Below are 72,089 nucleotides of genomic sequence, written 5' to 3' on the forward strand. Positions count from 1 at the left end.
CAGAAAAAGTTTTTGACCAAGTTCAACACCCATTTATGATAAAAACCTTCCAGAAAGTAGGCATGGGGGGAACTTACCTCAACATAATAAAGGCCTTATATGACAAACCCACAGCCAACATCGTTCTCAATGGTGAAAAACTGAAACCATTTCCTCTAAGATCAGGAACAAGACAAGGTTTTGAATGACTGAATGAAGTTTCAGACCACTTTGAAAACTTGTAAATATTTATGTCTTGTGATTTGTTTAATATCTGTCTTTCTGCTAGAGTCTAACCTCCATGAGGACTTAGAGCAGTATTTTCGTTCACCATTCTATCCACAGCACTTAGTGTTGATAAATAGTAGGAGTTTAATATCCTGACTGACTGACTGATGAACAGTTGGCACTCAGTGCTAAGATCCCTGAGTTTGGGGTACAACAGTACAAAGCTTCTCAGCATGAAAGCTGCTATGAATTGAACACTAAGTATGTGCAGGAATGAGGCCAAGGACCTGTCATTATCTAATGAGATTTATACAACACTTGGACTGGGTATTAGTATACCATTTTTACAGGTGAGAAAACTAAGGCATAACTTCTGTTATTTACCAATGTTGCTATTTACCAGTGTCTAATTACAAAGAATTGTGTAAAAGTTTTCATTTTTATCAGTTCAGTATATAGAGTTTAAAATATAAAATAGTTCTATAACATTTCCAAAAGAACTTTACAATTGTACTACAAATTAAGTCTCTTTGCACCACATATTACTTTTCCCAATTTCTACTCCTTCTCTACACTCTACTTCCAAGTTAAGATTCTTGAAAGAATTGTGTACACACAGTTTTTCTATTTATTCACTACCCATTTTTTTCTTTAGCAAGATTTCCCTTATTAAGGTCACTAATAACTGTATTGCTATATTCATTAGCCACATTTCAGCAGTAACCAGAAACGGTTGACTGCTCCTTCCTTCTTGAATCTCACACACTTGAGTTTTCTCATTTGTTGCTGCACATGGCATTGGTTCATTCTTTTTTATGGCTGAGTAGTATTCCATTGTATATATGTACCACATCTTCTTTATCCATTCATCTGTTGATGGACAGGTTGTTTCCATGTCTTGGCTATTGTGAAAAGTGCTGCTATGAACATAGGGGTGCACGTGTGTTTTTGAATTATAGTTTTGTCTGGATATATGGGTAGGGCCCCACTTCTAAAGCTTTTTTCCCTCTAGCCTGGTTTATTTTCCAGGAATTATAGTAGGAGTTCTGGACATTACATCAGTATTTTATAAACACCTAGGCAGGGCAGTATAAAACTGTTTTCTTTTTATATGTATTGTTTTACTTTTTATAAAATAGAACCGAAGGGGATCAAATAAAAAGGACATATCTTCACCTATTGCCATAGGTGCTCATTGGAGATGACTGCTCTTTGGTACATCAGCCTAGTAAATTTAGGTGTGCATTAGTGTGTATGTGTATGTATCTGTAGCTCTACATTTGTTTTTTATACAAATGGATCGTTTCACGCACACTGTTCTATCCTTTGGTTTTTTTACACTTATTAATGTATCTTGTAGATTTTTCCCTGTTGGACATCTAGATCTACTACACTCCTGTTAGGATGACCAGATGCTGTTCTAAGGGGTAGATGTCAGTGCTTTATTTGTGTCCTTCACTGACAGACGTTTAATTTGATTGTGGTTGTTATATATGATGCTATAATAAACATCTTTGGACACGCACACACACACACAAAAGCTGTCTCTGTTTTTTTTTTCATGGCAGTTCCTTCTCTTCTATTCAATATCAAAACTATTTTTATCATTTGGAAATTGGTAAGGTCTCTTAAATTGTTTTCACTTGGGTTTATTACTGAGTCAGCAAACAAGCAGTATAAAAGGCTTACAAGATATGGATGTAAGTGGATAAATGGGCACAGTTTAACATGCCTCCACAGTTCCTCATGGGAGTGGGCCAGAAGTTCTGTAGTCAATGCAGCCAATGTGGAGGAAGTAATCTACCAGGTCACAGGAGCTCATAGCTTCCTGTTTGCTTACATTTTTATTATTATGTTAGGGACAGGGTCCACTTACTACGACATAAGGAAATTCCTTGCTGTGCCACAAGTCATCATTACATGCTTCCATGTTTGAATTGGCTTTGCTGAAGCAACTTGGAAAAAATAGAAATACATTTCACAGAAACTGTGAGGTTTTGGGTTAGAGCTGGTGAAAAGAGATATTTGATTTAAATTGGGAAGGCAGATGTAAAATAGCTGCCATAACTGCCTGAAGGGAGAGTTGATAGGAGGCAGTAAGAAACATGGAGATGGGCTGGTGTCCTTACTCTTCCCTACTCCATGTCTAACGCTTCTTCTTGAATGCTGGCTTTGCTGACCTATCATGATGATCCTAGACCCATAACAAGATACTTGGCAACAATCTCACAGAGCTTGTAGATATGCAGAGGCAACAAACTTCCATAGACTTCTACCTTCATGGTCCCACTCTAGTTCCTGGCCTTACTTAGCTTCCAACATCCAACACCAAAAGCTAACTCCAGTATTTCAGGGAGGCTTGTTAGTAACTTTTTTCTGATCCTCTGGTTCTTTCTTCAGTTCTTTACTGTCCCAGTTAACCCCTATAATAAATTCTCAATTCTGCAATGTTCACAGTGGTTCTGATTCCCAGATGGAACACTGACTAATACGGTTACTGGTTGTTTCAGTAATCTGGAGCTATGGACCAAATCATTTTAAAACTTGGCAGCTTAAAACAACCACCAGCTTATCTCCTCCATAATTCTATTGGTTTACTGGGCTTAAATGGGAGGTTCTTTTGCTGGTCATGTTTGGAGCCTAATAACTGCCAATAAGATCATCTTTAGGCTTGACTGGGAAGCAGGGATAGTGAGGCCTCTTTCATTCTCAGTATTGTCTTGGAACCTCTGCAGGGGTCTCTCTGTCACTGTAGCTGAATTTTGTAAATGACATCTCAGAGTTCCCAAGAACACAAAAATGCCCATCATTTCTGCTGCTTTCTATTAATTAAAGAAGTCAATGGGGTCATCCCATACCCTAATGTGGGAGGCAACTACATAAGCCCACGAACAATAGGAGTTGTGGATCTTTAGAAATCCTTCTGGAGACTAGCTACCATACTTTACTGTTAGACCTGCAGCAGGCCTGGCTCACTTCACAGTTACTTTGAGCTATGCTCTTCTGAGTCCTATTTCATGCTAGTGTCATAGTGTACGTTCATCAGACACTGTGGTTTGGGTCTCACCGTTTACACGTGCTCTGTTAGGTCACTCTGACCTGCAACACCAGCCAACACCAAGGAGCATGAGTAAGAGCATGGGAAAATGGTTCCCTCAGTCCTGGCTAAGCAGCTGAGGTTGTAAATGTATACCACCCCTCAGTTCTAAAGCTTGGATAGACCCCTGCAGGCAGATGTTTAGTTCGGGACACTGACAACTGCCCACCTCTAGGGGCAGCAACTAGTTGGATGGCTGCTGGTGTGAATGGTTTTTTTTTGGCAAGTTTTTATTTTATTTATTTATTTTTAACATCTTTATTGGAGTATAATTCCTTTACAATGTTGTGTTAGTTTCTGCTGTATAACAAAGTGAATCAGCTATAATGGTTACTGCTGAACCTAGGGGCAGGGCAGGAATAAAGACACAGACGTAAAGAATGGACTTGTGGACACGGGGAGGGGGAAGGGTTAGCTGGGATGAAGTGAGAGAGTGGCATTGACATATACACACTACCAAATGTAAAATAGATAGCTAGTGGGAAGCAGCTGCATAGCACAGGGAGATCAGCTTGGTGTGGGGTTTTTTTTTCCCTTCAGGAATCCTGCAGTCATTTGAATCTCTGGGGTTGATAAGGGGCTGTTCTTCCCCACTTAGGGCTGCCTCTCTTCCTTTACTGGGATAGCTTAGATTTTTTTCCTGTAGCTAGATTCCCTGCCAGAGGTGATGGCCCCAAAGTTTGATAACTACATCAACTATTAGATCATAAATGATGCTATAGGACTGTACTGGAAATCCCATGCAGAGCCTTTATACTGCAGGTGTCCTCACTAGTTTAGCCTGGACTATAGGGGCATGCAAAAGCACATTTGCATGGTGCTTCATGCTTAGAAGGTCCCTGTACTTAGTTTAATGCTTTGCTGTTGCCATCTTGAAATCCTCATTACTTTTGAACAGGGGCTCCTCATTTTCATTTTTTACTGAGTCCTATAAATTTTGTAGCTTATTCAGACTACAACAATGGTAATCATTCAGTTATTTTTCTGATTCTTACTAATTCACAATTAGCTGTTTGATGCAGTCCTGGAAATAAGTCTAAACCAAGGCCCGACCTGGAAGGGGAAAGCCTTCAACTGAGACCCATCTGAGCAAATCTATTGCACCAGAGTATCAGGGACAATACTAACCAGACTAGCAGGCTTTACCTCCAGAGTTATGGGGTTGGGGTGGGAAGGACACAGGGAAAGTCTGGCTGTTGTGTATTATTTCTGTCACTATCATAGAATTTCAGGCTTTTATTCCCCTCCCAGTAAAAGGCCTATTGTCCTACACTTACCCTTTCCTACGTTTTCTCCATGTTCACCTGTACGTGCATAGCTTTTAGCAATGCCTGAGTAGGTGCCAGCCCACTAGAGGAACTAATTGTGCTAATAGACCTTCTGCCTCAATACACAGTCCCCAAATGCCCTACTACACAGCTCATTTTCCAATGAATGCTATGAGAGTAAAACCAGCATTCCCATTTATCAGGTGTTTCCCACTTATTTCCTCTTCCCTACCTTTTTTAACATTATCTTCCATATCAATGAAGTGCAGTAAACATGTCCTTATTTATATTGTATATAGTAGTATATAATTGAAGACCTTCAGTGAATACAATAAAATCAATTTATACCGAAAAATACTGAGACCAAATTCATTTTTCTCAAATATTGTTTATTTGTCTTCTTACACTTGCATTTTGACCACTCCAATAGACAGTTTTAACTTCTTGATGAAATTTGAATTTTTATAGAGAACTTTTGTGTCAGATAATATACAGCCAGGTATGAATATGAAAAAGGATCTTTATCACCTTTTGTGATAAAACAATGAATAAATAAAATTATTTAATTTAATACTGATTCACAATTTTTCAGACACCTCTTCATGTTTATATGTAGTCAAACTATCCCTTCTAAAACTCTTAAAATTATTTGTATGAGTTCATGATCACACATGATAAATTTAAAAATTGAGAAACATCCTTTACTTTTGTCGTTGATGTTTTTTAAAACCCTGTTCTAGGTCTGCTAGAATTTCTTTTCCTGCTTAAGACACAAATGGTGATACTCAAAATCAGACTGACAATTATCACAGTGCCAACCACGAACACCACCAAAGTAGAAATGCTGAGTCCGGACTTAGGGGGATTTTTATCAGGAGTAGGATCTGGATGAATTTCATCAGGTATGTCGTCTGGTTGAGGAACAAACAAAGCTACTTGTGCAATGTTAGATACCCTTGAGGTCAAATTGCTTTTATCCACACTTTGAATGGCAATGAATATGTGGGTTGCATTTTCTTCTGAGATATTTCCTGGTTTGAATGTAAAGGTTTCCTTGGAGTTGGCCTCATTTGGTAACAGATAAGTAGTGTTTACTTGCAGCGCATCATCAAAATTATCCCTTAGATCCAGGACACTTCCACTTATTCTTATGATATACTTTCGAACTAAGAAAAAAAAAGTTACATATAGTTTAGAAACTAGAGCATACCATATTAAATTTCTTTTTATTCATTCTCCTCAAAGATGTCATTTAGTCATGCCAAGCTTATACTCATATCCAAAGCCTTATTTATTTTTCCATAAAAGCTGAATTCTGATTTTTAAACTCTGCCAAATGCTACCTTCTTTATGAAAAGTGATAGCAGGTTGAAATGTGTCACATTTGATGATTCAAAACATGAGATTATAAAATTAATACTTTGCTGAGCTATTAATTATAAATTGTTTTCCTCTCACACAACCTTACACCCTGGCTTTTGCAACAAGCAACTTTCACTTAATCAACACTGCATGACACTTCGTCCTTACCTTTTCCAACATCAAAATCATCTCCTGGTGCTGTCCATGTTAGACTGATCTCATCCTCATCTGATGTGGCCTTAAGGTCTGTGATTTGACTTGGTGGGAAGACATCAATTGAGGAGGGAAGATTTGGAACATCTGAAACCACAAATGCACCTCCAGATGCTATTCTGGTGAAACTCTCCAAGTTTGTCTGAGTGTTCTCATCAATTTCAGGTCTTGGTGGATTCCCTTTAATGTTCCCTGCATTAAAAATTCCTGGTATTTAATGGGCAAATCTGCACTAATATTTTCAGAACTCAACAAATTGTATTTCCTATCCCACATCTTTCCCTTTTTTTCCCATATACACAGTTACATTTTACTAATTTTGGTGACAAAGTCATAAGCATGCAATTGGTGGAAGAATTCTTTCATTAGTATCCTGACCAGAGTATTGTAGGGTAGAACTGGATAAATAAATGGCTTTGGCATTAAGGCTGCACTGAATGGGTATATTGTTATATAATTCAACATATGCCTTTAAAAAAAAAAGGAAATGCTTTATTTCTCAAATTATCTTCAAGATGGGAATAAACCTGGGGAAATTACTACTGGTTCCCTCCCAACCACTTGTGCCGGGTTCCTTACTTCCTCCCTGTTGCAAGTGTTAGGGAATAATACTTCGGGTTATATTCCAGTTGCCAACAGAAAGCCCCTAAAAGTCACAAGCGACAAAACAAAAGAAAGCTAACAAAAATGCATTTTTAATCCTTATCATCACCTTCCTCTACACATTTTTCCTTTTGACTCAGTAAAAACTTTCCAAATAAATGTTTACTCACATATCTTTTAACAGCATATGTAATCGGAAGGATAAATTCTACCACTGGTTTGTACTTAGGTACATAACCCATTAGCCTGTTTGCTTCATCCTGAACTGAAAATGTGGCATATTATTGTTGATATAGGTAAGATGCTCCAAACTAATATAATAATGGGTGACATTTATCAAGATGCCAGACACTGTACCAAACCTTACGTTAATTTGGAGGCACACTGTAGTATGACTGAGAACTTCATTCCAGAAATGGGAAAAGCTATACTCTGAAGTTGTAAACTATTTGCAGCCTTAATCATATCAACTCACAATTATTCAAGCCGTCACTGGGTTTCAGTGACGGCTTGAATAATATTATGAGGTACTCACCATCCACTACCCAGCCTGGTATATATGCAGCTCTATTCAGTGGATGCCATAAGTTTCGCACGACAGCATTTTCTCCTCCATGAGCCCGTACTTTCAAGCTATATCTGCCATTATCTTTATAAGTTGTAAAATATCTGGAGTAGACTCCATCATTCTTAAAAGAATCAGCACCTTATTATAGAAGTGAAAGAATAAATTACTACTGTAAAGAAAAAGAGAAATTTATGCATTTTCTAAACCAAGCATATGGCCTTTATAAGCATATTGCCTTGATTGGGCTCCCTATTCTGTCATTGACCCCTTGGGGAATATTTCCATTTTGCTCTGCCAACTAGTATCATGTTGAATTGATATCCTTGTGTTACTTTGTGTGTGTGTGTGTGTGTGTGTGTGTGTGTGTGTATACACACAAGGATCCCCACTAAAGAAAAATTGTCTTTGCATAAGATTTAATTATCACTCCAGTCACATACAAATTACCTATTTTGACTTATCTTCAAACACTCCTTTTTATTTTTATTTTATTTTTTATGTCAAGATTTCCTTAGCTAATTCATTAATTTTAAAAGATTTTTTTACATCTTTATTGGAGTATAATTGCTTTACAATGTTGTGTTAGTTTCCGCTATATAAAAAAGTGAATCAGCTATATGAATACGTATATCCCCATATCCCTTCCCTCTTGTGCGTCCCTCCCACCCTCCCTATCCCACCCCTCTAGGTGGTCACAAAGCACCGAGTTGATCTCCCTGTGCTATGTGACTGCTTCCCACTAGCTAACTGTGGCCTCTCCCATTGCGGAGCACAGGCTCCGGACGCGCAGGCCCAGGGGCCACGGCCCACGAGCCCACCCGCCCCATGGCACGTGGGATCCTCCCGGACCGGGGCACGAACCTGCGGCTCCCGCATCGGCAGGCGGACTCTCAACCACTGCACCACCTGGGAAGCCCTGTTTGTAGATTTTTTGATGGCCATTCTGACCAGTGTGAGGTGATACCTCATTGTGGTTTTGATTTGCATTTCTCTAACGATTAGTGATGTTGAGTATCCTTTCATGTGTTTGTTGGTAATCTGTATATCTTCTTTGCAGAAATGTCTATTTAGGTCTTCCACCCATTTTTGGATTGGGTTGTTTGGGTTTTTTGATATTGAGCTGCATGAGCTGCTTGTATAATTTTGGAGATTAATCCTTTGTCAGTTGCTTCGCTTGCAAATATTTTCTCCCATTCTGAGGGTTGTCTTTTCATCTTGTTTATGGTTTCCTTTGCTGTGCAAAAGCTTTTAAGTTTCAGTAGATCTCATTTGTTTATTTTTGTTTTTATTTCCATTACTCTAGGAGGTGGGTCAAAAAGGATCTTGTTGTGACTTATGTCATAGAGTGTTCTGCCTATGTTTTCCTCTGAGAGTTTTATAGTGTCTGGCCTTACACTTAGGTCTTTAATACATTTTGAGTTTATTTTTGTATATGGTGTTAGGAAGTATTCTAATTTCATTCTTTATCATGTATCTGTCCAGTTTTCCCAGCACCACTTATTGAAGAGGCTGTTCTTTCTCCATTGTATATTCTTGCCTCCTTTGTCAAAGATAAGGTGACCATATGTGCGTGGGTTTATCTCTAGGCTCTCCTTTTTATTTTTAATCCTTACCTCTTACACTATGATCCATTAACTTTCTGGTCTAACAGTGGAAAATCCATCTATTATTAGAACAAACATTTGGGGGAGCTCAGGAATACTGTATCATAAGGATATTTCTTCATATCACCGGTACTAGAGTTATTTGTTAGATTGCAAACACATTTCTCAGGGAGGTTATGACTCTAGGAGAGAGGTTCTTAAAATGAGGTCCTTGGACCAATAGCATCTGCATTTCTCTGGATCATATTAGGAATGCAAATTTCTTAATTTGCACTCCTAGGGAAGGCTCCAACATTCGTATTCTGTTTTAACAAGCCCTTCAGGTGATTCCCTTTCATGCTGAAGTTTGAGAACCCCTGCTCTAAGTCATTGTTAATCACCAATACCTTCTTAGGTAAAGGTGTCCCAAATTAGTTAAGTAGTCATTGGGTTTCACCTGAGAAATGAAACAAGATACACGAGTTTTAATGTAGCATGGAAGGGGTTGGGGAAAAGGAAAGAGTCACTGGACAGTTTAGGAAAATATTATCATATTAGATGAAGACACTGAGGTGAACCAAGGAACAATTTTGCCTTCTAGATTTTTCACAGGGCCAACTCTAGTTGATGGTAGGATTATAAATTGACTGATTTAATTACACTGAAAAGAAGTTGATAGAAAATTCTGACAATTTAGAAGTTTACTGATGCGGTAATTTCTTTACTAAATGATCTGTCAAAAGAAGTTTCAGTTCCCAGAATAATTCAGAGTCTGGGAAAAAGGTCTTTAAGTACCACTCACCCACATAGACCAAGGAGATAGAGCATGACCAACACTCTATTTTGTTTTCTCCCAGTCAGATCTGGTATCTGATGATGCTCCAGTGATGTTCCCTCCTCTGGTATGGCAGATCTACCTTCCCTTGTGCCTCAGTTCCTAAGAGTATATGTGAACTTTTATCTAGCTGTTGGGAATTACTCTTGCCTGTCACCCTCTCCCTGCCAAGGGCCCAAATTCTACTTAATTTCATACTACTGCTTGAGTTTCACTGTCTCTCACCAGCCTTTCTTGATTATATGCCCCTTAGAAACACTTATTAAGAATTCTTGATTCAGTCCTCAATCTCTCCAATGAGACTTTCCTATCTGTTGGTAAACATTGGTTGTCTAGATGACAAACAATAATGACAGTAAATAAAATTCATTGAGTGTTTACCATGTGTAAGACACTAGCAAATAACTCTGTAGATGTTACCTGGATAGAATTTCATGCTGGTCCAGCTGTTCATCCAAAATCTGCATCAATTCTTCTGATGCCTATCCCTCTGCCCCACACTGCCGCAGGGACATAACATATCCTGAGTTATGAAAATATAGGCTTGTTCAGAGAAACCTGTGAATTACCTGCACCATTATCCAAAAGTTCCAAAACTTCTGTTTTCCCAGTATTCGATTCAATGAAAGCAGTCACATTGGCTCCAAGAATGGGTATATACCCTTGTAGAATTTCTGCATAAACAATCATTGGGCTGGGGAAGCTGTTTGTATCTTTATTCATTTTAGCATTCACTGTGATTGGAGGCACAGAAGAATTTGCCGCTCGAGAATTTACTGTTATAGTTAATGTCTCCTCTTTTGCATTTGCTTGAAGACTGTAAGTCCAAACACCCACCTAAAAATTCAATGGAAATGGAGTAAGTGTCCAAGAGCAAGTTATTTTCTGTTTCCATTATCTAACTCTAAAATAAATTGTATAAGTGTGTTGCAGAATAAACAGGGTTTTGAGAATTTTGGGGGTTTTGAGGGTAAAATGATGAGAGTTGAGGCAGTTTGGATAGGACATCCTGACTATTGTAATGCCTGATGTCCAAAATTTATGAAATCTCTGTAAAAATAAGCTTTGGAAAGTTTGCCTTGACCTTATCCTTTGATCTCAAAGTCCACAGATTCTATGATCTGGTAGTACTAAGAAATGGCTCTGTAGCTATCTACACAGCAAGCTGCACAGACTCTTACTACATTGCCTCCTCAAAGTTATTCTTAGCCTACCTAATTTTTTCCCTTCTCTTCCTTCCTCCTAATGTGTACGTTCTGTCTTTATCCTATCACCAAAAGTTTCAGGACCATACAGGCATAGAAAGTACATTCTATTTTATCTTAATTTTGAAATGATTCAAGTATTGGCACCCATATTTATGATATTAAACAATGTATTTTCACCTGTAGAATAAATTTGCGAGGAAGTCCAAAAGTTAATTGTTTACCTTTGTAGTTCCTGGAATACTGAGATAGGCCGTTTTGGAAGGTTGATCCACTGTGAAATTTCCCACTGAGTTTCCAGTGGGATCCAAGAGAGAAATAACGGGAAGCTGTCGGTTCCATGTGATGAGAAAGAATGTGTCCTTTCCCACAGTGCTATCAATTATTACAGTGCCGTTCATCCAGTCAGTACTGTTGAGTTTTAATCCCTTACTTTCAAGCTGTTTAAATATATCAAAAAATTAATGACTGGAGAGGAGGGTAATTTTATGCTTTTTTACATATTTTAAAATTTCTGCCCTGAGAACAAACTTAAATATGGCATACCACCTTAGGCTTGTGATCTCTCTGAAAGCTGATTGGGATGTGACTGTTGTCAGTCAGAAAGTGTGGAAATATAGGGACTGAGGACAGCACAGGGTATAATAAAAGCATTAGAACAGGAGAATGGGGTTTACAGCTGGAGATATGGCCCTGTTATTATTTTCCCAGTTGTCTTGGCAAACACCCACCCTAGGATTTAGCATTAAAGGGTACAACTACCTCTGAGAAGATGAGATGTGTGTGTGTGTGTGTGTGTGTGTGTGTGTGTTGCCCTCAGTTTACCATTTTCTTGATAACCTAAAATAAAATAATGCTGGTGGCTAGAGTGTTTGAGTAGAAGAGACACAGTAAGTGGTGGAGTTCAAGAGAGAAAATCAGAACTAGCAAATAATGAGACAAACAGAGATATTTTTCTGATGTGAAATCCTGAAATAATTTTTCACACACTATAGAGCATTAACATTGGACAGTAATCATGCCCAATAAGAGTGGAAAGAGGGCAAACTGATGTCTATGGAGTCTGAAATCCTGAGGAGAGAAGAAGTGAAAGATAGGACCTTTCTCTAAGGGGGGCTTAAAGGAAAGTTTTTCAAGTCTTTGTGGACAACTCTCAGTCAAGGAGAGCCAACTTTATCCACTGACCAAGAAGGTACTTCCTTCAGATATGTCATTTCAGGAATGATGGGAAATGTCACTTCTACTCCATCACAGTCCTAAACTGCAGATACCTTCACACCCATGCTGATAGAAGGATATGAATTCTACCATTGAAACACGATGGCCATGACAAATATCTTAGTCCTATGTTAAATGGACATGTCTTTGAGAGGACAAATATTATTGAGTTAAATGTGAATGTAAATAACTTTTTAAGCCTCCCCATCAGGAAAGTCTAGGAAAGTTATTAGACCTTGCCTACATAGTAGTATTATGGCAAAATAACTAATTAAAGAGAGGGATGCAAACTTTTCTCTGTATTCCAGCTCCACCATCCAAATCCAAGTTTCCATCCACTCAGATAACATACCTCTACCTTGTCACTATTTTCTTCCAAGATTTACCCATCATGTATGTCAATCCAGATTAACCGTTCAAAAATTTGTTTTCTTTTTGTTATTTCTCTATTTAAGAACCTATAGGCATTTCAAGTGAGGGGAACAAAACTTTACTCCTCCCCCTTTCATACTGTTTAAAAAGCCCATCCCCCAAACTTTGAGCACTTCCTGCACGCAAATGTCTCATTTGCAGCTGATTTCCCAATTTCTGCTCTTATATTTTAAAGTTCTTTTGGTATATTCCACTCTGATATACCATCATCCACACAGAACAAGCATAAAATGATATCCTCAAAATTAGTTCTCTCACCTTATTTGTCAATTTTAGACAATTGTGTCATCATTCTCTGTCAACAAGACTGAAACCCTCAGAAATGAGCTTTATTCTCCTTCAGTTTATTCTTTGTACACTGCCAAGCTAGATATCAGACCTGTTCTTAATTTGGGTTCAGGCTGAACTGCAAACCAGATCTCCAAACCAATCTGCAATATTATCCTAACCTTACATCCTATACTTCTGTCCTCCTCATTGTTGGAGAGTAGAGGAAAATAGGTTTAGATGAATATGTCAAGTTTTAAAGTAGGCAATGAGGTGAATTGGAAGATGGTAGATGGATGACTTGGCATAAAGTGACATGATATAGACTTAGTGGGAATGGATGTGGAGAGAAACAGAATTTTGTAAATTATATTTTGAAGTAAACAGGCTCTGTTAACATTTTTCATGGGGCATGAACAAAGAAGAATCAATTTACTCCAAGTTTTTAAATGTAAGTAACAGAAAACGGTGGTGTTATTGAAACACAGAAGAGAAACAGAGTTGAGGCAAACAAAGAGAAGAGAGGTGAATAACATAAAAAGACAGTGAAAAAAGTGCTTTAAGAGGTAAGAGAAGCCCTAGACTTGTAGATATGCTCTGATTATTCACTCTCTTTCTCCTGACAAATTTATTTCCAAGATATAATCCTTCCATTTCCAATCCACATTCTTGAGTTCATTTATCTAAATTAAATATATTTCATAGCAGTGAAGGTTGGGTAAATCTTGGAAGCATGAGGGTTTTTTTGTTTTTTGGGTTTTTTTTTTGCAGTACACGGGCCTCTCACTGTTGTGGCCTCTCCCGTTGTGGAGCACAGGCTCCAGACACGCAGGCCAAGCGGCCATGGCTCACGGGCCCAGCCGCTCCGCGGCTTGTGGGATCTTCCCAGACCGGGGCACGAACCCGCGTCCCCTGCATCGGCAGGCGGACTCTTAACCACTGTGCCACCAGGGAAGCCCATGAGGTATTTTTAATGCATTCATAGAAAAACGGATGCTATACTATTAGACAAAGTCTATTTTTGGTGGAAAATTTAACAGCATTAGGTTTTGATGTTATCCCTTAACCAAACCCCATGGGAAAAGGAAAAAAAATACACCTGCTATTTCAATACTTCAACACTTAATTTGGTCATATCTAAAGGATAATTTCTATTTCAGATTGATTTTTTTAATTAAAATTTTATTTGAGAAAGATATAGAACTCAAAACTTATAACAACCAAATTATTTGTCTTGGTTATGGCTAAATGCAGACATAAAAACCCAAGGACTGGGAACTCTGACCTGAAGAGATTGCTGGGAGGCATCGGTGTTTCCTGATACAAGGGCCGCGAAAGCATCAATGAGGCCATTGTTCTGGGCTTCATCTGTAGCAGAAAAATGTCCTCCTCCTAAGGGGTAAATACATTAACTCGGTTGCTTTCCAGAAAATAAATATTTTCACATTTTAGTGATTAATTAGATATCGGGTAAACAAAGCCATAGTTTCAGTTTGTATTGTTAAAATAGACCAAAATCAGATAGGTGTAATGCTTAACTCTGAAATGTTAACTTAAAAATGTCATAACTGGGAGGTAAGCTACCTTTAAACCCCACTTATAGAAATCTTCCTGGCTTAAATGCATGAAATAATCAAAGAATATGAAAAATGTTACAATTTCATGTACTAAAGCTCACAGAGTTCACATAACCTTTTAGGAGAATTATTCACTTTAATTATCATTTAAGATACAGTTCTAACAATGTAAGCTTTCAAGTTTTCCAGCCAGAGTGGATCAGAATCAGAAAATTAGAAAAGTTAAAGAGCTTTCATATTGAGATATTCTGACAATAGTTGGCAATGAGGAGATTAAAAAAATGGTAAACAATAGAGACAAGTCCAAAAAAGGCACTACTTTGGGGGGAATACTTGGGACAGAAATATTTTACAATGGCCGTAAAAGTACTTTGAAATGATGGGAGTTTGTACAATTAAGCATTAAAGAACAAGTATATGTTTGGTAGCCTTAGAGGTCAATTCAATGCAATAATTGATATTCATAACGTTATAAATTGTGTTCTCTACTATGTTTAAGAAGACACTGAAAACATGTAGTCCATTTTCATTACATGTCTCTGTATCTAAGATAATAGCTATTGTATATTTAATCAGAAACCTTGTTATTATATTTATACAGCCTGAGCTATTCCTTAACCTCCAGTCTAGACTCTGGTCTCATGTATTTCCCACTGTCCCTCAATGTGGCTTGCATTGTCATCCCAACATGATTTTTTTCCCTCTCATCACTTTTTCTTCCAGAGAAAGCAAACAACTTGATAAATGTCCAGCTCCAATGTCACCTCGTCTCTCATGCCTTCTTTCCCTGACTCTGTTCAACCCTGGGAAAATCAATGGCTCTGTCCACATAGTGCTTGACTCCTATGTATGTCTCCTGTTATGGAAGAATGTTATCTGATTATGCTATCTGATTACTACTTTTATTTGTCTCTCCTGCCAGCATGACTGTGAGCACCTTGAGATCAGGTCTGGTGTTAAACCAGAGTTAATCTAGTCCCAGGCTCCTAGCACAGCACCTGCATAGCAGGAGCTTAAGAGAAGTTGTCGAATTGTCAGCCTCTACATTTATGCATTGTTATCAAAAGACTAGAATGTATGTCATATTTTACCTGTTACATTGCTCATCTTTATGACTGCTTTATCGGCATTTGGTCCCAGAGCAATAAAGTGAATTATGGCCCCACTTTGTTTCACTTCATCAATACAGGTGTTTGCAGAGCTATCCTCCCCATCAGTCAGCAGTACTATTTCAGATCCATCTATTTGGGAGTATTTCTTTCTAATTACCTACAAATATAATCAGAGCATTATTACAGGTGTTCCTAGATCAAATGGACATAGAAAATAAAGTGTGCAGGAAAGAGGAGATAGCTTCTTTTTTAAAATCATAGGATCTGCAGTCAACAACTGCTAGGGGAACTTAAACATGACTTTATATTTTCTGTCTACCTGCTGTAGGGAATGTTTGCTCAGATGACGTTTGTGTGGGAGCAGGGGTGTGGAAAATCCTACTTGGGTTAAATGACTATGACATCTCAGTCTGGGGAACTCAGGACAACTAGACACCAAAAATATAATGGCAGAATGTGGCATTAAATATTTTTCTGTTTTCTTTGACCAGCGCGTCCTCTGACAGGCCTTCGGTGTATAAAGTCTGTTGTATATGCAGCTAGATGCATTAAGAGTTTACCTCAACATTTTTTAAAAAGTTAATGACTCCAAATTAGGGAACCCTCAGTATGCTTATAAAGAAAAGATATGGAAAGTTCTAAGCAGGTCAAGGTTAGAGATCTTGTTATATAATTTTGATTTTACCTCTCATAGTCACAAGCAAAAAACTAAGCATATTGGTGGTGTAAGAGAATACATGACTTATTGAGACTGTGTTCTATCTGTGGCTTGAACCGACTGAGAGTTTTGAATCTAGACACCTATAAGAAAGAAAGAGAATTTATCCCAGGATAGCAACCGTATTTCTTCTTTGACAGCTTTATTGGTAATGGCTTCTTGACACACCATTTTGAGAACTTGTGTCCAGTCCAAGAGGGAAAAAATGACAGGTTATCAGTGGCTTTCATGAACTTGCAGTGGAGGTGTGTGTAGATTTACAAAGGAGGGTTTAGAATGTAGAAATTCTTAATAATGCTGGTGGCAGGGGACAAAGTGACCAGTCTCATTTCAAATTTTGCATGTTTTGAGGCAAAGAATGACTATTATGTACGTTTTATAATATATGTGAAATATGGTGCGATATGCAGGAACCAAACTAAAATATAGGAAATGCGTTGATACATTACAGCATTTATACAGCATCCCCACCACATTCCCCCTACACAGTCGAGAACAAAATGAAGATTCAGACATTAAGCATGGTTCTCTGTCCTTCACATCTCCCTTTCTTGTATTAGTTTATTCACTGTACTGGTTCCTGGGGATTCAGCAGGAACTACATGGTTTTTTGCATTCATGGAAAGAATTAAATTTAAAGATATTTATTGAGATTTGGGTGATAAGCTGAGGAAATATAGAGAAGAGTGACAAATACACAACTAATATATTCAGTAAAGAGAAACAATATAATAGTGCTACCATTTACTGAAATTTGCTGAGTGTTAAATGTGTTTTACACATTGTGTAATTTAATCCAACTCCAAACTCCCAACCTGTCCCTAGATTACTACCCTACTACCACTCTTACTCCCTACATTTTATTTTAAATCAGGCAACCAGAGTCATCTTCCTAAAACATGAATTAATTATCAGTCTCTGATACTTGAAAGCCTTCTGTTGTGTTTAAAATACAAACCTCTTATATTTTTTGAGGATTTGAAGGATCTAACCATTGTCTACCTGGCAATCATATTTCATACCCCTTCATTTGCCAAATTCCAGTGCCAATAGCTTCTATCATTTCTTAGAATAATTTAGTTTTTTTCACCTTTTTCCCAAGGGACTTTGCCCTTTTCTTTCCGCCTGAACCACTGGCTCCTTCTCATCTTTCAAATCTTAGGTTAACCATCACCCTTCAGAAAGCGCCTCAATGGCCTCTCTACCTAAAGTAGGCTGTGCCCCTCTTTTCCCTGTTACTTAATCGCATTACCTTTGTTTGGTCCCTTCACAACACTATCTCGACAACCTTCAATTATTGTTTTTAAAATAAATTAATTGATTGATTTATCTATGTATTATCTGTTCCCCACTGAATTAACATGCAAGATTTGCTTCTTACATAAATAAATATGTGTTGAATTAATTAAAATATGTTATGTTTACTCCCTGCTCCCTATAATATGTTGAATAAATTAAACATGAACAACCCTACGTGCTAGCTTTCATTACCCTATTGATGAGGTAATTGAAGGCTAGTGAGGTGAAGGGTCAGGCTTAGGGTCAGAAAGCTGATAAGTGATCATTGGAGTTTGAACCCAGACTTCATGGTAGAAAGCTATGCTAAAAATGCTATTCTATTTATAAAAGAGGGATATTCAATAGAGTTGGGAGTAGAAGGAAAAGCTACATAAAGGAGCAAGGATTTTGAAGAATTGGTACAATTTTAACATGCAAAGATGGAAAAGAAGCATTTTAGGCAGAGGGATTACATGGGCAAATATATGGAGGCTGTTAGTACATAGTGGGCTTGGAGAACAATGTGTAGAGTAAGTTGGTTGGAGCATAGAGCATTGGGAAGGAGGAACTGAGAAAATACTGGCAAGAGAGGTGAGGGCAGGTTTATCAGAGGCTGAGAAGCTTTTAAATAACATCAGACTGAGAAATTCAGACTTAATTTTATAGACTGTGAGGGGACAGGATTTCTAAGAAGGAAAATGATACAAATGATATTAATTGTGAGTTCAAGATGACCATTTGTATAAAAATAAGATTCATAATAATTATTGTGAATTATATGTTCACTATGTAATATAATAAATGTTGTTCTAAGTATGAACATGTATCATTTTGCTCATAATAATCCTATGAGATAGGCATTCTTATTTTCCTGTATTTTATAGATAAGGTATTGAGAATCCAAAGAGACTGAAAACTCTGCCTAGATCACATGGCTTGTAAGTAGCAGAGCCAGTACTCTGATGTCAAAACTCATGTTCTGACCAGTATTCCTTACCCTAAGTATGACTAACAGTTCCTGCTACATCTGGAACTTTGACAGATAAACATTAGTTTCCCTAACTGAACGTCACAGAAACTAAAATGAAGATTGGCCTGAAGTGGAATCATACCATCTGACTTGCTTCTTTGCCTTAAAATTTGATGACTCTTGCTGCTCAAGAACTCTTATTTATTTAATTAACATTAATTGAGCATTGACTACTGCATGGTAATAAGACAAAGTCTCTGACCTCATTGGGCTTATACTCCAGTGGAATTTTAATGGTCATTTATTTACCCATTACTTTACTCATTGATTTACTGATCCATTAAAATATGGACAAGTGATTTTTTCTATGTGATTAGTTCTATGCTTCTTAGAATTAGTTATGTTAAAATTAGGGAGCAAGTATGTGAAGCAGCGCTTAACATAAAAATGTCCTAATAGTAAGCAAACTATATTTGAAGTACAATTTTTACCTGAAATCCTGATCTAATTCCACTGCAGATGGAAGTTCCTCCACCAGCAACTGTAGGTAAACTGTTCAAGAGCTGTCTTCTTTCATTGCTGCTTATTATTTGGATTAGATTACTTTTGATGTCGGCACGACTGTCAAAGTGCACCATCCCCACCCAGGATCCATTTTCAATGGTCTGAAGCAGGAAATGTCTTGCTGCTTGATTCATTCGATTTAGGCGATCAGAACCCTGAATAAAAAAGGTTAGGAAAAACAACCAAGTAATTTTTGACTGGAAAATAATAGCAGATCACATAAAATGAGTGAATAGAATTTGTTTTTAAAGATTTTATGTGAATAGTAGTTGATGTTATTAAAGAAAACATTTTTTCAATTGATAAAATTAAAAAATACAGTTTTGTTATGTAATACATATGTATAGGATAGTAAGGAACCCAGGCTTTTAACCAGAGCTGATTCTTGGCTTCTAAGAACCTAAATTAGAGGTGTAGAGTAGGGTGGGTGTTGGGCTGGAGCTGGGGGGCGTGATGACATCTTAGAGACTGCTTAATTACTCCTGGGATCCTCTGTTCCAGTTGTATCAAGATGAAACTCCTCCCCAGGTCCCACAGTTTCAAACCAGACAATCATGGACTCCAGCTAGAAACTGAAATCTCTCCATCCACTGGCCACCAGACTACCCAAAAGATGAAACTTACTCTAAATTCTGAGAGACCCCATTCCTACCCCACCCATTTCCTCTTCTGCTCCTAACCTCTCCCCACCACATTTCCACTAGGGATTAACTGGAATTGGTTCTTTGGTAACCCGTTAGGACTCATATCCTTATATCCTAGGTGAATACCCAGGATATATACCTTTCCATGTGTTTGTCCTTTTTCAGTCCCTGAATACCAATTGACCTGTGGTACTTCTTCCTAACACATGCCCAAATTTCCCTCTGAACTCCCCGGAACGAAATCATGGTGAAGAACTTTTTCTACATCCACATCTTAGCAGGTTTTCTCTACCACTTTGCTTTACCTTTAAACGTGGCTCTGCCTGCACCCTGTCTAGGGGAGGCTGCTCATCTTCCAATTAAGAACCTCACCTCTCCCCAGCGACACTTCCTAGAACACTTCTGTGTGCTGGTATCTACCACTCTGATGCTCTTTCAGAAACCCTGTGCTATTGTGGATTATTTCACCCAGCTGTATCATCCTCTGCCCTTTCCACTACCACCCAACCCCCATTTGTTGAATGCATTATTCCTGATCTTCAGCATGCTCTGTTCTGCCTCAAATGTGCCATCCTTCTGGGTACCTTATCACATTACATCTGCTCATTTGTAGTCCATTCGTTTCAACAACTATTTATTGAGTGCCTACATGTGATAAACCCTATTCTAGACAAAAGGGATACAAAGATGAATAAGACTGCTTCAAGTCCTAGGGAGCCTGGTTCCTAGAGAACATGATTTCAAGCCCTAGAGGAGTTCACAGTATATAGTAGGAGAGAAATGTGTAGTTTCAATATAATATATAGTAAAAGAGGTTTGTACAGGTCATTGTGGAAGATCTGCTGAAGAGCCCTTAGCCCAGCCTGGAAGACGGGCCCATGTCCTGGACAAAGCGGGTACCTACATCAAATTCTGAAGGGTAAGGTAAGTATGAGTTAACTCATGATGCGGAAGAGAGAGAATTTTGTCTCTTCAACTATGAACTGTTCAAGGATATGGATCTCTATTCCTAAAGCCTAGTACCATTCACTTAATGAGGGTAGAAGGAATGAATGGCTGAATCTAGTCCTATCTTCTTTATGGTGATGCTTTTTGTCTGTGTCTTTGAGCATAAGGAGGTCATTCATATAGGTGATGCAAATAAGATAAAGCCATGTTAAGAATTCTCATGGTTGATCTTTCACTCTCTCCTCATTCCTGTCAAGTATTTACAGTAGATAGAGGGAGCAAGGTTAGGAAACTTTTACATATTTCAGTCTCCAGTTCTGATCTTCTAACAAAAGCTTTACTAAAGGACCTAAAAGTCCTCCTCCATAAACTCTCCATTTTCTGGAAAAAAACAGTTTCTTGGATTAGGTCCTTCTAACTCTATTGCCATCCTTCTCTTTCATTATAATTTTCATTGCCCCTCTTGAGGTCAAGATCACAGGAAGTGATGGTACTTATGCCACCGTGCAGTTTAGAAGAATCCAGGTGCAGGTAGCAGTCAGAGTGTCCTTAAGCATTCAGTCACTGCCCTGTCCCTACATCCAGGAAAAATGGGTGCATGAACTTACAGCCATGCTTCCAGACTTATCAAGGACTAAGCACACAATTCTTTCACTGATCTTTAGCAATGAGAAGACAGGCGGAGGGGGTGGTGCCACCATAACCACTGTGTTTCTAAAATCCTCAGAATTGCTGATCACCTCCCATGTGCTTCTGAAATCGCACATTTTGTTTTGTAGGCTTGGAGCTTCACGGTTATGGGTTTTGTTATTACAGAATTCAGCGACCTAAAAGGTTAACAAAATGAAAAGAAATTTTATATATGATGAATTTATTTTTTTATATGATGCATTTAAAAACTCAACTACAAATCTGAAAAGTATTAAAAACCTTCTCTAAAAATGTTGTTTATTGAATGAAATATGATTCAGGGAGGAAACATATAATAGTAAGGCAGATTTTCAATAATAATAATAATAATAGGTGACACTAGATGAGTGCTTACTATGTGCCAGCCAATGTTCGAAGAACTCTATAATAATACATCTAATCCCTGAACAGATATTTTATAAACATGATAACAAGTCCTCTGATTATAAATATACAGTCTGAAGTAATGATTGGTATACTTACAGAATCAATACCTTGCATAAACATTATGGATGTCTTTTCAGTTTGATATTTATCAGGGAAGAACTGACAATCTTTTTCATACAGTTTTGTCTTGGAATCAGTTTTGCATCTCTTAGTTACACAGCTGTTTCCTTGACACTTATACACTCTGTTTATACCAGTAATGCCTGTGGAACACCTGAAAATGTGTGACAGTTAGTCTTTGAGGCAACCTAATCATTAAAATGTATATAAAACCTTAAGTGGTCTTCTTATCAAGGTTTTCAATAATGATCTTTATCAAGGTTTTTATTCTTATTTGAATACCACATACATCCTATTTTGACAGCAAAGTTTCAGGGTTCCTACCAGTGCACTTATCTGTTTTTCAAGAAATTTTTGAGGGAAATTTTAAGTAGGATCTCCAGTCTATGCAAAGGGTGAGTTCTCTTCTGGAATTGAATCTCCTGCTCTCCTGCTTATACTAGTGGCTGTAGGCTCCCCTTTTCCAAACATGTCTCCTAGTACCCTTGTGATGGTAAATGCACTGCAGGCATCTGGAAAAGGCATCTTATGAAATCATTTACTCTTGGTACCACTTTAGCCTAAGGCTGTTTGTATATTTCTTATTCAAAGAAATTATCTTCAAGAGAATGAAATGTCGCGTAGCTACAAGTATTTTGATTATTCAAGGGATATTTTTATCCAAAGTGAAATGTGGCTAGAAGGAAAGACTGGGATACTGCCAAGGACAGTAAAGAATAGTAGAGGGATTTTAGACGTATGTTTTATTGCATGGAATTTGCCATAAGTGGTAGTGATTGTAACAAATGTGCTGGAATGTGAAATGTAGCTCATCTTTTCAGTATATTCCATTTCAAATTAAAAAAGCAAAGACTAGATTTTATTTAGTAATTCAGGGAGTCTTCTAAATATGTCTGTGCCTCTATTGCCCCAAAACTCAGCAAACATAATGGTGTTATCTATGTTAACAACCATGATGAATAGTATGCATAGACTTAGACATTTAGGGGAATATGATATAAACAAATATAATCACATAATAGTCTTTAAAATACTCATCCTAAAACTTGGTGCTATGGTGCTGAGGAAGGACCTACACTGAAATCTGTACATTTTTGATAAGTCCCCTCCCCCAGCAGGGCATCTAAGATTGATTAAGCTGATGATGCCCAATTTTACATTGATTACCCCACCCATTCTGCTCTCTTGATCTCAGAACCAAGAGGATTGTCCATTATTAACTGTGATGTTAGATTTGTATTTTAACATGAACGTTATAAATCCCAGGAAATTTCTGTTTGGCTCTTTGAAGCTGGTTGATTTCCTACTCAGCCGCATTTACCACTACTTATTTTTTTCATTCTTTTGTAGAGTAAATAATTTTGACCTCCTAGCACATAGTACAACCCTTTACAGAGAGCACTCACTTCAGCAAAAATGAGTTCTGGCAGCTATGGTAGAGAGGTATAAAAATATGTCAACTTGACTACCAAATGCTCTTGAAGTTATGTGTATTTTAAATGAACAACCAGCTTCAGGACTTCCCTGGTGGCACAGTGGTTAAGACTCCATGCTCCCAATGCAGGGGCCCTGGGTTCCAACCCTTGTCAGGTAACTAGATCCCATATGCATGCCACAGCTAAGAGTTTGCATGCCACAACTAAGGAGCCAGCAAGATGCAGCTAAGGAGCCCGCCTGCCGCAACTAAGACCCAGCACAACCAAATAAATAAATAAGTTTTTTAAATGAATAAATAAATAAATGGACAGTCAGCTTCTTTGAGATACATTTTCTTAAAAAACCAAAAAGCACTGTTTTGTGATGTAGTATCTGTTACCTGCATTGGGACAAAAATGAAAGAAAGGCTTTTGAAAGAAATCAGTCAAAGGAAAATGAGAAGTTACTGCCTGCAGTAATTTAAGACAGTTTAAATAGTCATGCCTTGTTGCTTCAATTTTCTTTGACTTAGCGCTGTAGAAAGGCTCATCATCATTGTACTCATCAAACACTCCCCAGCGGTGATGGGCCCACTCATGGACAAACAGTCTACCTGTGGGAAAATATTTCAAATACATGATTATATTTCAAATGACATAATCCATCCCTCATATATTTTAAGAAAATTTTTTAAAATCCAGAATGTTTAGGCTTTAAATAGCTGATAGCATTTATATTTTTGTTTATAAAAAGCATACTGAATTACATTTCATTTTATTAATTATATAGTTTTTAGCATATTATTTTTTATTCCACATTTGTTAAGTCAACGAAACGTTTATTATGTGTATGCCATGGGCAGAACAGATTGAACTTTGAGTTTTGGTTCTTGGGGGGCAAAATGTCTTAGATATTACAGTGGTTTTTGGCTCTACAAAACTCACTCCTACCAACAACATAAACATACGTATAACACATCTGTGGTATTAAAATTTCACGAAGGTACAATTTAAAAATGTCTATATATGCTCCGTAGGAGATTGATAATGAAAGAAAAAGATTGAAAAACACTGCTATAGACAAAATATAATTTGGGCGGGTGTCTAAATAAGGTGATTAATTTATAGTACTTGGCACATATAAGCATTAATGAAATGAAAACATTATCTTTAATTATATATATTCAGCACTATACTAGATTCTAGGAAATATACATATGAGTAAGATATAATCCTTGACTAGGATAAGGTTAGAAGAGGGAGTCAGAATTAAAATTTTTCTTCCCTAAGAATTTCAGGGTGAATAGAAGAATAAAGAATTTCATCCTTGAAATGCAGGATGAAAAAATAAGTACTTTTTTTGTTTTAGGAAAAACTTCAGCAGAAATAGATATGGAGAAGTAGAAGTTGGAAATATAGTCTGGTCCACTACAATGTGTGTTTCTCCAACTCAGATTACCTCGTAAGAGCTGAAAATTGGAGGACAGTGTCAGTATTATGAAGAAGTCATGTTTCTTCTTTAAGTCATTGCTGCTCAAAATGTGTTCCTTGCACCAGCAGTGTCAGCATCACATGGGAGCTGACAAGAAATGCAGAATCTTGCATCTACTCTAGACCTATTGACTCAGAATCTGCTTATTAACAAGATCCCTAAATTATTCCTCTACACGTTAAAGTTTAAAAACACTGTTTTTAGGTTCCTAGGCAAATGGGGCCAGATGAGTGAACATGAATTATATACATCCTTCAGTGTGGGAGGAAAAAGCTCTCATATCAGCTACAGTGATTGGAATTTGGTGAATTTTAAGAAAATTTAAATCTGCCTGAACCTGTGGTTCCTTTTTTTAGAAGAGTCCACTCTCAGACTGGCTTTCTTTGTAGCTTATGACTGGTTGCCTGGCTCCCATGCCCTCCTCAGTTTGCTGAAAGAAGAGAATTCAGGTGATCTGACCACACATACAAAAAGGTAACTATGTGAGGAGATGATATGTTAATTAGCTCAACTGTAGTAATCATTTCACTATGTACATGTATAGCAAATCATCATGTTGTACATCTTAATTATATATAATTTTTATTAAAAAAGCAACACCTCTGACTTAGAATTCCATTCCTATCTCAATCATTGTCTCGGTTCCTACTAGCCCTGTTCTCACTTTCAACAGCATGTCTGTGTGTGTGTGTGTCTATGTGTCTGTGTGTGTCTGTACTTTTAATATCTTCTGTGGAGGCAGCTTGCAGCCACACTGAACTGCTGCTTGGATGGTCCAAAAGATCTTTCCAGGTACCTATTGTTTTTGTTATCATTTTTATTACAAATACATAGATTTTGAGGAGTTTCTTCTTCATCTTATTTCCCCCCAAAGCCTTGTTGTTTTTAAGGCATTGTTTTGCAGAATGTGAGTTTTCCCACAAACACATGTATCACATTATGGCAGAAGCACTTGTCTAAGAAAGAAGGGGGGAAACTGTCAGTTATGGGATAAGGGCTGAGGTGAGGGGTATGGGAAAAGAATAAGAACTCCGGTAGGGACATTGGCTTTAGACAATGAAGAAAATCTTCCTCTTCTAAGACAGGTGGAAGTGGAGGGAAATGAAGGTGGAAATGAGTTTGGGAGTAGAAAGGAAGAAGGAAGGGACCTCTATTTTCTCAATCAAGGCATCCGTTAACTCATGAGGTGTAAAACACTGGCTAGTGATCTTAAGAAAAGTGGTAGAAGTTTAGAACAGCTGCTATGGGGAATGAGAAAGCGAGAGGAGAGAAGGCAAGTCCAATCATTGTTGAGTAGATTTGAGGACTTCACTGAGCTTGGAAAATGTGTTTTTTTTAAATATACCGATTAGGTTTATAATTTCCTTTCACAATCTTGGAAACATATTATCAAGAGTCAAAAAAAAAAAGACTGGAAATTCTGTACAGACAATTGGCAAGTTGAATAAAACATAAGGATAAGAATGGTGAGGGAGTTGTGCTATTGATACTTGTAGCTGACATGACTGACTTTGCTGGATATGTCAGGTAGAAAAGAAAGTATATCTAGAAGGGCACAAAGGATTAGAGGTGGCAAGTACAACAAACATGGTCAGACTAAGGTATGGGGGAGAGGTAAGATTGGGATGGGATAGGATGATGGAGCTTTTAGGATTGGGTCCAGGCAATGTTGAGGACCATGACTAGCTGACTGTTTGACAGAGATAAGAGACTTAATGAATGTTCGCTGAAGGGGCAGTGGAAGAGGAAGAAGTGGTTCTGGGGTGTGCAGATTCAGGAAGGCTTTCATTGAGTAGTGACGTATGAGTTGGACTCTCCTTTGACAATAATTTTCGTTTTCGTCTGAAAAATATTGTGCTTTAGTTCATTTGAAACAATGATCTTAACTCTTAGATTGAACCAGATGAAATTGCCATTTTCATAGGTAAAAACGATCACTTATAGACAAGTTCATCTGGTTCAAAGAATGGGTTGAATAATAGTATCAGCAACTAACAGCCTGTGAGCGTTTTCTCTTGGCCAGGAACTGTCATCTTGGCCCTTTTCAGCTTGCCACGAATCTGCCTTCCATGGAGGTGGCAGGTGATTGATTAATATCCAGCAGTGGAGAACTGAAAAATTAAAACCTGAAAAGTGTTCCTAAAGCAAAACATTTACTATGGCCATCCCATGTTCAAATTTCTGTAGAGGCTGTACTGAGTACAATTACAAGGATGATCTAGTTTAATATTCCCAACATTTCTATAAGATAGGAGCTCCTCTACTCACCATTTTTTAGGAAATAAGCACAGAGAGGCTGGGTTGCTTGTCCAAGGTCACCCATAGCTGTAGGGGAGTCAGGATTTGACCCTAGGGACTCTGGCTCCAAGGCTTGTATACTGAACATGGATATAAAGCTGCATGTTGGAATCATGGCAAAACATTTGTTTTAACCAAAATTCCTACCTGATGGTCCAAATTCATTTTGTTTTTTTCCAAGTACAAAGTCAGGGGTGAAGTGAATGTATTCTCCTTTTCCTTCACAGGCTGTGAACTGCTTGGTATATGGTTCATCTCTACCTGGGATGGTAGGTGGTGAGACTAAAACATCAGCCTGAAAATGTTTAAAAAGGTGTTTAAAACGTCAGAATAGGAATGATAACATTTGTGTGAAAAACTCTGAAATGATTAATTTAAGTCAAAATTGACAAGCAGCAGAGAAAATATTTTTAAGAGAAGATTTTTGAGTCTTACATGTTTGTAACTTTCATGCTTTGGCCTCTTGTACTGAGTGACGTTCTTCCAATTCTCTGGAATTAATATTGATACATTTTTGAAAAAAAATCTTTTTTTTGTGGCTTCAAACAGATAAGTAGATGCTGAAGTCACCATGTCCTATTATTATAGGAAAAAAGAGAAGTGAGGATGGCCAAGGTAGAGAAGACTAAACGAACAGGCATTCAACACAGGCAATTCTCACCTTTAGTCATTAATACAAAAAGCAACTGACTGGTGAGTAGGGTTTCTGATTCAAAATTTGAAATCTGTCACCTGTCAATCCAAAACTGTGGCTTAATTCTGCACATTTAACAGCTTTCAGTCTTCTATAATCCTACATCAAAAGTCAAATACTTATGTTTGGCATTACAAGGAATTGCTTAATATGATAAAGGGCATGGACTTTGGAAGCATCTAGACTTGGTTCCAATACTAGCTTAATACTCTGGCTTAAACCTTGGCTAGTTTATATGACTGCTTTGAATCTCAGTCTCCTTGTCTCCTTAATATACTATTCCAACCTATCTTTAAGGTTGCCACAAACATGAAATTAGTTATAAACTACACATAGGCAGTCTTAAAACTCACTGATATCATTACTATTATAATTCCTAGTAGGGAACAGCCTTACCTGATGCAAGCTGAGGAAAACAGTTTATGGTGATGGCCCATAGAAGAGATTTTCACTATATTCCCACCTCCCAGCAGAGGCAGCTGGGTTGGGAGCACTGCGAGTGGAGTAGTGGAAAAATTCATAGGAGAGGCAGAGCTTTTTGATCATAGGCAGGGCTTCTTGCTCTGCCATCAAGCTGAAAATAATATCACCTTATATTGTTTAGTATCCCGAACCCCAAAATGTTATGATTAATGAGAGAAATTGTTCCTCCTTATTATCTAGTGGAGGAAACAGCTGGATGAAAGGTTGATTGGTAATCTATTCTGCATGATCAAATCCACTGAATAACTGAGGAATACTGGGTGCTGGATGACGGTGTCAACCTCTTCATGTTGCTGGCACCACCACAGTCTACAGTATTGTTTATGTCAAAGTAGATCCTCCTCTCAATTCTTCCTGACCTAACATAAGACCACAATAAAATTATTCTTCTTCAGGAATTTCAGGACATTCTTTCCTGTTCTCTGGAAGATGGTCTGGTGTGCTCTTAGTGTATTGAAGAGATCATTAAACTGACGAGGCTCAGGGCAGGGATCAGCCAGAAGCCAGAGTGCAGAGGACTGAGACCCAGATGACCAGCTCTTGTTAGGGAAAGGGCTTCAGAGAGCTCCCAAAGTAGGTTGGAGGTTACTTCTCAATTGATGATAATTATATTTTTCCAAGTGTTCAGGCCAAAACCGCTGAAGTTTTTTTTGTCTCCTACTTTCCCTCCACCCCTCTCTACTCCACACACCTATCAACAAATTTCTCTATGAGACTCTTAGAATTTGTCCAGAATCACACCACAGTAATGATCTCTACCACAATATCCCTGCTTCTATTCAACATTACTTCTCACCCTTGAAGCCTTCTGTGACTTCTATTTTTACCTCCTCCCCTCCCCTACCCCACACAACTAAGCCATCAGCAAATTTGCTTATGATAACCTCACAGACAAAGAACATGTTCAGAATCACACCACATTAATGATCTCTACCGCAATATCCCTGTTCCAAGTCACCAGCACTTCTCACTTGCAACAGCTTCCGACCCAGTGTCCCTCTGTACCTCTATGCTGCAACAGAGCTTATACAGGATGAAGGGACAAAGGAAAGCCCTCTACAGTTTCCTCAAACTGCCGACAGAGTGACTCCAGAACAAGCACAAGAGAACACACCTCTTCTCTTCTATGGATTCTGATTTCACTCAGAGTAAAAGCCCAAGTCTTTCCGATGGTCTGGGCCCTGCTACCTCTCCACCTTCAGCTCTCCCCCACCCTTCCTCCTGCTCATTCACAGTTGTTTCCTTGGCCACATCAGACATGCTGTCACCTCCAAGTCACTGCACCTGCTGTTCCCTCCCCCAGGTTTTCAGCTGGCTCTTCCAGGCCTCCGCCCCGATGTAACATCAACAGTGAGACCTTCCCTGACTACACTGCATGAAACAGTAACCACATTCTCTCCCTACCCCAGTCCTGCCAACACTGCCTATCCCCCTTTGCTGATTTATTGTACTGCATAGCAACTTACTACCGTTGGCCTGCTCTACGTTGACATGTTTTTATTATCTATATCATCTGAAAATAATATATACTGCAGGAGATCGGGAGCTTTAAAAATTTTCACTGCTCTCTCTCCTGGCATGCCATAAGCAAGCATTCAATAAATAACTGTTTAAAGAACAGACAAGTCCAAGCGATTGTCTTCCCAGTTCAGTTCACCCTGCTGCTGCTTCTCACCAGAAGGATGGGAGGTAATTTCCCCTTTTTGGTTCGTAACATTTGATAGCAACGGACTTAAAACAAAGATTCTCTTTCTTTGATCCCCTTTTCTTTCCCTCCTGCAGTGTGAAAAGAGATTGTGTTTGTCAAAATAAATGGCACAGGGACTATAAACATTCCCTGTACTCCAGACATTTTCTGAGGCTGAATTTAAGCAGTAAAGATGTACTGCAGTGAAGTTGTGTGCTGAGGACCACCCTGCAAACTGTGTTTGAGAGACATTAATGAGTTGTATGTAGGTCTGGAAATATGCTAAATATTCAGAAAACGTTATAGTATATCTGAAATAAAAGTAAACTTTCATCCAAAAAAAAGAACAGATAAATCCAGTTGCTAATTTACAGATTAAGAAACTGAGGATCAGGGAGACCCCATGCCTTGTCTTTGGTCTTATGGTGAGACAGGGTAGAATGCTGTCTAGAACCTTCAATTTCCACTGCCCATTGCAGCATTGTTTTTTACTTCACCATGCTGCTTTTAAACTTCCTAGAGTGCTGAGAAGTTTCCATTGCAATTATTAACTACTATATATTTTTTCTCATCAGTTCAAACAGAAGAAATCCCATTTCTTTCTTACCTTTATCTGTTGAATTAGTGTTTCATCTTCTGGCACAGCAGGGTCTATAGCAATGATAATGCCCTCGTAGCCATTGTTATCCAGCCGAACAAGGGAAGTATTGGACCCCTGCAGCAGGTATAGGGCCAAGAGGAAGACAAAACTTCTGAATAACCCCATTGTTCCTCTTGAGTTGTTCCCAGCCCCAATGTTGTTCAAGAAGCTCTTCTTTCACCTTTAATCTCTCTCTATATATATACTCTTAAACATTGTCAACGTTGGCTGATTATGCAACATTGACTGTATAAAGGTCAAAGTTACACATGTGGGAAAATATTTGGCTTCAGTTTACGCAATCGTTTTATTGTATATTATTGTAAAACTGATCTGAATCATAGAAGAGTTCAGATCTTTTAATAAAATACATTGCACATATTCCTTTGGGGACATATTTTCTATACTTTTTAATTCTAGCTAATTTCCTCTGTATAGACATATATTTTGTATTTTCTGAAGAGTGCAATGTGAAAATAAACAAAATTTCATAATAATATTAATAGAAACAATACTGCTAATTTTGTTCTTCAGTTTTACAGAGTGATTTAATTATTATTTACTAACAGTATAAATAATAGAAGAGAATGTAAGATTACTAAATGTAAATAATGCCCAATTAGGTAAGATGGCTTTGAACCCTAATTTAAATATTTTTAAGACTGATAAATTAAGGCAGATTCGATGAAGTTATTAGAGTAAATCTTCAAAAATCCTGTCCAGTAAAGAATGAGTAGAACTTGTTTTTAATCAAGTATATCAAAAAAGAATAGTATGTGTTGGTTATTATTGAGGCAGAGTGAATCCTATTAATAGTTAATATTTATTCGGTACTTACCAGGGCAGAGATTCTCTCACTTAATCCTCACTGCAACTCTGTAACACAAGTACGAATATTATCTTCATTTTATATTTGGGGAAACTGAGGCACACAGTTTCAGTAACTCGCCAAGATTACATAGCTAGTAAATGGCAGAGTCAGTATTTGAACCCAATAGTTTTACTCCAGAGCCCATAGATTTTATCACTTCACAATAAGGCAATATTGTTTTATAAGGCAAATAATATAATACGGTTTGGTGTGTTTGTTGTTTTTTTTGCGGTACGCGGGCCTCTCACTGTTGTGGCCTCTCCCGTTGCGGAGTACAAGCTCCGGATGCGCAGGCTTAGCAGCCATGGCTCACGGGCCTAGCCGCTCCGCGGCATGTGGGATCTTCCCGGACCGGGGCACGAACCCGTGTCCCCTGCATCGGCAGGCGGACTCTCAACCACTGCGCCACCAAGGAAGCCCACCCAATAAGGTTTTTTTAAAATGAAAAAGGGGGGTCAGGATTGGACTTATAATATTGACTTAAGAATGTCTGATCCTAAAGGAAAGGAGCTGGGACTCATCAGAAACCCAAAAGAGAACTAAAAATAAAATAGTAAAAAATATCTTTAAATTAAGAGCTTAAGTAGTAGGATACCTATGTTGCATTCTGAACAAGCAAGAGATTTTATCAAGGTAGAAATTTTATCATTTAACATTCCATCCCAAATTCTCCTCTTCTCTGGGAATTTAGGTGAACAGTGCTGAATTCCCCAGGGAGAGTCAGACTTCTGGTTACCATGGTGACACAAAGGTCTCCTGTCATGGGACTTTTAAATCTTGGGTCAATCTCATGGTAAGACAGTAACAGCCAGTTTTTTTACTTAAGAGAAGAGGATTTGGATTGTTATTATTGAGGCAGGCATATAGTCTGTGATTTCACTTTTGATTTCCTGGAAGGAATGATATTTGTAATATCTTCATTTTAAAAAAATGAAAAGAGCTTCTTTCTGAGTTGTAAAGCTGAGTTACTTACCCTTATGTAATGTCCTGAAGGCAAAATTGTATTTCTATTAATATGAGTTATTAACACAGAACTTAGGGTATAAATAGGTTGGAATTCCTCCTTTGATACTGTTTCTTCCTCCTTTTCTGGATCTCCCTATCCACAGTGTGTGTATTCTGTTCTAGATTCCTTGTGCTAAGCATACATTCATCAGAATCCTTTCCTGCCCTCTAGAGCCAGATCTGGAAACCAGTCTCTCTTTCCCCACTACTAGTGCCCAATTTATGTGAGGTTGTGGTTCCCTCTGTACCTAGTTAGGTAAGTATCTGCTTTGCAGACAGTGTTTTGGGAATAGTGGAGGAAGTATCCTTCTGCGTTCAGACTTGGAGAGAAGTATTAGAAATCGCAGCTGTGGCTTCAGGTCAAGTCATATTTCTTAGTCCAGTTTCACCACTGATCTAGCCAATATTCTGATTATCTGTCTGACTCCTATCTATTAGTTCCAACCTCTGAAAAGGAAATGGCTGGGTTTGTGTGTGTGTGTGTGTGTGATTTTAAAGCCCCAAACATTAAATAGGGAACAATATAAAATCACATATTTGTATATGTTCTTGGAACATCCCTCCATTAAGGGGTTCTTATTGGCCCTTCTTCCTACTTAGTGTCTAGCTTTCCCCTTTCTTTCCTCACTCTCCGCTTCTCACTCATTCCTTTCAAGATTATAAATTCCTGGAACTCCAAATACTTTTTCTCTATTCTACAAAGTAGTATATTAGCTCTCTCCTGCTCCTGCTCCCAAACTTGTACATTTAAACCTGTTAAAGCGAGATATTTATGGTTATAAAGAGCTATGTAATCTTACATAAACAAAAGGAAGTCTGCCTTGCTACAGGTTCTCCACGTGGGGATGGACAGTCAGAGATGATTTCATTTTCTCTCATTGTGAGAGAAACTATGCCCTGTTCAACTAATCTCTTTACAGTGCTAACCACATTAAGCCCTCAATTCTTTGAAATTTTTTTCATCTCATGATAAGCAGTTTGGTAGCCTTCTTACAGAATTCTTAGCCACCAGATTTTCCAGCTCCAATTCCTCTTGCACATCACCAAATTATCTCATGTACAATGCCATCTTTCCCTTCTCTAATTCTTCAAGAGAGTATCCTTACCTTCAGGTTGGCACGATCCTTTACTTGCTATTCAGAATGCATCACAATCTGGTCAATTTATATCAATAGTTTCCATTTTATCTTCCAGTACTGCCTAGAATAAACCTTTCCCTCTAATCCATAAGATCTACTCATATTTTGTGAAAAATTACTTTTACTTTCTATTATGATATCCTTGACCACATTCATTTTTCGAATAATTCAATATCTAGCTCAAATTCTGCTTCCTATGAAGGTTTCCCTGACCAATCCCTCCTGTCATTTCCCTTCTCTGAACTTCTGTACGCTTTGAATAATAACACGGTTTCCTACACAGGAAATCCTCCAAATTTCAGAATTTAGGGGTTGAGGTTTTGAATAGCCTCATAATGGAATTTTAGTGCTGGAAGGTACCTGAGACACCATCTAGTTCAACCACTGATATTATGGATGACAGTACATGTCCTAGGAAGGTAAGTGACTTAGTGACAAAACTCCAACCAGAACATCTGATTTTTGCCCAGTGTGACCTCTTCTCATGGCTTTCTGCTTGCCAACACTGAACCAGTCTTTCCTTACTCTCCCTGGCTGCTGCTGCTGTTGCTATTTGTTACACCAGCTATACTCTGAGCTCAAGGTACCCATTTCTTTTTACGAGTCATAAAGTTAGCATATGCTACAGAAATATTGTAACATATGACTCCTAAATTAAAGAATTTCTCATTGTGTAATCAGAAGAATTGGAAGAGCCATAAGGAGAAAAAAATCCTTTGAACAAAATTGCTTGAAACAGAAAGTTTGTCCAAAGAATTTTATGCCAGGAGCAAGTACTCACAGATTCATCTATACATAGTGATCTCTATAATCCATTCTTTTATATATATGGAATCCTATAAGGATCAGGGAGAACTAATATTTACTGAGCACCCATGTCAGATACTCTTATTGTTACTTTACATTATTAACTCATTTAGTCTTCATGATCACGCTTTTTACATTTTTATTTATTTTTATTTTTAAAAAAATTTTATTGGAGTATAGTTGATTTAAAATATTGCGTTAGTTTCTGCTGTACAGCAAAGTGAGTCATGAGATAGGTATTATCTTCCTCCTTCTACAAATGGTGAAACAAAGACCAGAGGTGTTAATATAGCATGATGTTTACATCATGCTATGGGTAGTTATATTTTGCCTGGTTGGTTACACATTGGGGTATGGTAGTGAACACTGTTAGTGCTCTACTCCGACTTCCTCATATCTCTTTACTATTCCTGTATACCTCTTCTCTCTGTGTCAGGGGACTTTCTCAGTGGCTCACACTGGCAACTCTTCTCTGGAGGATAGCACTCAGGCTACATGAGCTGCTTTGTCTGTTTATGCAAAGAGGCAGTGGTAGTTTACATCACACCAGCTGGTCCTTAGTCAATGACTGACAAGTGCAGGGATGTGAAATCTTAGTGCCTTTGCTTCAGGTTGGGACAAGTTCTGAAGTGTTACTTATACATTAGAGCTCCCTGTGGGAATCAACCTGAAACAACCACCAAGGAACTCTACCTGTAATCAACACCCCACTTGGCTTCTTTTCTTTTCTTGTTCTGGTTTCTCTCCTCCCTTGCCATTTTTTCTTTGAGAACTTCCTTAATAAATTGCTTGTGCATAAATCCTTGTCTCAGGGTTTGCTTTTGGTGAATCCATTCTAAGATACAGTGTCATGTCTTACATTCTCAAATAATATTTATTAAGCACTTACTATATGCCAAGCACTATGTGACGTTCTTTAAATCTATTAACTCATTGAATCCTCACAAGAACCCCATGAGTAGATACCATTTCTCATTTTACAAATAAGAAAACTGAGCCTTAATAGCTTCCTCAAAGTCACCCTGCCAGTAAGTGTCAGAACCAAGCTGAAACCCTGGTCTGACCCCAAGCCATATTCATAACCCCTATGCTGTACTCCTCGAGGACACATCACTTCACCTTGTAAGGAAGCCAACTCATAGTCAACCCCACCATCTGTGGAAGAATACAAAAACAAATGATAAAAATTCTAGTGCAAAAACCAAATTATCACATATTTTATAATTTTCTTTTCCTAATCAAGAAGATCTAGATTTCTGTAACTGGGGAGAGCAAGAAATCTTGTATGGGCAAAAAATATTATATAACATGTCATATAGTCTTTTTTTTTTTTTTTTTTTAATTTTTTTAACATCTTTATTGAGGTATAATTGCTTTACAATAGTGTGTCAGCTTCTGCTTTATAACAAAGTGAATCAGCTATACATATACATATGCTCCCATGTGTCTTCCCTCTTGCGTCTCCCTCCCTCCCACTCTCCCCATCCCACCCCTCCAGGCTAGACTAGTCCCTTGAATGTTTATGGAGTATGCTTTGTGATAAGCTCAGAAGGTAAAAAAAAGTGCTTTCCCTTAAGGAATCCACAGTTTAGTGAAGGAGACTGACCTATGAAGGTCTATAATACAACCTGATAAATGCTGTAATAAAAGTATATGATAGCAAGGAGGAAGGAGCAAAGAATTCTGAGTCAGGATTTGAGATGGAGTTAGGGAATGACTCATTTAACATGAGTCTTAAAGAATGGATAGGATTTTAATGTTTTATTTTATCTCATTTTAATTTAATTTAATTTTACTTTATTATTTTACAATGGAAGAATGAAAGCCAGAATTTTGTTTGAAATAGAGGCCAAAATCACAGAGGTAGAAAATGGCCTATATCTCTACTTCTAATTAAAATTCTAATACAAAGACCTAGATCCCATGTACTTACTCTGGTGGAAAGAACAGTAGTGCTTTTTCTCTGATTGATTGAGAGTCTCTTTAAAATGACACAGAATTATTTTACAATTAGAATATTCACTTTCAAGCAGTGATCGCTTACATTCATAGCCATTCATAGCTAGATAAAACGTGATTCTGAAATGGAGGTTTCAAAATTTCAAATGTTTCTAATATGGAGATGCTAACTTGGACAAATTAATGGCCACGCTAGGTAAAAGAGAGTGATTTCCAGCCTGTGGATTAAGACCCTCAGGGGACTCAAGTTTATTGAAATGGGCGTTCAAATTCATATGCATATATGCATTCCTTTTCCAAGCTACAGACACTAGAGCTCTTATCTGGTGGGGCAGTGATAAGACAAAGCGGTTAAGAATATAAGGGTTTGGAGTTGTACTGTCGGAGTTCAAACCCCAGCTGTATCATTAAGTGGATGAACTTGGACAAACTACTTGACCTCTCTGTGCCTCAGTTTCCTCATCAGTTGAGTGAGGATAATAATAAACCTGCCTTGAAAAATAGTTATGACTTAAATGAATTAAATATATATACATATGGGACATTTAGAACACTGACACATGGTAAAAATATATCAGTTATTATTATATATGTGAGTTGGGAAAACACATCACTGACATTCTTTTGACATTAAAAAAATAATCTTACTGGACGATTTCTAAAAAAGTTGGGTATCAGTAGTCTACAGTAGATCCTTGCCTATTCAAAGAAGCTTATCTCAGTGGATTACCAGGTACTTTGCTCCTCCTCCCGTTCCCTTTCCTGCTAGCTTTTTTGTCCCTACTTCACACATTAGTATCTCTAGCCTATATGTATTCATTAGAAGTGTTTTCAGTTATAAAACTTAATAATAGTGGCTTAACAGAATATGGATTTATTTGCCTTACTAGGCAGTCGCTGGTGTAGTCGCTTACTGGTGGCATAAAGGACACAGGCTCTTTCTAAATTTCTTCTCTACCAACTTTGGATGTGTGACTTTTTACTCGTGATCGTGAGAGGTTGCTGCACCTACAGGTCCCATTTTTATGCTGTAAGTAGAAGAATGTGGTAGCCCCTACACTATCTGCTCTTGTATCAGAAAAGCAAAAGTTTTACCAGAAGCACCTGAGATTTCAGTTTCCATCTAATTTGCCAGATGTTCTGACTGTGTGTACATCATGCTATTAAAAATGTGGATATGGGCTACCTGTATTGACATCACCTGGCAGCTTGTTAGAAATTGCAGAATCTCAGGCACTATCCCAGACCTACTGAATCAGAATCTACTTTTTAAAAAGATTCCCAGAAGACACATGTGCATATTAAATTTTTTTTAACATCTTTATTGGAGCATAATTGCTTTACAGTGGTATGTTAGTTTCTGCTGTATCACAAAGTGAATCAGCTATACATATACATATATCCCCATATCCCCCCTCTTGCGTCTCCCTCCCACTCTCCCTATCTGACCCCTCTAAGTGGTCACAAAGCACTGAGCTGATCTCCCTGTGATATGCGGCTGCTTCCCACTAGCTATCTATTTTAAATTTGTTAGTGTATATATGTCCATGCCACTCTCTCACTTCATCCCAGCTTACCCTTCCCCCTCCTCTAAATTTTGAGAAGCACTAGTTTTCATCATATTAACCATAGTTAGCACATTTTGAATCTATGTATATGACTTGGATGCAAATACGTTATTATTAATTACCTCTCTGATAAAGGTGTTGGCCCTGGCACTCACATAATCCTTCATGCTAAACCTAGTTTCTTTGCATTTCCTTGGTCGGCATGGCCTTGGTTCCTGGTACAGAGTCAGATTTTCCATTAGTGTCTTATTAAGCTTTTAAATATTCTTGTAAAACCTGTTCAGTTGCTTCTCTTGTCCCTGCCACCTGGGTCAGTGATTGTTGGAAGGGGAGGTTTCTCTTTCAGTGAACTACTTGCTCAGCTAATTATTGGTTGCGTTGCTTGTTTTTCTTTTTACTTCCTCAGAGTTATTATTGAGCTCCTTATTTAGTGAGATGTGTAGTTTTGTGCATTGGGTTTTTCCTCTATATAAAGTGCAAAAATTTAACCTGTTCCTATATATTTTGAAATATTTTATTCAGAAAGTTGTCAAAGAACAGATCAATTTTAATTTTCTTTTAGGAAAAGTGCTGTTCACTTTTATTGACATGAGTCAATAAAACATCTGTTTCATTCCTTTTAAAAAGTAAACTTCCAAGGAGAAAAACCATATGATCATCTCAATAGATGCAGAGAAAGCTTTTGACAAAATTCAACACCCATTTATGATAAAAACCCTGCAGAAAGTAGGCATAGAGGGAACTATCCTCAACATAATAAAGGCCATATATGACAAACCCACAGCCAACATCGTCCTCAATGGTGAAAAACTGAAAGCATTTCCACTAAGATCAGGAACAAGACAAGGTTGCCTACTCTCACCACTCTTATTCAACATCGTTTTGGCAGTTTTAGCCAAAGCAACAAGAGAAGAAAAGGAAATAAAAGGAATCCAAATCAGAAAAGAAGAAGTAAAGCTCTCACTGTTTGCAGATGACATGATACTATACATAGAGAATCCTAAAGATGCTACCAGAAAACTACTAGAGCTAATCAATGAATTTGGTAAAGTAGCAGGATACAAAATTAATGCACAGAAATCTCTGGCATTCCTATACACTAATGATGAAAAATCTGAAAGTGAAATCAAGAAAACACTCCCATTTACCATTGCAACAAAAAGAATAAAATATCTAGGAATAAACCTACCTAAGGAGACAAAAGACCTGTATGCAGAAAATTATAAGACACTGATGAAAGAAATTAAAGATGATACAAATAGATGGAGAGATATACCATGTTCTTGGATTGGAAGAATCAACATTGTGAAAATGACTAACCTAGAGGGGTGGGTTAGGGAGGGTGGGAGGGAGGGAGACGCAAGAGGGAAGAGATATGGGAACATATGTATATGTATAACTGATTTACTTTGTTATAAAGCAGAGACTAACACACCATTGTAAAGCAATTATACTCCAATAAAGATGTAAAAAAAATACAAAATAAATTAAAAAAAAATAAAAGTAAACTTCCTTGGGATGGTGATTAAAGGGAATATATCTGTAAGGGAAAAACTTCATAAAGTTATGATGACAACAGCATAATACAAAATGTTTTAAAATTTGCCCCAACATTTTTTAAAAATGCAGTTTTTAAGTAATATGTTTCTTCATTAACATGCTGGTGACTCTTGGTTAGGGTTGCCTGAAGAGCTGGATAAACAGAATGAAGGTATAAGCAGAATAGGTCAAAATGAACTCTACATTTAAAGAGAGGACAAAGACTAATTTAGAATTAACACAGTAGGAAAAAATTTTGTCTATTAGCCACAAAATTTCAACTATTTCAGCACCTCTATATCATTATGCATAAATGCAGAGAATATTATCCTGTAGGAAGTGTCCATCATCTATGTTTTCAAAGAAATTTTCCTTCAATTTAGGGCTCAAGAATAGTATGCGATATAGAGAGGATTTAGAGTGACCAGAAAGATAAATGCTGGTCAAGAAACTCGAGGAACTTCACAATGAGACATCACTTCACACCCATTGGGATAACTATCATCAAAAAATAAAACAGAAAATAACTGTTGGTGAAGATGTGGAGGAATTGGAACCCTTGTGCATTGCTGGTGGGAATGAAAAAAGGTACAGTTGCTATGGAAAACAGTATGATGGCTCTTCAAAAAAATTAAGCATAGGATTGTCATGAGATCCTGCAATTCTGCTTCTAGGTATATACCAAAGAGAATTGAAAGCAGGCACTGGAAGCGATATTTGTAAACCCATGTTCATAGCAGCATGACTCACAATAGCCAAAAGTGGAAGCAACTCATGTGTCCATCAATGGATGAATGGCTAAACAAAGTGTGTTATATCCATACAACAGAATAATATTATCCAGCTTTAAAAATGAAAGCAATTTTGACATGTGCCACAACAAGGATGAACCTTGAAAACATTATGCTAAGTGAAATAAACCAGTCACAAAAGGACAAATACTGACTGAGTCCACTTATGTGAGGTATCTAGAATAGTCAAATTCATAGATTGGTGATTACCAAGGCCTGGGGGGAGATTGGAGGGGAAATAATTGTTTAATGGGTATGGAGTTTCAGTTTGGGAAGATGTAAAAGTGCTGGATATGGATAGTGGTGATAGTTGCACCACAATGTGCATGTACTTAATACAGCAGAACCGTACACCTAAAGTGGTTAAAATTGTAAATTTTACGTTATGTATATTTTACCACAATAAAAAATCAGGAACTTAAGAGGATGAAAGTTTAACATCTTTCTATTATTTTACATGTTTAAATTAATAACTTTAGCACTTAGCACAGTATTCTTTCCTTTATTAGGTAGCTTGACTGAAACTGGGGTTGCCTGTAGTTCAACAAACATTTGTTCAGTCCCTACTGACTATAAACTCTCACTGTGGTAGGCCTTAGGGATATAAAAACAAATTAAATATAGTCCTTGGCTTTAGTGAAGGCACAGATTAGCATGGGAGACAGACATGGAGATCGATGATTGCAATTTGGTTCAATGCAATACCTAACAGAAATATATATGACATTGTGGTTGAGAGCGTAGTTTCTAGAACCAGACTTCCTGAGTTTGAATCCTGGGTTGATCGCTTTTACCAGTAGTATGATCTTAAACAGTTTGCTAAATCTCTTTCCTCATCTGTAGAATAGGAATAATAATGGTTCTTGGCTCATAGTTGTTGTGAAGATTAAATAAGTTCATATTATAAAGCACCTAAAGTAGTGCCTGGAACATGGTGAATTCTTTTTATATTTATCCAGCATTGTCATCATGTAAAGAGCAGTAGTAGTAGTGGAATATAAGGTAGATATTTTGTCTTTTTATTCACTGCTGAATCTCCAGTGCCAGGAAATTATCCGACACATAGTAAGTGCTTAAGAAATGGTTTTTTATTTTACAAATGAGGAAAGTGAGGCTCAGAAATAGTACAGAGAAGAGAGTTTGAGGCCAATGGGGTAGGTGATTAGAGAAAACTTCAAGGGGAAGCAATGCCTCAATAGGGCTTTGTCAGATGACTCTGCTTTCCTGATAACAATGTGGGGGAGCGGGACAGGCATTCCTGACAGGGGAAACAGTATTGTAGCCATGCAGGTGAACTAGCACTGACTGTCTGGGGAACAATGATAAGTCTGGTGTCATCAGATTGTGAAGGATAAAGTGAGGAATGGCCTGAGAGGATGCTGGAAAAATAGAGAAGTTTATTTTTGAAATTTATTTAGTTATTACTATATACCTGGTACTATGACATGTGTCAGGATTGCATAGCAACCATGACACAGTTCTAGTGTTCAGGAGCTTATGTGAAAGACTGAAATGCCATAAAATAAGGATTAGGCTTTATGGGGTCAACTGTGGAGTTGCTGAAGAACCTTGAAAAGCTTTTAAGAAAAGACATGACCTAGTTAGACTGTACAGATGGATAGAACTCTGGCAGCATATAGAGGATAAACTGGGAAGGGGCTGGAGGGCTCCTGCTGCTGGTGTTGCTTGGAAGACAACTAGTGATGAAGTTCTGTTCTAATCCAGACAAGAGAGTATACTGCCAAAACTAAGGTGGTATTGGTAGGAATAGAGTGGAAGGATATGAATTTAAGAGGGAATACAGGATATAGTCTCTAGAACTTGGTGACTGAGGGTGAAAAGAGAGAGAGAAAATCAGATGACTCCCAGTTTTCTGACTTGGCTATCTTGGTGGAGAGTTGAGACCCCCTATTCCCACTCATTCAGGAAGAAAATAAGAAAAAGAAAAAAAGTAGGTTGGGGAATGGGAAGCAGAAAGAAATTTAGTAATTCAGTTTTGGACAAATTGAGTTTGAGGTGTCAAAGAACATCTAGATAGAAAAGACCTGTAAAGAACTACACAAACACACACACACACACAACCAGATACATAAATGTGTGTGTGTGGGTGTGTGTGTGTGCGCGCGTTCATACCTTGGTACTTGGGAAGAGCTCTTAGAATCAGAGATCTGGGAGTAATCAGCTTATAGCACAGCATACGTATCTTAAAATCAAATCACTCTTGTCCCACTGTGTTAGTTTCCTCTTTCTGTTGTAAGAAATTGCTTCAAGCTTAGTGATTTAAAACCACACAAATTCATTTTCTTATGATTCTGGAAGTCAGAAGTCTGAGGTGGGTCAGTTGGGCTAAGGTGTCGACAGGGTTGGTTTCTTCTGGAGGCTCTAGGGGAGAAGCTGTTTCCTTGCCTTTTCTGGTTTCTAGAGGCCACCTGCATTCCTTGGCTCTTAACCTCTTCCTCTATCTTCAAAGCAATAAATATAGTATCTTCAAGTCTTTCTCTCTGTCTCTCTGTTTCTGACTTCTGTTTCCATCATCACATCTTCTCTGACTCTCCTGCCTTCCTGTTTCCCTTACAAGGACCATTTTTATTACACTGGACACACCTGAAAACCAGGATAATCTCTCCACCTCAAGGTCCTTAAGTAAATCACAACTGCAAAGTCCCTTTTGCCATGGAAGGTAACACATTCACCGTTGTGAACACTAGGACATGGACATGTTTGGGAGGCAATTATTCTGTCTTCCACATTCACTTGTATTTGTAGGGTTTAAATTCAAATTCAGTTTATTCACTTTTAGTGTTTAAATGCCTCTGCAATTTGTCATGATTGTTGCCTCCCTAGCTCTCCAAACGTGATCTGATCTTTGTCCCACCTCAAGTAAGATCAAAAAACCTTTCTTGACCTTCTAGTCCAAAGACATGTCTCTCCTCTGAACGCCTACACTCCTACACTGTTGCCTACCTAGCTCTCCAAACTTGATCTGATCTTTGTCCCACCTCAAGTAAGGCCAAAAAACCTTCCTTGACCTTCTAATCCAAACAAATATCTCTCCTCTGAACTCCTACACTGCTTCTATTTGTTGTATTCATTTGTATTAATCATTCACTCATGTGAAGTCTCAGTTCCATTAAAGAGAAATTTACCTCAGATTGACTTAAGGAATTAAGTGGAATTTATTGACTCAGGGAATCCAAAAAAGGACTAGACAAGAAGTTATGGGAAGGTCAAGATGCAGCTAGTTTTCAGGAAGAGCCAAAACCAGGGACTTGAACATTCTGTCTCCTTCCTTTGTTTCTACTTCTCTCAGAGACACTTTAATTCTCTCCTATGGAAGATGATCTTGTCCATATGGAAAAATACAGGGGCCAAGAACAGGAACCAAGTTTTATACTTTAAGGCTTTTCTCATCAGACACACAAACCAAGACAGACTTAAGAGAAGAAATGTTGCTTAAACTCCCTTCAAGAGTTGTGAAAAGACACAGAAGAATCAAGATGCTGGAATAGGAGGATGTGGAATTTGTCTCTCCTCACAAGTATATCAAGAATACATCTACAAATGGAACAATTCTCACATAGCACTTGCTGAATATTAGTGGAAGACTTGAGACACCGAAAGGGATAGGAAAAATCCCCACCCAACTGGGTAGGATGAAAGAAAGAAAAAAGAAAACAGGAATTTAAAAAGGGACCAACGCTAGAGGAAACCTGAAGGTATCCATCTTGACACCAAAACCCAGCTCTACCCAACTGCCTACAGGATCCTGTGCTGGACACCTCACACCAAACAACCAGCAAGAAAGGAACACAGCTCCACCCATCAGCAGAAAGGCTGCCTAAAGTCGTAATAAACTCACAGACACCCCAAAGCACACCACCTGATATGGCCCTACCCTTCAGAGGGAAAAGACTTTGATAAAGAACTCAGAGTAATATAGTAAAGATGATCCAAGATCTCGGAAACAGAATGGAGGCATGGATCGAGAAGATCCAAGAAATGTTTAACAGAGACCTAGAAAAACTAAAGAACAAACAATCATTGATTGTTCTCATTAACATTGATTGTTCACATTCACAATAACTGAAATGAAAAATATACTAGAAGGAATCAATAGCAGAATAACTGAGGCAGAAGAACAGATAAGTGAGCTGGAAGATAGAATGCTGGAAATAACTGCCACAGAGCAGAAGAAAGAAAAAAGGAATAAAAAGAATTGAAGACAGTCTCAGAGACCTCTGGGACAATATTGAACACAAAAACATTTGAATTATAGGGGTCCCAGAAGAAGAAGAGAGAGGGGAGATCTGAGAAAATATTTGAAGAGATTATAGCCCAAAACTTTCCTAACATGGGAAAGGAAATAGTCATGCAAGGCCAGGAAGTGCAGAAAGTCCCATACAGGGTAAACCCAAGGAGAATCATGCTGAGACACATATTAATCAAACTAACAAAAATTAAATACCAAGAAAAATATTAAAAGCAGCAAGGGAAAAAACAGCAACGAATAACATACAAGGGAATTCCCATAAGGTTATCAGCTGATTTTTCAGCAGAAAATTTGCAGGCCAGAAGGGAGTGGCAGGATACATTTAGAGTGATGAAAGGGAAAGCCTACAACCAAAATTACTATACCCAACAAGGATCTCTTTCCTTTTTCTCGAGAGAGAATTCAAAAGCTTTACTGACAAGCAAAAACTAAGAGAATTAAGCACCACCAAACAGCTTTACAACAAAGGCAAATGGAACTTCTCCAGGCGGAAACACAAGGCAAGAAAAAGACCTACAAAAACAAACCCAAAACAATTAAGAAAATGGTGAGAGGAGCATACATATCAATAATTACCTTAAATGTATATGCTCCAACCAAAAGACAGAGACTAGCTGAATGGATACAAAAACAAGGCCCATATATTTGCTGTCTACAAGAGACCCACTTTGGAATTAGGGACACATACAGAGAGAAAGTGAGGGGATGGGAAAATATATTCCATGCAAATGGAAATCAAAAGAAAGCTAGAGGAGCAATATTTATATCAGACAATACTTATAACAGACTTTAAAATAAAGACTGTTACAAGAGGCAAGGAAGGGCACTACATAATGATCAAGGGATCATTCCAAGAAGAAGATATAACAATTGTAAATATTTATGCACCCAACATAGGAGCACCTCAATATATAAGGCAAATGCTAACAGCCATTAAAGGGGAAATCGACAGTAACACAATAATAGTGCGGAACTTTAACATTCCACTTACGCCAATGAATAGATCATCCAGACAGAAAATTAATAAGGAAACACACACCTTAAATGACATACTAGACCAGATAGACTTAATTGATATTTATAGGACAATCGATCTGAAAATAGCAGAGTACACTTTCTTCTCAAGTGCACATGGAACATTCTCCAGGATAGATCACATCTTGGGTCACAAATCAAGCCTCAGAAAATTTGAGAAAATTGAAATCATATCCAGCATCTTTTCCAACCACAACACTATGAGATTAGAAATCAATTACAGGAAAAAAGCTGTAGAAAACACAAGCACAAGGAGGCTGAACAATATGCTACTAATTAACCAAGAGGTCACTGAAGAAATCAAAGAGGAAGTTTTAAAAAACACCTAGAAACAAATGACAGTGAAAACACGATGACCCAAAACCTATGGGATGCAGCAAAAGCATTTCTAAGAGGGAAGTTTAGAGCAATTCAATCTCACCTCAAGAAACAAGCAAAATCTCAAATAAACAATCTAACCTTACACCTAAAGTAACCAGAGAAAGAAGAACAAACAAAACCCAATGTCAGTAGAAGGAAAGAAATCATAAAGATCAGAGCAGAAATAAATAAAATAGAAATGAAGAAAACAATAGCAAAGATCAATGAAACTAAAAGCTGGTTCTTTGAGAAGATAAACAAAATTGACAACCCTTTATCCAGACTCATCAAGAAAAAAAGGGAGAGGAAATCAAATCAATAAAATTAGAAATGAAAAAGGAAAAGTTACAACTGACACTGCAGAAATACAAAGGATCATAAGAGACTACTACAAGCAACTATATGCCAATAAAATGGACAACTGGAAGAAATGGACAAATTCTTAGAAAAGTAAAACTTTTGAATACTGAACCAGAAGAACTAGAAAATATGAACAGGCCACTCACAAGTAATGAAATTGAAACTGTGATTAAAAGTCTTCCAGAAAACAAAAGTCCAGAACCAGATGGCTTCACAGGAAAATTCTATCAAATATTTAGAGAAGAGCTGACACTGTTAGCTCTTGTTGACAAAATTCAACATCCATTTATGATAAAAACTCTCCAGAAAGTGGGCATAGAGAGAACCTACCTCAATATAATAAAGGTCATATATGACAAACCCACAGCAAACATCATTCTCAATGGTGAAAAACTGAAGACATTCCCTCTAAGATTGGGAACAAGACAAAGGTGTTCACTCTTGCCACCATTATTCAACATGGTTTTGGAAGTCCTAGCCCCAGCAATCAGAAAAGAAAAAGAAATAAAAGGAATACAAAAGAAAGCTAGAGGAGCAATACTTATATCAGACAATACTTATAACAGACTTTAAAATAAAGACTGTTACAAGAGGCAAGGAAGGGCACTACATAATGATCAAGGGATCATTCCAAGAAGAAGATATAACAATTGTAAATATTTATGCACCCAACATAGGAGCACCTCAATATATAAGGCAAATGCTAACAGCCATTAAAGGGGAAATCGACAGTAACACAATAATAGTGCGGAACTTTAACATTCCACTTACGCCAATGAATAGATCATCCAGACAGAAAATTAATAAGGAAACACACACCTTAAATGACATACTAGACCAGATAGACTTAATTGATATTTATAGGACAATCGATCTGAAAATAGCAGAGTACACTTTCTTCTCAAGTGCACATGGAACATTCTCCAGGATAGATCACATCTTGGGTCACAAATCAAGCCTCAGAAAATTTGAGAAAATTGAAATCATATCCAGCATCTTTTCCAACCACAACACTATGAGATTAGAAATCAATTACAGGAAAAAAGCTGTAGAAAACACAAGCACAAGGAGGCTGAACAATATGCTACTAATTAACCAAGAGGTCACTGAAGAAATCAAAGAGGAAGTTTTAAAAAACACCTAGAAACAAATGACAGTGAAAACACGATGACCCAAAACCTATGGGATGCAGCAAAAGCATTTCTAAGAGGGAAGTTTAGAGCAATTCAATCTCACCTCAAGAAACAAGCAAAATCTCAAATAAACAATCTAACCTTACACCTAAAGTAACCAGAGAAAGAAGAACAAACAAAACCCAATGTCAGTAGAAGGAAAGAAATCATAAAGATCAGAGCAGAAATAAATAAAATAGAAATGAAGAAAACAATAGCAAAGATCAATGAAACTAAAAGCTGGTTCTTTGAGAAGATAAACAAAATTGACAACCCTTTATCCAGACTCATCAAGAAAAAAAGGGAGAGGAAATCAAATCAATAAAATTAGAAATGAAAAAGGAAAAGTTACAACTGACACTGCAGAAATACAAAGGATCATAAGAGACTACTACAAGCAACTATATGCCAATAAAATGGACAACTGGAAGAAATGGACAAATTCTTAGAAAAGTAAAACTTTTGAATACTGAACCAGAAGAACTAGAAAATATGAACAGGCCACTCACAAGTAATGAAATTGAAACTGTGATTAAAAGTCTTCCAGAAAACAAAAGTCCAGAACCAGATGGCTTCACAGGAAAATTCTATCAAATATTTAGAGAAGAGCTGACACTGTTAGCTCTTGTTGACAAAATTCAACATCCATTTATGATAAAAACTCTCCAGAAAGTGGGCATAGAGAGAACCTACCTCAATATAATAAAGGTCATATATGACAAACCCACAGCAAACATCATTCTCAATGGTGAAAAACTGAAGACATTCCCTCTAAGATTGGGAACAAGACAAAGGTGTTCACTCTTGCCACCATTATTCAACATGGTTTTGGAAGTCCTAGCCCCAGCAATCAGAAAAGAAAAAGAAATAAAAGGAATACAAATTGGAATAGAAGAAGTTAAACTGTCACTGTTTGCATAAGACATGACACTGTACATAGAAAATCCTAAAGATGCCACCAGAAAACTACTAGAGCTAATCAATGAATTTGGTAAAGTGGCAGGATACAAAATTAATGCACAGAAATCTGCATTCCTATACACTAACAATGAAAGATCAGAAAGAGAAATCGAGGAAACAGTCCCATTTACCATCACAACAAAAAGAATAAAATGCCTAGGAATAAACCTACCTAAGGAGGCAAAAGACCTGTACTCAGAAAACTGTAAAACACTGATGAAAGAAATCAAAGATGCCATAAACACATGGAAAAATATACCATGTTCTTGGATTGGAAGAATCAACATTGTGAAAATGACTATACTACCCAAAGCAATCTACAGTTCAATGCAATCCTTATCAAATTACCAATGGCATTTTTCACAGAACTAGAACAAAAAGTTTACAATTTGTATGGAAACACAAAAGACCCTGAATAGCCAAATCAATCTTGAGAAAGAAAAACAGAGGTGGAGGAATCAGGCTCCTTGACTTCAAACTACACTACAAAGCTACAGTAATCAAGACAGTATCGTACTGGCAGAAAAACAGAAATATAGATCAATCGTACAGGATAGGAAGCCCAGAGATAAACCCACACACCTATGGTACCTAGTCTATGACAAGGAAAGCAAGAATATACAATGGAGAAAAGACAGACTCTTCATTAAGTTGTCCTGGGAAAACTGGACAGCTACATGTAAAAGAATGAAATTAGAACACTCCCTAACACCATACACAAAAATAAACTCAAAATGGATTCAAGACCTAAATGTAAGGCCAGACACTATAAAACTCTTAGAGGAAAACATAGTAAGAACACTCTTCAACATAAATCACAGCAAGGTCTTTATAAGATTGGGAACAAGACAAAGGTGTTCACTCTTGCCACCATTATTCAACATGGTTTTGGAAGTCCTAGCCCCAGCAATCAGAAAAGAAAAAGAAATAAAAGGAATACAAATTGGAATAGAAGAAGTTAAACTGTCACTGTTTGCATAAGACATGACACTGTACATAGAAAATCCTAAAGATGCCACCAGAAAACTACTAGAGCTAATCAATGAATTTGGTAAAGTGGCAGGATACAAAATTAATGGACAGAAATCTGCATTCCTATACACTAACAATGAAAGATCAGAAAGAGAAATCGAGGAAACAGTCCCATTTACCATCACAACAAAAAGAATAAAATGCCTAGGAATAAACCTACCTAAGGAGGCAAAAGACCTGTACTCAGAAAACTGTAAAACACTGATGAAAGAAATCAAAGATGCCATAAACACATGGAAAAATATACCATGTTCTTGGATTGGAAGAATCAACATTGTGAAAATGACTATACTACCCAAAGCAATCTACAGTTCAATGCAATCCTTATCAAATTACCAATGGCATTTTTCACAGAACTAGAACAAAAAGTTTACAATTTGTATGGAAACACAAAAGACCCTGAATAGCCAAATCAATCTTGAGAAAGAAAAACAGAGGTGGAGGAATCAGGCTCCTTGACTTCAAACTACACTACAAAGCTACAGTAATCAAGACAGTATCGTACTGGCAGAAAAACAGAAATATAGATCAATCGTACAGGATAGGAAGCCCAGAGATAAACCCACACACCTATGGTACCTAGTCTATGACAAGGAAAGCAAGAATATACAATGGAGAAAAGACAGACTCTTCATTAAGTTGTCCTGGGAAAACTGGACAGCTACATGTAAAAGAATGAAATTAGAACACTCCCTAACACCATACACAAAAATAAACTCAAAATGGATTCAAGACCTAAATGTAAGGCCAGACACTATAAAACTCTTAGAGGAAAACATAGTAAGAACACTCTTCAACATAAATCACAGCAAGGTCTTTTTTGATCCACCTCCTAGAGTAATGGAAATAAAAACAAAAATAAACAAATGGGACCTAATGAAACTTCAAGGCTTTTGCACAGCAAAGGAAACCATAAACAAGATGAAAAGACAGCCCTCAGAATGGGAGAAAATATTTGCAAATGAATCAATGGACAAAAGATTAATCTCCAAAATATATAAACAGCTCATGCAGCTCAATATTAAAGAAACAAACAACCCAGTCCAAAAATGGGCAGAAGACCTAAATAGACATTTCTCCAAAGAAGACATACAGATGGTCAACAAGCACATGAAACACTGCTCAACATCACTAGTTATTAGAGAAATGCAAATCAAAACTACAATGAGATATCACCTCACACCAGTTAGAATGAGCATCATCAGAAAATCTACAAACAGCAAATTCTGGAGAGGGTGTGGAGAAAAGGGAACCCTCTTGCATTGTTGGTGGGAATGTAAATTGATACAGCCACTATGGAGAACAATATGGAGGTTCCTTAAAAAACTAAAAATAGAATTACCATATGACCCAGCAATCCCACTACTGGGCATATACCCAGAGAAAACCATAATTCAAAAAGACACATGCACCCCAATGTTCATTGCAGCACTATTTACAATAACCAGGTCACGGAAGCAACCTAAATGCCCATTGACAGACAAATGGATAAAGAAGATGTGGTACATGTATACAATGGAATATTACTCAGCCATTAAAAGGAACGAAATTGAGTCATTTGTTGACATGTGGATGGATCTAGAGACGTCATACAGAGTGAAGTCAGAAAGAGAAAAACAGATATCGTATATTAATGCATGTATGTGGAACCTAGAAAAATGATACAGACGAACCGGTTTGCAGGGCAGAATTTGAGACACAGATGTAGAGAACAACCGTATGGACACCAAGAGGGGAAAGCCACGGGGGGATGGGGATGGTGGTGTGCTGAATTGGGCGATTGGGATTGACATGTTATACACTGATGTGTATAAAATTGATGACTAATAAGAACCTGCTGTATGAGAAAATAAATAAAATAAAATTTAAAAATTAAGAACTAATACTAAACTTTCTTTGGGTTAATTGTATGGCAAGATGTTAATATAAATGTTTCAGACATTACATGAAATTCCTAAAAATCTTATATGTTCTGGTATAATGTTATGTCATAATTCTAGTTAGTACTTTAAAATGTATATCTCAGAAATAACTAAATTTCCTCATCAATTGCATTATTATGAACTTTCATCAAATCTTTAACTATGGTCATTTTTAAGTGTTTTGCCATTTACAGACAGTTCTGGGTGTACTCTGATGCTTTTGCAAAAATGTTCCTCTAAAAGGGTTTCATCTTCAAGAAATTCATGGAGAAGACTCTGATAGGTACAGGTTTCTGGTAGCTGACTATACTGCTGAACTGAATGAATAAGCATTTTCAGAACTCTAATGGAAAACTGATGAATTCATAAAAGTGCTAACAAAACATCAAGATGAAAAAAAATTAATTACATGGGACTGAGTGAACTGATGAGGATGATTATAATTTTTGTGACTTTCTGTTTGAATAAAAAAAAAAAAACCTAAAAATAGAACTACCATATGACCCAGCAATCCCACTACTGGGCATATACCCTGAGAAAACCATAATTCAGAAAAGAGTCATGTACCCCAATGTTCATTGCAGCACTATTTACAATAGCCAGGACATGGAAGCAACCTAAGTTTCCACTGACAGATGAATGGATAAAGAAGATGTGGCACATACATACAATGGAATATTACTCAGCCATAAAAAGGAATGAAATTGTGTCATTTGCAGAGAATTTGATGGACCTAGAACTATCATACAGAGTGAAGTCAGAAAGAGAAAAACAAATATTGTATATTAAATGCATATTTGTAGAATCTAGAACAATGGTATTGATGATCTTTTTGCAGAACAGAAATAGAGACTCAGACGTAGAGAACAAACGTATGGATACCAAGGGGGAAAAGAGGGGGTTGGCATGAATTGGGAGATTGGGATTGACATATATACACTATTATGTATAAAATAGATAACTAATGAGAACTTGCTGTATAGCACAAGGAACTCTACTTGGTGCTCTGTGGTGACCTAAATGGGAAGGAAATGCAAAAAAAGAGGGAATATATGTATATGTATGGTTGATTCACTTTGCTGTACAGCAGAAACTGACACAGCATTGTAAAGCAACTATACTCCAATTAAAGAGTTTTGAAAAGGCATATAATGTTTCAACTGCATGTTTAAGAACCTATTATTTGCTCTAGGAAGATGTTTTTGTTCTTTGACCTAATCTAAAGGGATACCAATAATACTGGTCGTCTATTAACTCACCTAACTCTTTATCTGTCAGCAAACATCCTTGATTTCTACTTCACAAAGAAAGTAGAGGCTACTAGATGTGAACACCCTCAAACACTCTTTATACCTATAAATATATCTTTATCTGGACTGTTGCTTTTCTCAAGCCTCAGAGAACACTGATAATTACTTTTCTGAAGGCTGATCTCCATGCGTTTGTGCTATCTGCTGATGATGACCAACTTCACATGTAGCCCAGACTTTTCAACAGCAGCCATAGGTACAAGAAGCAATGTAAAACTATTTTCAAAGTATTAAGAGAAAAAAATTAAACCTAGTATTTAAAATTATCACTTAAATATAAGGTGAAAAGAATAATGTCAGGACTAGTAGGTCTCAGATCACCTGATACACACTGTAAAAATACTCTTGAAGGAAATTCTCCAGCAAAAAGCAAAATAAATAAAGTCAGTAAGAACTAAACGTGCGTAAATAATTTAGTAAAATTTCTTGTCTAAGCAAGCAATGAGCAACAACAACAAAAATTTATCAATTCATAATTTAAATGCTAGGAAATACCAACATGAGGGAGGTTGGTATTGGAGTCCAGAGAGACACAAGAGCCTGCTAAGGCATTTCTGTTGGAAGTGAAGGGGAGAGGGGACTATAAATATTGCTTTCATATTACTGTAGGAAATAAATACATAAATAATAAATATAAAAATGGGTCTTAATTAGTTGAGATAACCACCAGAAGGCTAAAATCATAATGTATGATTTTCAAACCAGCAGAGTAAAATTCAGTTTATCTAATGGAAGTTAGTAAAGAAGGGGAAGAGAAGAAACAAAAACAATATGTAAAATAGAAAATATGAAGGAAGATGGTAGAAATAATTTCTAATAAATAAACCTATGTGAATTCATTAAACTCATTTTTGGTAAGACAGGGACTCTCAACTTAGATTTTGAAAAGATGTAATAATATGTGATTCATAGAGATACACTTAAAATGATAATGTTATAACCATTCCAAAACTATCTATGTGTAAAAGAAAATGTAAGAAAGGTAGGATATTTGTAACAGGTAATGAAAAAGACAAAATCAGTTGATCCTGAATGGTTTTATTTTACCTCATTATAACGTTCCGTGGTAGCTCAGAGATTGCAATCTCTGTCCTAACAGAACCCCTTGTCTTTACCCTAATTCCTCCCAATATATTCTGCACTGATTTTTCTCAATAAAACATGATCTTGTTCTGCTGCAGCTTTTTTACTATCATTTCCCCATTGCCTGCTGGCTAAAGTCCAAGATCTTTGGCATTTTCTTCAAAACCTTCCTCTGAGGCTTAGCTACTTCCTCATTACCTTCCTAATCCTCAGTTTCGTGCCCTCTCCTCTTCTGGCTTTGAATATACAGAAATGTTTTCATTTTATTCTTTATGCTCCCATAATTACATGATACCATATCACATCACATTAAATTACTTTGTCTCCCTGACTAAACTGTAAACCCCTGGAAGAGCAGGGACCATGTAGTTCCAGACTCCAGCAAGATGCCTGTCATACACTACAAGTTGTGCTCAATGAATAAATGAATCCGAGTCAACAAATATTATGTTCCAAGAGCTAGACAGTGTTAGACTCAGACCAATAGGTAAGAAACAAAAATTTAGGAATTAGGTTCTTGTATAAAGGTTACAATGAATGTTTCTTTTTTTTTCAGCTCAAAAAAGATAATTATTTTCTGAAACATTAACTATATTGTATGAATACTTTAAACAGCACTCTTTGGTTGCATGTGACAGAAAACCAACTCACATACGTTAGTTAAATATTTATTTGTTTATTTGTTTGTTTGAAGGATATTGGGCATATCTCACATAGCACTGCAAAGGTGAGGTAGCCCTAAGAGAACTCAGAACCAGCTCTACTGCAGATTATCCAGGAACCAATACAGAATCAGTTTTGCTGGCAACTTTTTAAACCTAGATCAGATTCTGGAAATATCTGGGGGATGATTTCGTAAAGTCTGAGATGGTCCCAAGGTGAAAACACCCTGTTTGGCAGATGCATTAGGCTGCTATATAGGCTGTTTTGGGAGAACCAGTCTCAGCCAATCTGATATTCCTTGTTATTATTTGTATGGGTATATGGTAGCCTTGATTGTCTGGCATCAATCAGGAATTAATACTGTCATGGAACTTTCCAGATAACTGAAGCCTAACTCACTTAGTTTGAAAACTTAATTTTAACTCTTCATGCCTATCTTTCTAAAAGAGAATATATTAAATAGAATGTATTGAGGATAACTTGGGTAATGTAATGAGGCATGAGTGAATGCAGGTGGCAAGAGTCTTTATGAATGCCCGCCAGTGGGCACCAGCATCATATACTCCAATCTTTATCCAAAGGGACAAATTTTTATTAAGGCACACAAATATTTTTACCGAAGGGAAGTGCCGGATTTAAATTTTTTTTAGAAATCCATTCCAGATAAATTAATACAGTAATCAGTTATAGGGAAAGGGAGAGAAGAAAGCTCATATGCTTGTTGTCCTCCCTGAGTGTTTTATGGGCTTGCTTCTCTGTGACATCTTCTATTTCATATTAGAATTAGTTTAATTGTACACTTGGGATCATCATTCTATAAATCAACTTTGAGCTCTTCTCTGGAGACCAATACAAGGTACTTGGAAATTTGCTAATCTCTGTAGAGGTGTGTGTATTGGCCCCTGAAGGCACTGCTGAGATGTTGTCCATATGCTGCAGAAATGTATATTCTCCATTTCCCTCATTTCTGGCTCTTTTCTGCCTTCCCAGGGCCCATTCTTTGTTGCCATTTTTTTTTCTTTTGGCTACCCTGTGTGCCATGTGGGATCTTAGTTCCCCGACCAGGGATTGAACCCATGTCCCCTGCAGTGGAAGTGCGAAGTCTTAACCACTGAACCACCAGGAAAGTCCCTTTGTTGCCATTTTGAGTTTCTGGCATCACCTTTCTTTTTTTGTTTCTCAACATGTTTGGGCATTTGTATTATGTAGTTTTTTTATAATATGTAAAAATCTTTTTTTCTGATTATAAATGTTTATTATAAAAAGAAATTGGAAAATATTAAAGGTTTAAAGAAGGAAACTTTAATTACCTATTACTATATGTATGTATGTGTGTGTGTGTGTGTGTGTGTGTGTGTGTGTGTGTATAACCATGCTGTGTATTCAATTTTTCAATTTTGTAAACATTTAAAAATTGTAGGTATTATAAGCATTCTACCACAAAACTGTTTTGGGGGCTTCTCTGGTGTTGCAGAATCCGCCTGCCAATGCAGGGGACATGGGTTCCAGCCCCAGTCCGGGAAGATCCCACATGCCACGGAGCAACTAAGCCCGTGTGCCACAATTACTGAGCCTGTGCTCTAGAGCCCATGAGCCACAACTACTGAAGCCTGCGTGCCTAGAGCCCATGCTCCGCAACAGAAAAAGCCACCACAATGAGAAGCCTGCACACCACAACGAAGACACAACACAGCCAAAAATAAATAAATAAATAAATTATATATATATATATATATATATAAAATTTAAAATAAAACTGTTTTGGAATGAGAATGAAGATGGAGATGATGAGATAACTAATATTGACTTAGTGATTCTTCTGTTCCAGGCCCTCTTCTAACCACTCTTCTTATATTCATTCAGTTAATCTTCACATCAATCCTATGATGCCTTCATTTTATACTACAGGTAAAGTAGCGGTAGTACAGAGAGTAACTTGGCCAATGTTCCATAACTAGTGAGAGGATATGTATTTTTAAAGCATTTTCTTATATCAAGAAATATTTCAGAAGCCCAAATGATTGAATAAAGTTTCATCACATGAATATAACATAATTTACTATTATTGTTAGACATTGATATTATTTCCCATTTGGGTATCTTTCAGAGGATGCTGCTGTGAATAACTTGGTTGGCAATTTTATTTATTTCCTTATGATAGATACTGTTTGTAAACTGATGTGTTAAGGGGAGAAAATTTTTTTGGCTCTTGACATTGCCAATTGCTTTCTAGAATGTCACTGCCCATTTATGAAATGGTATATGAGAGTTCATGAAGTGGTATATGAGAGTATATACCTCATTACACTTTACAAATAATATACATATAAACACTATATATATATTATTTAGTAACAAGGATTTTATTGTTGTTGCCAGTCGACGGGGTTGCTCACAGCACTTCTCTACCCTCATTCTCAGATGAGGAAATTGAGTAAACCCTAGTGCTTACGATCTTCTGTTTGTTACTCTTGGTTACCTTTGTCACTGTTTATCATTCAGGACCACTGATTCACTACCAGGTATGCATATTTGATACCTGTTTCCACATAGATCCAATTCTATCCAGTAGTAAAACAGAGCAACAAAACTAACTAGACAACTAGGTCATGCTATACTAGCAAATTTGATCCATATACTGACCAGCATTAAAACAAAAAACAAAACAAACAAGCAAGCTAGGCAATAAACTCTGTACTTTGGTAGCAAATTTGACTGACACTCAATTCCAAAGTTAATAGCCATGTTGACAACCGTCCCTTCTAACAGTTTTGTGAGTCAGCAGGGTTTTCCCCTTATTTCCTGGTTCCTGGCTTACTGTATGTATAGATAAGGAAGGTATATAGGACATTGAATTAAATGTAAAATATTTCCTCATATGGAACCTTGGCTACATGATGAAAACAAATAGGTCTAAAATGGGAACCTTTAAAAATTCTTTTCTGAAAAATAAAATGTAAGAAAAACTGGTTAATGTGAGATTTTAGTTATGTCTGATAAATGAAAATGCTATTAAAGTCCCCTGTACTATTATTCTAAAAATATTTATTGATTGCCTTGTCTGGATCCCTTGGCTTAGTTCCACCTGCCTTCAAGTAGACCTCACTAATATAGTGATGGATCTATATATAGAGAGAGATAGATGGTTCAAAGTAGCAAAGCTTCCTGGGTTCACCACAGCTAACATTATACTCAATGGTGAAAAGTTGAAAGCATTTCCTCTAAGACCAGGAACAAGACAAGGATGCCCACCCTTGCCACTTTTATTCAACATAGTTTTGGAAGTTGTAACCACAGCAATCAGAGAAGAAAAAGAAATAAAAGGAATCCAAATTGGAAAAGAAAAGTAAAACTGTCACTGTTTGCAGATGACATGATGCTATATGTAGAAAATCCTAAAGACATTACCAGAAAACTACTAAGGCTCATCAATGAATTTGGTAAAGTTTCTGGATACAAAATTAATATACAGAAATCTGTTGCATTTGTGTACACTAACAATGAAAGATCAAAAAGAGAAATTAAGGAAACAATCCCATTTACCATTGCATAACAGTATGGAGGTTCCTTAAAAAACTGAAAATAGAGTTACCATATGATCATGCAATCCCACTCCTAGGCATATATCTGGAGGAAACATAATTCAAAAAGATATATGCACCCCCAATGTTCATAGCAGCACTATTTACAATAGCCAAGACTTGGAAGCCACCTGAATGTCCATAGAGAAATGAATGGATAAAGAAGTTGTGTATATATATGCAATGGAATATTACTCAGCCATAAAAAGAATAAAATAATGCCATTTGGATGGACCCAGAGATTATCACATTAAGTGAAGTAAGTCAGACAGAGAAAGACAAATATCTTATGATATCACTTATATGTGAAATCTAAAAAAGTGATATAAATGAACTTATTTACAAAACAGGAATAGACTCACAGACATAGAAAACAGATTTATGGTTACCTAAGGGGATAGTGGGGATCGGGGGGAAGATAAATTAGGAGTTTCAGATTAACATATACACACTAATATATAAAAAATAAACAACAAGGACCAACTATATAGCACAGGGAGCTATATTCAATATCTTATAATAACCTATAGTAGAAAAGAATCTGAAAAAGAATAGATACATATTTTTTATATATATATAAATATATATGTATTCAGTTATATATATTTCTGAATCACTTTGCTGTACACCCTCAAACTAACACGACATTGTAAATTAACTATACTTCAATAAAAAAGGTCACACAGTATTAATGTAGTAAATGTGAATATGAATAGACATTAGATTTTCCCTATTTTGTGGACAAAAAAAACACAGAAAAGAAACAACAACAACAAAAACCTTCCTGAGTTCAAAATTCTGACTCTATCACTAACCAGCTGTGTGACCTTACTAAATTTGTTGGCCCCTCTTTGCCTCAGCTTTCTCATTTGTCAAATGGAAATAATATTACCAACCTCAAAGGGGTTCTGTGAAATAAAAATAATATAGCAGAAATTCTCTGAGCAGTATCTCACACTTAGTAAGAGCTAAGTAAATGTTAGCTATTCTTATTATTAGTATTAATAATAAATATTATTGTTATTATTATTATATGTATTCTAATTATTACTGCAACGAAAAGTTACTTGCAACTTCTCTCTTAATCAGGCTGTTTTTTGAATAGCACTAGTATAATTGCAGCTATGTTTCTAGAGCCAGCCTGCCAAAGAATCAACTTGGAAATGCTTCTTGGCTATGGGAAAAAGAATACCTGAAAATCTGAGGCTTGTACACTACTGGCCCAGTTCACGTAGCTGGGCTTCTGTTCTCCAGATTGATCTCCAGGTTTTGACTAACTCTGGTTTAATTACTACTTAAGTCACTTACCAACTAAGATTGCAGGCAAATTACTTAACTCTGAGCCTTAGTTGCCCATCTGTACTGCCTTTCGATATGACATCCTTTCCCTTTAGAGGGCCCTGCTCTTGCCCTCTGCTGGCTCTGCCTTTCCTAGGGCTAGCTTCATGGGCTTGAGACCTGTGTAGTCATATATGGCCCTGCACTCAGAAAAGTTCTATGCTTGATTTAATGCTCTGCTGTAGTTGCCTTAAAATTCTTAATTTTTGTCTTTGAACTTAAGTTTTGTAAATAGCGTCTGATGGAACAGTGGATCATGCATTTAAGCAAAAGAGATACATGCAATATGTGTGTCCACCATTTCTTGCCACTCCATTTGTATATAGCATTCATGATGTCCATGAGCAAAAATTCAAGTGAGCTCACAAAGCGTTGGATTTCAGCAAGACTCAAAGTGAGTATAAGGTAAACACGTTACGTCTATGACTAAGTAGATGGTGCCCTGACAGCCTGAAGAGGCTGTGCTTTCAGTTTAATCCAGAACTTTGAATGCAGAAAGAAGGCAATGACATTCCAAGAAACACAAACAACCAAGAAACTGTATCATATCCTTTCTTATTCATGTTATTTCCCTTTGTTAACCAACTACTTATATTGATAAATGATGACATAGAATGAAAGGAGAAAATAGAGCAACCCATAGTTCCTTTTCCTTTTAGTCCTTCCTTACTCACCAGCGAGCCAAAGGTAGAGAGCTGGCAAGCAAGATGTGAAATAAAAACACTTGAGTTAATTTTGTGCAGTGTTTTCACTATTTCGGCAAGAATTAAATACATATGTATGTATGAGTTATAAAATTGTGTACAAATTGTGTATTCCACATACATGTTAAATGCTCTTATATGTGCATCTAGAACCAGCATTGCACAATATAAAGATGAATGGTAAAAGTCACATGAATACTTTACAATTGTAATTTTTAGAATTTAGAACAGCTTTAAATAACGAATAAAATTACCATGACAAGCCAAGAAAGGTTATGGAAGAAAGGAAAAACTTTATATTTTAGTAGCTTTAATAATAAAGTTTGACTGCTACTTAAACAAGGGGTCCTGCATTTTCATTTTGCACTTGGTCCTCCAAATTATGTAGCTCATCCTTTCTGTGGAGTAAGGAGTCCACAGGGCCAAGAGATTGTGCCCATCCAGTGAGTAACCCCCTTCCCCCTCCCCTTCTAGAACACACTACACATGCCTGAAATCTGAAATTCCCTGATAAATAACCGATCTTTCTTCCATGGTCTGCATGGGCCAGAACTAACTTGGGTGCCAGGGTCAGTTTTCCCCAGGGCAGATTGCATCAAAGGTGTGTGCATTTTCAGGCTTGAGAGAAGAACAAAGGACAGCTGTTGATGTGCTGTATGGGTTGAGAGGGCCATACCCATGTACGTGAGGTCCCTCAAGGTGAGGACTGGAATTGGGGAGGGTAGGAAGAAAAAAGGGTGCTCCATGACCCATCTGTTCCTGAGCTGCCATGTTCCAGCATGACATTGAGAGGGGTCTAAGAATTTTAAATTTGAATCTGGCCTTTCAAGTCATAATGAAAGTGTATTTGTCAAGATAGGAGATAAACACATTTAATAGATTGTTAGCCTGATTTATATTTGCATATTTAGAGACTTGGTATGTTGATCTCCATTTATACTTTTGCCTTAGTCTTCTCAAATATTGGCGGGGGGGGCCTCTGGATGTAAATATGTAAGGCACTTAGTGCCTGACATTTAGTAAAAACCCAATAAATGGTGGCTATTATCATTATCAGATAATATAGCAAATAATGATGTTAATAATGTAGCACCATTCTCTCCTTGGAAAGGCCCTACTCACCTGTGCCTGCCCTTACAACTCTTCTTCACCACCCAGTAGGTGGGGTGATAGTGGTAGTGTTAGTATTCTGCTTTCCAACCCCTAGATACTAATGCCTTGCTCGAAATAGACTGATTGCCTAGATCTTTAAAGTGCTGCCTCAGGTCCCACAGCCATGCCCTGTGAGTAGGATTAGCTGAGGCCCAGTGCCTACCTGAATCATGCATGAGCTTGTTATGCCCTCTGCAGTTTGAATTGTGCTGCCCATTCTGCAGCTCCTTATATGCTTTTTGTCTTTTTTCCTAATGAATTTGGAATTACTTTGAAATTTAGGAAAATATTTATCTCTGTGATAGTTAAAATAGGCTAAGAAAAACCACCTAACATTTCCCTTTTTGCACTGGATGCCGGGAACCAGGTAAAATAGATTTTTCGCAACTACTATAACTATGCATTGCTTAGGCTTTCTAATTCAATGAATTTCCTGTCCTCATTATTTAGTTCTTACCTGGATTGTTATCTTTGTTTCTGTGACATTTTATTATAAGTCTCCTTGAACACTGTTTTGTTGATTAATCTTCTCTTTCTTTGTTTTAATGAATCATTCTAACAAACACGCTTTGGAAAGCATGTTATTTGGAAATATTTTGGCATTTCTTCAAAAGTCTAAAATGTAGAATTGTTTCGGGGCAGGTGGAATCCATTGAGGTCATATGTCAGGTAGTTTTTTTTAGGCATAATTTTTAAAAACATAGTGCATATATTCTCTCTCTCTCTCTCTCTCTCTCTCTCTCTCTCTCTCTCTCTCTCTCTCTATCATTCTTTTGCTGGTATTGATACCAACAGACTATCAATGAGTGAATGAAAAGAATTAGATCCCTAGAATCACCCCAGAGTGCACCTGGCAGTAGATTTTGCCCAACATGTAATATGTAGTAGTATTTGGAGAAACAGAGATTTGATTAAGGTCATTTTGTTTCTTTTCTTTTGCTTGGTTTTCCCTCTTTATTTTGTACTTATTGCCAGACATCATGAAAGTGGAAGCATCACTTCCTCTGGCAGACACTACATGTGAATTAGCTACAAAACCATGGATTCTTAAAATAGATGCTTCCCCTAAAATAGTGCCTACATACTGTGTATGTTAATTGTCTTCTTGCTTGTTTACATGCTGACCAGCTATAAAATTCTTGAGAGCAAAAACTGTACCTGGCTTGCTTACCCATTTTATACTTGTCATCTAGTGGAGTGCTTAGGATACAATGTAGGTACTTTAAAATATATGTTGAATGGATAAATGACCGTCTCAAGCACACAGACAATATGCTTAATGCAAAGCTAGGGATTTCCAGAGAAGGTGTGATGAGAAGATAATTCAATGAGGGAGTTGAAGGGGTTGTCAAGGGAGGACTTGAAGTGACACACCAAGACATTTAGGGGCTGAATAGAGAAGGAGATTATGGACTAGGTAAAAAGAGGCAACCAAATGATGAGAGGTCATCATAAAATTATAAAGCCAGTTCCATGAGGTAGTAAGTAAACAACTCAGAGAATGTGTGACTAGAATAAGATATGAGATTTTAAGATTTCATAGGTAGAGCTGTTCTAGGTCATTACTATGTCTAGATTGTGTCCTTGGAAGTATTAGGTCAAACCATATGGAATTGCCAATATTCTCCCATTTTTTATTTATGATCTAGTCCAGTAGTTTGCTAACATTTAATGGAGATGGGGTGAAGATCAAGGAATTTTGAAGCTAATATATTGATTGACTCATTCATATAGACTCTGATACCAGGCAGAGTGGTTTTAGGAAGTAAGGGGGAAAGAGTGTTGTAACTCAAGGGCCTGTCTTGGGTGAGATTGATAGATTACAGTGAAGACAAAGGATGAAGGATGGCATAGATCAATGACGAAGGATGGAGACTTAAAAAGTGATACAATAGGAGTAATGGCCTAGTTTGGAAGTTGCAAAGGGGAGCTTGGAGAATACTTCTCTCAATCAACCCCTGGTACTTGGGTATTGGGAGAAGGAGCACCCTCTTGTAGAGAAAAGGGAGTCCTCCAATAAGAGTTCAGGCTCAGTTAAGTAAAGGAGGCAGAGAAGACATTCACAGAGGAAGCAGGATAAAGCTGTGGTTCCAGAGGAGAAAGTCTAGGAAGGACACAGGCCTTTATTTGAAAATCCTAAGAGAACAATGCCTAGAATATATTCATCACATTTACCCACCTACTTAGTTCACCGATCAGAAAGTAAAAAAAAAAAAAAAAAAAAAAACTAAGGTCATTATAGGGTAATGATGGCATAAAGCAAGATTTTGGTTTATTTTTATCACGTATGACAATCCAGATCCATTTTGCAACAAGCTGCTTTATAATCCAGAACACATAAGAATGTTTTCCTCACTGCTCTCTATTTTGTCTTACCTACATGCTGACATTTACCTCTTTTCCTTGAAGTATCATCATACATTCCTGTGCAGTTCCCCACTGTATCCCAAGGTGCATCCCATTAAATTCACCCAAATGGGAAATTACAGTCTCAACGAGTGACTTCTTAGAAATTTTCCAGGCTAAACTGATGGCAACCATATTCTGGGGGGCTGAATTGGGGGCCTCAGACTCATTTGTCCACATGGGGCAGGTGCATGGCCCTCTAGTCAAGCATATGTCCTAGTTTCATTTTGTAACTTTAAGAGAAAGACTACAAGCTGATCCTCTGTCCATTTGGCTGACAAAGCACCTGGATGTGTCCTCAATAAACAATACTGAATTTTAGGACGTCACTGTCTTCCTTGCCTCAGAACTCTCTGCTGTTCTATTATAACAAACATACATAAGAAAAACTAGTCTTTCTTAGACTAAAGGACATACAATCCATTCATTTCAAATTTTGTCTTTGGAGCAAACTCAAGAGCTATTTGCTACTTTTGTATTGTTTGGGCCCCTGTATAATAGTCTTTCCTGAACAATGCCAGAGTGTATTGTAACACCACAGTGAAGTGTGATTACAGTGAAAGATGTGATCAGTGCTACATTAAACTTGTTGTGATTATTATATGGGTGTTCCCGAGGCTACTGTCCTTAACACCACAGTACCCTAATTTATTGAGGATCTGTAGATGAAACTTCACATGGGTCTCAACTAGAAAAAGCCATGCTCCTCCTGACCCTATGGTTTGTTTTTCACTTTAGACTCTGTAAATCTTTCTTTTTTTCGGTACGCGGGCCTCTCACTGTTGTGGCCTCTCCCGTTGTGGAGCACAGGCTCCGGACGTGCAGGCTCAGCAGCCATGGCTCACGGGCCCAGACGCTCCGCAGCATGTGGGGTCTTCCCGGACCAGGGCACGAACCCGTGTCCCCTGCATCGGCAGGCGGACTCTCAACCACTGTGCCACTAGGGAAGCCCAGGACTCTGTAAATCTTTGATGTGTGACCTGCCGATAGCAATTGAGCAGGACATTATATTTGGCCTTGGATATGCTGAAGCTTCCTCTAGTTTTTATTATATATTTACTTCATTTCTTTATTTTCTTAGTTTTTAAACATGTTTATTGTATGTATCTCTAAGATGCCTCAAATCCTATTTTGAAATCTTTGAATCTTCCTTTAAGGAAAATCTGTAAATAAAGAAATAAATTTGGAGTCTATGTAGAAACAGTCTTCTAGATATTTTGTATTCAATCAGAGAGTCACCCGCACTTTAATTGTGCTAATGAACTGAGAACTTGAAACAACTTTCACAAGAGTACTTGGCCATGGAGGCACTGGAATGTGTGATTAGTCCTTGATGGGAACTGCCGTACTGCTAAGTCTATTTGTCCTTTTTCCTTTTTCTTCTCCTTCCCCTTTCATCTGTCATGACCATAGCCTCTTCCACCTTTATGTAGTCCTCAAAACCTCCCTCCTCCTGATACTCCTCAAGCATAGCACTGATTTATCCTCAAATGTTCTTTACGCCTATAAGAAAAAGGCCAAATCTTGCTCATCTTTTTGTACTCAGGGTCTAGCGTAAGCCTGGAATATAGTAGTCATCTAATGAACATTTACTGAATGAACCGAATTGCATTACATAAAGTAATGCATATAAGGCATTAGTAGAGCACTTGGCACAAAGTACAAAATAAATGTTTATTTCTCAATCACTTTCCTTCACACCTGGCCTGAACCTACTTTCCTACTTCATGTCCCACCACTGTGGCTTTAGGGATCATCAACTCATGTAATTGCATGCATATTACATACATTTCTATGCCTATGGAGCCCTTACCATGCTGTTATATCTTTCTACAATGCAATCTCTTTCTTAAATGCATCATCCTTGCCCAAATCTAGTGAAAAGAAAACATAATTCTGGTGATGTTGGTCCAAATCTCCTCTATAACAAGCCATGCCTTTTATATTTAAATAGTTTGATCTGGTTGGGCCTTTCTGGCATCTTTCACATAGAATTACATGTTCTTTTATAACTGGCAAAGCTCCTTAAATCAAACTAAAACATACTTCCATTTATTGATGCAAGCACCCCTACTTTCTACTACTCAAAATCATTAATAAATGAGCAATAATTAAACTTTTGGATTTGACTAAGTAGTTTTTATACATATGTATCTGGTTGTTTAGCATTTTATTTCATTAAATTGCCTCATACAGGAAGTCTAAAATACATTTTATAAATTTTTATAATCAAAAAAAGATGGATGATTTGTTTATTTTGGGGAAAACTCAGCCCAAGGCTACTGATAGCTGTAATTCCCCTAGCCACTTCCACATAATTTTTAAAATGTGAATGCCAGGAATGGTGCTGTTGATATTAATATCAGGACAAGGGAGAGAAGGACTAGGTGTCTCTGGAGGAGTCTCTGGGGGAATAAACAAAGATACTTGTGCAATGTTAGAGATTTCTGACTTCAGGTTGACCTTATCAACAGCCTGTACAGCAATGAAGAGATCTGTGCCATTTGTAAAAGTGATGTGTTCTGGTTTAAACACAAAGACTTCCTCTGAGTTGGCCTCCTTTGGGATGAGGTCAGTGGTGTTCACTTGAAGTGAATCATTGAACTTGTCTCTGAGATCAAGAATATTTGTGCTTATTCCAATGATGTACTTGTGAGCTTAAAAAAGAAAGAGAGAAAAAGGATGTGACTTGTAATTCTCAAGTCTTAAAGAAGTTTTAAAAAGTCTGTTAGAAACAATATCACCATCCCATAAAATACCAATAAATAAATGTAATTGACGGTCCATATTTATAAGCATTAGTATCTTCTTTTACATTCTTATTTTTATATCCCGACGGAGTGATAAATGTAAAACTGGATCAGGCTTGACTTAAAGACTAGGTCAGTATTTCTGGCCATAGCACCTGACTGAGAGAGGAGGTTAATTACCACTTATTATTTTATTATTTGTGCTTCTCAAACTTGACCATACATACACATCATCCAGGGATCTTAAAATGCAGATTCTGTTTCAGTAGGTCTGGGGTGGGGCCTAAGGTTCCACATTTCTAACAAGCATTCATCTGATGCCCATGCTGCAGTCCACAGACCATACTTTGAGAGGAAAACTCTGGTAGAATCTGAGATTTCTTCCAAAGGACAGCCCTGCTCCCTAGATATCTATGATCTTTTCCCCATTCTCTCCAGGGGTCATTACTAAAAATGAGGTTTATTAAAGCAGCAAGCAAGATTGGCAAGATTGCCAAGCAAACGGCTTGGCAAGATTTCAGAAAAAAACTGAGGATTGCCTGTTCCTGGTTGAAACATCTTACACCCCTTTGGGCCAGTTTTTCAGATTCTAAACTTCTCATGTTTAAAAATCTTAAGCTTTCATTTCAGAGGATGTTCAAGATCCCTCCACATGCATCACAACATGCCTGCCTGCCTCACGCCCTCTGCCTCTCTGCTTGGCTGCTAAACTCTTTTACAGGGCCCACACCACACTCAGCTTACCTCTTCCGTGATCATAATCATCCCCAGGAGCCGTCCAAGTCAGATTAATGAGACTGTCCCCTTGGATTTTTGCCTTCAGGTCAGTGATTTTACAAGGCGGAAAGAGATCAGGTATGGGAGCCGTTGGAACATCGGAGGCCACAAATGAACCTCCCGAGGACGTTCTGCTGAAACACACTTGCTTGCCTTGAAGATCATCCTTATTAATTTCAGGTCTTGGTGGATTCCATTTTACTTGACCTGCATTAAAAAATTCCTCAGTGCAAGGTAAACAACACCATGAAATGGCTATACTTCCCTCTGTTTTTTATTGTATTACCCTCTTTCTACCCTTTCCTTCTTTCCTCCCACACACAAAACTTACTTTAACCATTTGTTGTAAAGCTCCCAAATCAGGTTGCATCAGATGGAAAAAAAGCAAAGAGAAAATCACAGTTCTTTATCTCACATATATTTATTTCCTGGATATTTAGTGGAATAGCTTTCATAATTTATTTTTTGTAAATATACTTGTCCTGGAATTGTTTCTTTTCCCAACTTTTTGCTATCCTACTCTTAACCTGACACAAGGTCAGTTTAAATACTACCCCTGCTTTAAACCTTCTCAGACTTCCTCAAGCAATCTCTTCCACCTGGGTAATACTAGGGGTTTCATTGTCTTTCCTATTTATTTCTTAATCAATTATCTGGGCCTTCAAGAATTGCCTTGATTAATAATTCTGTGCATTTTTCTCTTTTTTCTCCATGTTTGTGTTTTGTCTTTCTTATTAGATTGTAGTTTCTCACAAAATGTTTTATGTTAGGGGTTCCAAAATTGTGTGCTTTTGAAAGATTTGATTTTCTCAATGAATGCATGGAAATCTAATTCATGTAGCAATCCCAATTTGCTTCACATTCTTGTTGAAAGGTTGTATAAAAATCATCCTGAAATTCTAAATATACCCTGGCCTGCTCAATCAGTGGGATTCTCAGACTCTCTTTTCAATAAAAATATTCTGGAATACCTTAACATGGCATTACTCTGGTTTTACTTTCTCATAAACTCTTCTTCTTTAGCCCTTATAATCTTTTGTCTGTAAAGACAGATTGATCTTTATACCCATTAATCTGGTCTTGGGCAAAGATGAAATGAATACTTTAGCAGGTTTAAGATTAATTCAATTCACCAGTAGAGAATTTCTTTCTTGGTATCAAGGCTCATCAAGGTATAGGGGGAAGAGCATAGCTTCCCAGTGCCAAGTCAGGTGCTATCACTTTTAGTAATGTGGACCAATAACCTCTCTAGCCTCTGTCTCCATCTGTAAAATGGGATAATTAGGAGAATGAGCTATATTAATGTAAGTGTAACACTGAGCATAATGCTAGATATAGCAAGTATACCCGTCTTCTCCTGACTTCTCTCCCTAACTCAACAAAAAGGGCAAATGAGAATAAAATAAGCTGAAATATGTAAAAGAGCTTTGGAAGCAATGGTGTCTTTTAAAGCACTTTTTCCTATTATCACTTTTGCATGAGGACACACCACATGTCTCAGAATCCTCCCTTTACTGATCACACACTCAAGTAAAGAGGACAGTGTGAAGCTTCTTAGAAGAGCTTTTCTTACTACACACCAGCACTAGGACAAGACCTGTCCAGGACAGAATGCAGGTTGATGGAAAACAAGTCCTGGAACCTATCAGGACTCAGTCTTGGACCTCATTCCAGCTCTAGTCCAGGACAAGTGTTCGTAACTAAGATTGGTGTGGGACTGTCTGTTCCTTGGAGCGTAATTTTTCCACTTGCTTACATGTGGGCTCAGTGTGCTACCTGTTATTAGGTTCGTCTACTATTCTCCCTAGTCTGAGCAGAAGAGAGGAGGAAGAGGAGACAGTGGGCTTTTGGTGATACTGATGCAGATAACAAGCCCCAAATTGTTATTTTTGATTCTGTGGAAATGCCTATATCAGTAGAAAGAGCTTTATTATGAAATGTGTTAAGATTTATTTAAAATAATAACAAACATTTATTGAACACTTCTTATTTACCAGCAATAGCTTATTAGATGTGTTTTCTTGTTTATTCCTCATAACCATCCCATGAGGTAGTTACCATTATTACCTATTTTACAAGTGAGGCAAATGAAGCACAAGAGATGACCAGGGTGGTCAAAATCTACGTTCAGTCTAGTGGTTTTCAACTGGGGGCTATGTTATTACCTAGAGGACAGTGAATGATGTCTGGAGACATTTTTAATTGTCATGACTGTGGGGGCCGCTTCTGATATCTAGTGAATAGAGGCCGGAAATGCTGCTAAACATCCTACAATGCACAGGACTGCCCTTCACAACAAAGAATTATGTGGCCAAAATGTCAATAGTTACCAAGGTTGAGAAACCCTGATTTAATTTTGTACCATTCTCTCCACAGGTTTAGTGGTTTTCACTTGATTCCAAGCCTTTTACTCAAGCCAAGGATGTTATTATAGATGACTTACCATTCTCGATCCAGCCAGGTATGTACATGGCTCCAATTTGCTGGGGTATCCCCTTCTGAGTGGCTGTATTGACACCTCCCAGAGCCCACACTTTTACACTGTATCTACCGTTTGTATCGTAAGCTGTAAAATACCTTGAATAGACACCATCATCCTTAGTAGCATCGGCACCTTGACAGGGAAATGAAGGAATTAATGAATATCCTAAAGGTAACTGGGCATTTGTATATTTCCAACTCATACGTGGATTAAATTTTCTTAAAGCAAAGATAATCCAGTGTTATCTCCAAGAGAGTTTAGGATTTGACTATGTTAAGAATGAGGTATACTTCTTTTCCGTGTGTGTGTGTGTGTGTGTGTGTGTGTGTGTGTGTGTGTGTGTGTATGTGTGTGTAATTTCATACGTGTACATCTTGTCTTCCTGAATTGTTGTCTTTTTTCTGAACTCAGAGATCAATCATGTGCCTCTGTTACAACCAACATAGCACAAGGTAACTACTCAGTACGTATCTGTTGAACTGAATTCAATTACTATATGTTACTGGTGAGAAAAAAAAGTTATATGATTTTTTTTTTAATTTATGGCTTTTCACTAGGGTAGATTTAGGTGGGAAATTCATTTACAGAATTTGTTTTAATAAGGTTACTTGTTTCACAGTAGTCAAGTTCCTTCCAAAAATAAATGTAGAATTTTCTTTTTCTCTCCCTGTTTGACTTCTTAAATATAAAAATAATAGGTAGAATTTTCCCTTTGGGTGAAGGATAATATAGAATCTACATAGATATGGGGGTCACGTATGACTATACTTTAATCCAACTCTGCTGCTTTTTAAATGTGAAAGCCTGTTTCTTCATCTGTAATGTAGGGATAATATCTCCAAAGTGTGTGGTGAAGATTAAAAAATGAAGATCTATCTATCTACCTATCTATCTATCCATCTGTCTAATCTTCACACAAACTCCTAACACAAAATACCTATTAATTTTCCTTCTTCACTTTTTGGAGGGTGTGGAATACCCACTGACAACTCCCTAGAGTCTGAGACTTCGGGGCTTTACAAAAGCTAAAGGTAGTCCCTTCCTCATGTTTTCCAACAATTTGAAATATAGGAATTATGGGGTGGCAGAAAGCTCCCCCAACCAGAACCACAGTGCTGGACTTCCTGCTTCTAACTGTCCTCACCACAACATGCCCTCCTGCTCTTCCCTGGTTGCTTCTTGGAAAAGAAAGATATGTTCTTCAAGTTCTTGGGTGGTTACCTGCTCCATTGTCCAATAATTCCAAAGTAACTGTTTTTCCATCCACTGATTCTATCAGGGCTGTGACCTTGGCCCTGAGAATTGGCAAGCTTCCTTGGTGAATCTTTGCATAAACTACCATAGGGCTAGGGAATTTGCCTGTGTCTTTGTTCATTTTAGAGGTCACTGTAACTGGAGGCAAGGTACCACTTGATGCACGGGAGGTGACAGTCAAAGTCAGGGTTTGTGACCTTGCTTGTAGGCTGTATTTCCAAATGCCGACCTAGCCAAAAAAAATGGAGACATTTCCACTTAATAGCTTTAAGTGACACAGATCTGACTTCAATGCCACCTATAGGAAGAGCCCATCTAATACAAGTACATTACAAGTATATCTAAGAAGATTTTTGATACTCTCTCAGCCAAGGGAAACTTTGGTATATTTGGACTAAGTACATGGTTCTATTGCCAAGAAAATCCTAGTTGGGAAAAATGAGGTCTGAAAGTTGTGTCCTTATTTTAGCCTTGGTTTCTCAAGAGCAGGATCAAATCGACAGATTTCTGAGGTAGAGGAAATAGTTTTCATGATGCCAAAGCTCTAGCTGCTGTGTAATTTGAAGGTTCTCCTTTTAGCACCTGGAGAAAATATCACCAACTTCCTTTTTCTGGACTTGCTGTCATACTGAGTGATTTCCACCGGATGGAGATTTTTCCTTGTTTTCTCTTTCATTCAATACTGGCTCTTTTTTTAGCAACCACCCTCATTTAAAAAGCTACAATTATTCTGTAAAAATTTTATATTATCTTATCAAATTGTGAGAAGGAAAATAGATGAGTCCATACCTTGGCAATGCCTGGGATTTGGAGGTAGGCCATTTTGATGTATGTGTCCACTAAAAAGCCATCTTGTTTCTTTCCGCTGGGATCCCAGAGAAGGATTTGGGGAATGTCAGTTGTCCAGGTGATGAGAAACAAAGTGTCTTTCCCCACAGTACTGTCCACAATCACCGTGCCATTCAACCACTGACTGTTCTGGAGGGTTAATCCCCTGCTCTCAAGCTGTTAAGAAAAACAGCTCTTTACTTTCTGGAGAATAGAGCCCCCATCACATAGTCTCTTCCATTCTGTCTCCAACTCTCAGTTATCCCATTAAAAAGCCTTCAGTGATGCCTGAGTTCTTGGTTTGATATTTAGGACCTATTATGATCCAATTCTAAATTACTTTTTCAGCCTTAGCTTCCATAATGTTGATTCCTACACCCAAACCAGACCACTTCC

General features: G+C 37.4%; 2 protein-coding genes and 1 long non-coding RNA gene across 3 annotated transcripts in view; 1 reads left to right on the forward strand and 2 right to left on the reverse strand.

Moving 5' to 3' along the window:
- Positions 1-4,940: 4,940 nt before the first annotated feature.
- On the reverse strand, positions 4,941-30,744 carry LOC112415076 (calcium-activated chloride channel regulator 4). Its single transcript, XM_024767856.1, has 14 exons — positions 30,543-30,744; positions 27,507-27,647; positions 27,219-27,366; positions 23,787-23,895; positions 21,843-22,020; positions 21,278-21,496; positions 19,005-19,232; positions 15,527-15,704; positions 14,144-14,250; positions 11,166-11,381; positions 10,306-10,573; positions 7,286-7,456; positions 6,103-6,339; positions 4,941-5,738 (listed from the first exon to the last, which is right to left on the reverse strand). Exons 1-14 carry the CDS (start codon positions 30,699-30,701, stop codon positions 5,296-5,298), a joined length of 2,802 nt encoding a protein of 933 aa, XP_024623624.1. The 5' UTR covers positions 30,702-30,744; the 3' UTR covers positions 4,941-5,295.
- A 35,126-nt stretch (positions 30,745-65,870) lies between these two features.
- Positions 65,871-72,089, reverse strand: part of CLCA1 (chloride channel accessory 1) — a 36,889-nt gene continuing 30,670 nt past the window's right edge. The window contains exons 10-14 of the mRNA XM_024767862.1: positions 71,655-71,870; positions 70,833-71,094; positions 69,573-69,743; positions 67,097-67,336; positions 65,871-66,259 (exon numbers count right to left, since the gene is read on the reverse strand). Coding sequence (XP_024623630.1) covers positions 65,871-66,259; positions 67,097-67,336; positions 69,573-69,743; positions 70,833-71,094; positions 71,655-71,870 — 1,278 coding nt within the window. The remainder of the gene's footprint in view (positions 66,260-67,096; positions 67,337-69,572; positions 69,744-70,832; positions 71,095-71,654; positions 71,871-72,089) is intronic.
- LOC112415082 (uncharacterized) overlaps positions 67,212-72,089 on the forward strand; it is a 12,992-nt gene continuing 8,114 nt past the window's right edge. The window contains exons 1-2 of the long non-coding RNA XR_003006275.1: positions 67,212-67,363; positions 69,506-69,590. This is a non-coding gene — a long non-coding RNA (uncharacterized LOC112415082). The remainder of the gene's footprint in view (positions 67,364-69,505; positions 69,591-72,089) is intronic.

Source organism: Neophocaena asiaeorientalis, unplaced genomic scaffold (assembly GCF_003031525.2).
Source record: "Neophocaena asiaeorientalis asiaeorientalis breed wild unplaced genomic scaffold, Neophocaena_asiaeorientalis_V1.1 scaffold546, whole genome shotgun sequence".
NCBI classification, from domain to species: Eukaryota; Metazoa; Chordata; class Mammalia; order Artiodactyla; family Phocoenidae; genus Neophocaena; species Neophocaena asiaeorientalis.

Excerpts from the sequence above, each read along its gene's own strand:
- LOC112415076 (XM_024767856.1), bottom strand. The coding sequence starts at position 30,701 with ATGGGGTTATTCAGAAGTTTTGTCTTCCTCTTGGCCCTATACCTGCTG. Across the intron at positions 6,340-7,285 it reads ACCAGGCTGGGTAGTGGATG|GGAACATTAAAGGGAATCCA; the intron begins GTGAGTACCTCA and ends TTTTTAATGCAG. Across the intron at positions 5,739-6,102 it reads TGATTTTGATGTTGGAAAAG|TTCGAAAGTATATCATAAGA; the intron begins GTAAGGACGAAG and ends TTTTTTTCTTAG.